The following is a 70,610-nucleotide window of genomic DNA, read 5'->3' on the forward strand; positions in this document are numbered from 1 at the left end:
GGTGTGCCCTGGAAGGGAGTCTTTAGAACCTCGGGGTGGTGCAGGTATAGCCCAGATGGGAAGGGCTGTTCCTCCCGCCCATCTGCTCCCAGACCCCTCCTACCGGGGATGGCACTCTAGCCCCTCCCCCCAGCTCCCAGCACAGATGGCAGGAAGGAAATGCCAAGGCACAGAGGCAGGGAGGGGCCAGCCAGCCCCCGGAGGCTCCAGCCCTTGCCAAGCTTCCCACAGGAGGAGGAAACAAGGCCCCTCCCTTGCCCATGGCACTGCCCCTCCAAGAGCCACAGCCCACTGATGCCCTGGTGCCTTGCATCCTGTTGTCATGGTAACCAGGACTAGCTGACGTGCCGACAGGCAGACCAAGAGCTGCTGCCACATGAATCACTTGAACTTGATGTGACAGACACAGGCGGGCAGCCTGCACAAGGGCGGAGGGAGGTGGTGCCCCCGTGGGCCTGGGGAGCTCAGGCTGAGTCCCTCCAGCCATGACAGGTGTAGGGGCCTCAGAAGCCCACGAAACCCTCGAGGTCCCTACTGAAGGCGAGGCCCCTGGGACCAGCCATGAGCCCTCTCCAAGCCCCCATCCCCTGATGTATAAAATGGGGAGAATGGACTGGGTTGTAAAGATCAAGTAAAATAATCAGCGTGAGCTTTGCTTTGTCAATTCAATCCTGACACAAATGGTGGCTATTTGGGAAAGCGCGAAGGCTCCGTCCTCACACAGACTTGGACTTCGGTCCCCATTCTGCCACTTGCTGGCTCTGTGCCAGTCCCAGCTTTCTGTTCTGCAGAATGGGAGAACACCGCCTCCCTCACTGGATTCAACTTTGCACTTGGTCATTTAATAAAGACTTATCAAAGCCACCTGTGGACCAAGCACGACGGTTAGGTCCTAGGGACATGAGAGGGAACAAGGCAGACACATTTCCCGCCCTCAATGCGCTTACGTTCTAGTGGGAGAGGCAGAGCGGGAACAAGTACACAGGCAAACGAAATGTCCAAGGTTGCCATGGCACCGTGGAGAACACAAATGAGGGACTGGGGTGGAGACGAGCCCGGAGATCATGACCCGACCTGAAGCCGGTTGCTCAACCGAGCTGCAGGTTACGAGCTCTCAGGACAAGCATCCTCAGGCGAGTCTGCAGGACAGGAGGAGGACCACTGGGGCTACAGCAGTGCAAACAGGTGTGTGTGAGCTGGTGTGAGCTTTGGGAAGCCACGGAGCCTTCCAGAAGCCATGCGATTTGATTTCCATGCACATGCTAAGACTGCTTGTGCTGCCGTGTGGAGAACGGCCTTCTGGGGCCGGCTCAGGTGGATGTCAGTCGCAGAGGTCCAGAGCAGAAAGAAGGATGGTGTGAACCCGTGGGTAGCAATGGCAATAGAGAGAAGTGGTCAGATTTGGGGACCCTCGGGGAGATAGAATTGCCGGAACTCTTTCATGATCTAGGTATGGGGGGTGGTTAAGAGCAGGGCAAGAAAGAGGGGTAAGATCCAGGTCTCTAGTCTGAGTAAACAGGCGATTGGTGAGGCCAGTTTCTAAGATCTGGAAAACCGATTCATTTGTGAATCGTCTATGAAGATGAAGCTTCAGTCCCGGGGACAGAAGTTATTTTTCCAGGCCATGCTGCCTCCCCTTCCCCTGTCCCCAGGGGCCTGCCCTAGGCCTTTCTGGAAGAGGTGTTTGGAGAGGGCTGTATGGCAAGAAGCCTAAGTCAGAACTCGGCTTTGTCAGTGACAGAAATGCAACTCCAGTTCCCAAAGGCACAAAGAAGGATTTAGCGGCTTAAAGAATCCGAGGAATTAACCCACAGGAATGGCCTGGAGCTGGGGATCTGCTCTCTGCTTCTGTCCCCCTGCTGGCTCATCCATTCCCACTTTAGACCCGCTTCTTCCCCAAGGCAGGAAACACTGAAGCCTAGGTGACTTAAAAAGAGGAACCCACTCTTATTTTTTCATTCTTTTTTCACTTCAACAGGGCTGGCTTGGCCCCCTTTGGCCTAAAATATGAGGGAACACGATAATGAACTATGCGAAGAGGTAAACGCCTACTCCAAAAGCACATATATCTTTCAAAAATTTACTATTCTAAAAAGTATTCACATACAAAAGCAAGGTAGTTTAAAACAGGGCAAATAAAATACAGAAAATACATAATAGCATCCCTTTTTATATACCATAGCTTCCAAGAAAGACTGATGCTCTTTCACTTCCAGCTGAGAAACCTGGAGAACTTCAACTGGCTAGGCTTGAATCATGTGCCACACTTGGATCCGTAAGCTATTATGGCGGGGAGTGGGGTGCAGGGTGTAAAAACATGGCGTCCGTCGCTATGGGCACAGGAAGTGCCCATAGGGCCTCGCTATGAGGCCAGAAGTGCTGTGACTCCCAAGGGAAGGGAAAGACGCTGCACAGAGAACACTCCCAACATCTCTTCCAGGGTGTGAATGTCAGGTGAATTCCGGACCAGAGAGATGGAAAGGAACAGCAAAGAAAACTTTGCCAAAGTTTGGAAAATTGTGTAGCTGTCATGTGGAGGTCCCCCAGGAGGGACAGCCAGAGAAAAGCCTGTGACCCTAAAAGCCATCTACTGAGAGCAGAGGATAAAAAGCATTGTCCCAAGGACACCTGGGTGGCCCAGTTGGTTAAACCTCCGGCTCTTGGCTTCGGCTCAGGTCATGATCTCACGGTTTCGTGAGTTCAAGCCCCTCGTGGGATTCTCTGTCTCCCTCTCTCTCTCTGCCCCTCCTCCACTCACGCTGTCTCTGTCTTTCTCAAAATAAACTTAAAAACAAAAACCAAAAAACAAAAAAGCATTGTCCCAACGGAGAAAAGTGGAAGGCAGAATCTGTCTGCACGTGAGCAGCCAGAGGAGCAATGTCCATACTTCCAGAGTGGCCAGGTGTGTGGGGAGCTAATGGACACTGTAATATCCTATAATACTGGTGAACATTTGACAAAGACCTTTATATCCCCCAGGGACTAGGGCAGCCAACGAAGGGCCTGCGGTTGGGAGCTGACCTGGCAAACCAGACAGAAGTGGACGGTCAACCGACGTCTCCCGAGCCACTCACAAGCCGTGCGGCCTTCAGTAAGTGACGTTTCACATCTCCAAGCCTCAGTTTGCTCGGATTTAAAATGGCAAGTGTGTAAAATGAAATGATGTAGAGATGAGAGTGCGTCTCTCAGGAGGACCAGTGAAGATTAGATAAGATAAGGCACGTCAAACAGCGGCTGCAGAACCTGGCCCGGGGGACATGCACACTCGACAATGTTAACTACTATCTCCACCACGACTGGAGAGGAGGTGTGGAAGGGGTAGGTCAAGGACTATTCCCTTAACATGAGTCCCAATGAGAGAACAGTCTCAAAGGCAAAAGGCTTTAATTTGTGGTCAATGACTCCACCCTGGGCAATGGTAATAAAAGTTGTACTTTCTGATCGCCCCTACACGCTGGGCATTCTGCTGGGTGCTTGACTTAGCCGTGAGCTCATTTCTGCCCCTGTCCGGCAATGATTTGAGACAATGTATCAGTTAGCTTTTGCTGCGTAACAAAGTAGCCCACACTTGTGGCTTCAAACAACAACCACTTACGGAGCTCATGATTCTAAGGTTGGGAAATGCAGCCAGGCTGTTCTCCTGGCCTTGGCTGGCCTCACTCACGCATCTGCCGCCAGCCCCTGGTCAGTTACATGGCTCCACTTCTGGGAGTTGCCCGGCTGTCATGTGGGTGACAGGAAGAGCCAGAACTTGAACTCAGAGGTCTCCATGCCCTATTGCATTGTGGCATTCAAACTCCATCCTCTCAGGGGAAAGGAGCAGGGCCCTTGTCTGGCACCACCCCAGATGGCCCGATCTAACAGGCCCCGAGCCATGGGGCTCTCTCCCTCCGGCAGGATAGCTGAAGCTTTTTCACACAGCAGTTGGGCAGCAGAGAGCAAGGGAAAGCGGGCAAGGACTCTGGAGGCTTAGGCTCAGACCCGGCCCTGGCACTTTGACGACATTCTGTTGGCCAGAGCGAGTCTCAAGGCCACCCCAGATTTAAAAGGATGCGAGGAGCTGCAAAGTTATGTTGCCATGGGGCAGGCTCCGAGGGGAGTGGAGAGTTGTGGCCACCTTTCCAACCCGCCACGATCGACACTAGAATAACTTCCATTTTGTACATGAGAAAGTGGAGATTCAGAGGGGCAAACACACCGTGTCCAAATTACGCAGCTAGGACGTGGAAGAGCCAGGACTTGAACTCAGAGGTCTCCATGCCCGATTGCATTGTGGCATTCAAACTCCATCCTCTCTGGGGAAAGGAGCAGGGCCCTTGTCTGGCACCACCCCAGATGGCCCGATCTAACAGGCCCCGGAGAGTGTGGCTGTGAGGTGGCAGCAGATAAAAAGTCAAGGCTGAGACGGGTCGGGACCAGGGGATTCAGACGGAGCCTGCGGCCGCGACAAGACTGCCAGCTCTGTGACATGGGTTTCAGCCTGCCTCACGCAGCCACAGAACTCAACTGGACAGACCAGAGCTGACCCTCTTCCAGGCAGAAACCTCGCCTGGGCCTCAGGCTGGCGGGAGCCCATGGTGAGCGCCCGTGGTGAGGAAGCTGCCTCTGATTTCTGCTACTGAGCTCGCAGACTGTGGGTGGTGACAGTGCGGCCAAAAGATCAAAGAGGTGTCACAAGGTGAAAGAAAAAGATGTGTCCTCTCCAAAGCGCTCTGAGATCACCTCGGTGGGTACCGAGGGTGAGCGGAGGGGCGCTGAGGCCGGTGGGGGCGCCCCACCTCCTCACCTCCGCTGTGACCGGCCCCTCCCCCCACAGAGACACCAGAGCCAGGAGCACAGCTGTGCCCAGCCAAGCTGCCGGGTGCCAAGACGGGCCTGGCGGGCTCGCTCTCATCTGTCTCTCTTTAGCAGGAACAAATGGGAACGAGGGAATCAATTAACAAGGCTCCTTAGCCAAATGACTGCTGCTCCCGCCTTCCCCAGCCGGTTAACCCTTTGCTTCCAGGGCTGGAAAGGGCTGCCCTGCTTGCCAACCGAGCTTAGACCCCTGATGCCCCCAGCTGGAGGCCGTGCTCTTGCCCTGTCTGTGCCAAATGCTGGTTGCAGCTGCCAGGCTGAGGAACCAGGGCCAGAAACGCAGGCACCTCTGTTCCACCTCAGCAGAATTTGGGGTCAGTCTCAAAGGATCCTCAGGGGCTCTGGCCCAAGGGGCCCTTTCTTCTCTCTCCAGGGACCTGATGCCCTCTCCTGGGTCAAAAACCCAGGAACAGAAGCCACAGGCCTAACAGTGGCCTTCAGACTGGGACGGTGGGTCACTGCCCAGTCCCATTTGGGGCCCACACTGGGTCTAGACAGGATTCAGCAGGCCACGTTCAGTGAGCCCTGACCACTCTGAATTTCCATGCTAGAAATTCTCTCTGAGGAATTCAGAAAGCAACCGTGGGGGCAAGAGTCCTAGGTCGCAAGGAACCCTGGGTCTGAGTCCCAGCTTCACAGTGGATGGGGGGCCTGATGACATTTTGAATGATTAATTAATAGGCCACTCTCCCACCCACTCTCACCAAATGTCTTGACTTGCCCTCCAAGGGTCTTTCCTCCCAGTTTCGGCAGTTGGGTTTGAGTCTTGAGCCACTATGTGCCACAGATCATGGGCTGCCACTTGGGGCCGCCATACGCAGTGACACAGGGGTCGCCCCTGCACCAGCGCGAGAAACAAAGCTGCGTATTCTCAAAAGGTACTCTTCTAAGTTAAGACCGAAAAAACAGGATGCTGCTTGTGTGGAGAGGGCCACTCCAGCCTCACCCTCTAGACTGGATAAAAGACTTGAAATGCTGGAAAAGGTGGTAAAAGGGACCCCCGAGGGGACAGGTCAGCAGGGGGGACCACCTGCGGAGCCCCACAGAATGAACTCTGCGCCTAGCCAAGGCCTGAGACATATGTCAATTAATACGGCCGTTCGTTCATTTCACAGTTAGACAGTGAAGGCCTTCTGTACGCCAGGCACTGTTTGGGGCACAGTGAAGAGGTGACAGGGCCCGGGCTTGGGCAACGTGAGGGTGGGGACCACTCACTCCGTGATGGCAGTCAGCCACTCACCCACAAACCGTCCAGCAGGAATGAGGCTGCCCGTGCCGAGTCTTGCCTGGGCCATCCGCTCCCGCCTGGCTCCGATCCCCAGGACACTTGTTGTGAACCCCCTGGGCGATGGTGGGTGCTAGACAAGCAGAGGGGTGAAGGAGGGATGGAGGAGAGACTTGGACAAGGTGGAGCCAGCTGGAGAGTGCCCAGGAGGCAGAAGGCAGGCTGAAGGCCCCCAGCTGCCCCATCACAGCAGGTCACAGCCAGACTCCCTCCCTTCCCTCAGGGCTTTTGCACTTTCCCTGCTCTCACTGCAGAAGCAGGTCTGGGCTGCTGAAAACTCCAGAGCCTCAACATTGGCCCCAAGGTCAAAACTCTCAAGCGAGGGCACTGATTGGCCCAGTTTGAATCACCTGTCTATCACCGAACCAATCAACCCCGCACAGGAGGGTGGGATCTCCCATTCCAGAAGCAAGTTTAGTTAGCGTGGGGAGGGGCGGGGGGGACGGTTCCCTGCAGACAAAACCACAGGTGACCACCACACTGACACCCCGGCACCGTGAATCTACCACGAGCCTCGCTCTCTGACCTGTAAAATGGAGCTAGTAAGTGCGCCGACCTCACGGGGCCGTCCTGAGGAATAAAGGACATCAATCAGATGAGGGCTTGGCACACAGCAAGTATTAAAGAAATGTGGGTCAGTTTGACCCGGGACGTCTCTGGCCTCAGTCACCCGCTCTCTAAAATGGGGGATGTTCTGGTTATCTCCCCACCCTGGGTGCCCCAGGTTCCCATGGCCCGGAGCCCCCATGACAGGTGTCAGTGAGCAAGGCCCTCCTCTTAGAAGCTGAGGGCTCCCTTCCATTGCTCGGGACTGGGGGGCTCCTCCGCTCCCCACCCCCTGTGACTGCCCCCCAACTCTCTGAGTCTCTGCCTGGTGTCCCGGGGAAGAGCACAGGCAGGGCTGTCCAGAGCTGGACAACCGGAGTTCAGATCCCAGTTCTGTCTGTCACTTATAGTCAGGATGATCCTGACAAGGCTCCTCAATCCCTCTGTGCCTCGGGTTCCTCCTCTGACAATGGGGTAACAATGGGGCCGATCCCTCATGGGGTCGTTGTGAAGGGGGCCTGAGCGCCTAGCAAATACCAAATAAGTGTTAGCCATTTGCGTTATTATCACTGCTGTCTCCTGTTCCACCCCATTGCGGAAATAGCATGGATGGGTCAGAGTGAGCGGAGCACTGGGGACAGAGCAGTGCACCAGACTGACTGACGCCACCCCTGTCCTCCTCCTCAAGCTCCCTGCCTGGTGGAGGCAGACACATCAACCGGCAGTTTCAGTGCCGTGTGACCGGGGCCATTCTCCAGGGAAGGCCAAGGGCTGGCTGCCGGGGCAGGTGATGACAGTGCAGATGCGGGGAGCGAAGGAGATTCGGGTGGGGGTCCAAGCAGAGGGGCCGACAGAAACTCAACCACGTGGGCAGGAGACCGGGGCTGGCCCTGGTCAGCTCCAGTGGAAGGAACGCATCACAGCATGGACCCTCAGGGGGTCCAGGGTATGGCACCCGTCCTCGGGGCAGGCTGTGGAGCCACGGTACCCACCTCTCGCCAGACTTTGTCTGGGTGTGACTTTGGGTGACTGACAGCCGGTGTGTGCGGCTGTGTGGGGGACGGTGTGTTCATGGGTCTGTTCCCGTGGGGGACGGTGTGTCGGGGTGTGAAGTGGCACGAGTCCACGTGGAAGGAGTGGGCCGCCTGGTGCGCATGCCTGTTTGAGACCATTCGGGGTGTGGCCGCTGTGGGTGAAGTTGTGTGCCTGTGATTGTGTGTCCATGGGTGTCCCTAAGCCCTGCAATTGCGGCTGACTGGCTGCGACCAGGAGAATCTGTCTGGTGTGCATATGTATATACATGTGTGTGCATATTTGGTCTTTGTGTAGGTGTGTGGGTGTAAGTGTGGGTGAGACACACGTGTACTGCTGTCTGTGGAGTCCAGGGCCATGAGAGCCGCTCCCTCTCTTTTCAGACGCTGCTGCAGATCACACACACACACACACACACACACACACGCACACGCACACTTGGGGCTGGGAGGGGTGGCTGCCCGTAGCTGCCACAGCCAGTCAGAACTTGCTAATTTGCATGTTAATGAAGCTTGGGGAGCTCTCCAGCTCTAGACTGACAGGAGCCCCCGGCACACCCCCCCCCCACATCCTCCCCTGACAAGCCTGGGAGGGGGGAAGAGGGGAGGGCTGAGAACCCGCAGAGGGAAGAAGAGGCGGAGGAGGCTCTGGGCTGTGGCTTCCCCCACCACCCCCCCCTCTCTCCCACCCTGTGCGGGCCCCAGGCCCCACCACGTGGCTGCCTGCCCCAGTCCCTGGCACTCTCCCTCCTGGCCTAGCCAAGGGAGCGGGGCTGAAGAAGAGCCCTGGGGTGCAGGCAGAGGATGCTCGGGGTTCCCTAGGAGTCAGGACTAAGCCTCCACCCCTTCCCCCCCAGCTGAGCACCCAACAAGCCACCCACACCCACCTACCTACCCTCGGGAAGACGCCCTGGGATGGGCATCCAAGAATAGGTTCATGCCAACACGGAAGTCCCTCCCTCCTGCCCCCCGCCCCGTGCCAGCTTCCATGGCCAAGGGGGCCACTGTGAGCTCTTCAGCCTGCACCCCAAGTCACAGGGCTCAGCTTGTGTGGGATCAGGGCTCCCACAACGGCCCACAGCCATTGGCCTGGCCCCAGAGAGAGAGGGAGGGACAGGGAGGGGGGACTCTAGAGATAAGATAGGGAGGGAGGCAGGGGTAGAAATGGAGGCTGCCTGGCCCCCAGAGGGCTGTGCTGCCAGGGAGGAATGGGTGGGCAGCTGGTGAGGGAGCGTTAATCAACAGGTCAGTCCCAGACTGGGTGTCTGCCTCATGCTCAGTCCAGTCCCCATTAGTCCACTCTGTCCCCATCTGCATTCTTGTCTGGTCTCTGGACACTTCACCCTTCCCACCCCCCACCCCCACCCTCAGGCCCCATCCCATCCCATCCTCCTCCTTCCTTTCCTAATCAGCCACATCCCACCGGAGGCTGGGCTCTCTGGGGAGCCCTCAGCAGCCTGCTCCTAAAAACACTGTCTGCTTTTGTCTCAGAGGTGTGTCCCCTGCTTTGGCAGAGAGGCAGTCTGGGCCAGGGGTCCTGGCTCCTGCCTCCTCGGTCTGACCCCCACCAGGCATTTCCTTCTCCTTCATCTGCTCTGAGATCGCCTGGCTCACTGCACCCCCACCAGTATCTTCCTGGGCCTGGGTCTCCATCTTCCCCCTCCGTCTTTCCCCAAATGCTCAAATATTCATATTCTCTCCTCTCGCCCCCCCCCCCAACCTTGTCCTGTAGGTCCTTGGGCACTGCCCCTGCCCCTTCCCCCCTGTGGCTAGGCCTGGCCCCCAGATGTGCCCTCACCAGAGCTGGGAGGGCCCCTCAGGCCCTGGGGCTCTGCAGGTGAGAGGGGAGCCAGGCAGTTGCTGGTGTTAATTGCAGGGAGGATGTCTGGCAGAAATAAGGTGGTTTTTCTGCTTCAGTGACGACTGTTACAATCAAATTGTCCACAGACAATTAGCGGAGTGGGAGAAATAAGAATTAGATTTCTAATTATTTCCCCAGTAAAAGCCGCCCTGGCCCCCGTGGATGAGGGGGAAGGGCTTCTCAGTGGAGCCAACAGGCGCTTTCCGGGGTCCAGCTTCCCCGGGCAGGGGACCCCAAGTAGGAGTCCCCAAGGAGGGAAGCAAAGGGCAAAGCCTGTTGAGCCTCGGGCGCCGGCAAGAGCCCGGAATCCGGACGCTCGGGTCCCAGAACTCGCCTTGAAGCTAACTTGCTGTCGCTTCCCATCTCAGAGCCTCAGTTCCCTCACTCCAAAACGAGGGCAAAGTCATCCCAAGGTCATGGCGTCACCGTGAGGAGTGAAGGGGGTGAAGTGGCAGAAGCACACGTCACAGACACCAGCACGGGGTAGGCGTCCTGCTGGCCCAGCCCCAAGCTCGCACACACGTGCAGACAGACACACGGAGCATGTGCAGGAAGCCTCTCCGCGCCCCTCTGCCTCCCTGGATGGCGAGGTCGGCGTCAGTGACTGAGGGAGGGAAGGGGAACTGAACCCAAGCAGAGCGTAACTCTTCACAAAAACGCCTCTCCCCCTGATCTGTGTGGTCTCAGTTTCCACACCTGTCACATGAGGCTAATGATGCTGCCTCCCGCCGAGGGTGGAAGGGAGGAGGGTTCAGGGACACCTACCCAGAGGGTGCGCCTCACGCCTGGCACGCGCCGTGTGCCCAGCAAACACCTAACGTTAATGGTGGGAGTACTATCCAGCGAGTCCAGCCCAGGCCTGCGAGACTGGAGGGAGGGGGGAGGGGGCGTTTCTGGAGGGAACCAGGAGACTGAAGGAAGGATGAGTAAGTACTTTCCAACCCCTGCCAAGCACAGCACTCTGTGCCTTCGTCAGGGGCCCTGGACACCTACAGCAACCAACACAAGAGGACCCACTAAGCTGAAGAGGACAGTCCCGGGCTCGTGTCCGGGCTGTGCCCTTTCTAGACAGTATCCTTCTCCTCCCGGCACCTCAGCTTTCTTTTCTATACGCTGGAAAGAATGGCAGCGGCTCCCCCACAGAGTCGCCCCGAGGTTGGGGACGGTGCTCTGCACCTGGAACGCTGCTGTTAGGGGCAGGAGGGACGGTTGGCGTGATCGCTCGGCCGGGAACACCGGCGCCCCTCTTGTCCTGCACACAGACTCAGGGTCCGCCTCCAGGCCACCCCAGCCCTTCGGATCAGAGGGAAGACCCAGCTGTCCTCCAAGGGCCCGGGGTCTAGCGGGCGGCCAGCACACCTGCACACAGGAGATCCCGTGAAGGTGCCACACATGGTCACACTCTCTCTGTCCCATTTGCACACACACTCACACACACACACACACACACACTTCCTGGGGCAGCCAGAATGTCCCCGAGTGAACTGGGGGGAAGCTCACGGCCACACCCACAGGGCTGTGCTGAGGATGCCAGCTGCAGCCCAGCTGTGGGGTCTGGGTGGAAAAGAGGAGCTGCGTGGAGACTCAGCTGGCAGTCGGGCAGGAGGGGGACTCAGCTGCCTCTGGGGCTCCAGGTCACCTTCCTACCTCTGGGGCCAGCAGGTTGGGCTTGGCAGGGGTGGCAGCCACCTGTCTGGAGGCGACAAGAGCCTCTACCTGTATTGATCTCCCTCCCCCACTGCCCTTCCTTCAGCAACAGTGGACCGGGACCCTGTAAATGGTGCCTCTGCCCACCTCCCCCCACCTCCTGTCCCATCTCTTTCTTCCCCGCACCCCCACCCCACCTCCCTGTCTCTGTCTCTCCGGCCCCCTCTGTCTCTGCCTGGGTCCCACGATCTTTGTCTCCGGTGCTGGGTCCCCGGCCCTGGTGTGGGGCTATGTAAATGTGGTATTTCCCATCTCATCAGCCGGGCTGCCTGCTTGGCTCACATTTAATTTGATCCGTGGCGGCGCCTCTGCGGAGCCACTCATCAAAGCGGGAAGACAATTAGGTGAATGTCAGGGTGGCCTAGGCCCCACAGGGTGAGCAAGACCTGGGGCTGGGGCCACGAGGGGTGAGGGGCAGGGGGCTGGCTGCAACTGTCGCCTCCCTCGGGGCCTGACCATACCACATGTGAGGTCCCACGCCTGTTGGGTGGCCAGAGGCTTGGACCGTCCCTGTGAAGAGGCTACCCTCTGCCCAGGATCGGCAGCTTGGAAGGGGGCACGGCGGGTGCTCCTGCAGCAGAGGAAGGGCTTGGCAGACCCCCACCGCAGGCCACGAAAGCAAAGGCCCTGGCATCCACGTGGCTGCCATCAGGCGGGCTCCTGGGCTGGGCACTAGCTGGTTTGGGAGAGGGTCGGAGCTTCTGGGCTGGCTCGGAGGCCCCCGAGAAGAGTGCACGCTCTTTCCACAGGCCCACGCCCACAGCCCGCTACTGAGGGGCCTCTCCTGAGCCTCAGCTCAGCCTTTCGTCCTCCTCCTCCCTCTGTCTCTCTTCTCTTCTGTATCTTTATTTCTCTGATTACCCTTGTGTGGGTGGGACTCCTACCTGTCTCTGCTATCTCCAGCCCCCTCCCCCTCCTCCCCACCTCTCCCTGTCTTACACCCGCACCCGCACCCCACCCCCACCACATCCTGGGTCTCCCTGGGAGCCTCTAGCCTCAGCTAGATTCCCCATGCCCCTCTCCATGGCTTCCTCACAGCACACCTTCCAGATGAATCCCTATCTCCGAGCCCAGCCCTGGATTCCTCCCTCTGCCCCCTACTCCTCAGGGATTTGCTGCCTCCAACATCTTCCTCCCTACCGGCCCCTTCCCATCAGCTGTCAACGTAGTCAAATCTCTCCCTTCTTAAAACACAATAATAATAATAATAATAATAAAAGATTTTCTTTCCCAGAAATACTCTCCCTTGATAGCTCCACCTTTTCCACCCACAGCTGTTCTCCCCTTACCCTTTAGGGAAGCTTCTGGGAGAGTTGTCTACACTTGCTCCTTGACCCACTCCGATCTGGCTTTCCTACCCATCACACCCTAGAAACAATCCTTGCCAAGGTCACCAGCAACCCATTCGTCGCTAAATCCCCTGGTCATACCTCATCTGGATGCCAGGACAATGTCAGACACACTCACTGCTCCTCTCTTCTTGGCTGTCCCTTGCTCCCATGACCCCCCTGGCTTTGCCCCCATCCCTCTGGCTTGTACCTCCTCAGACTCCTCCTCTGCTCTTGCTTCACACGGCTGCTTTCCAGAGCTCTGTCCGGGATCTCCTTCTCCTTTCATCCTTCACATGACCCCTCTGTGTGCCTACATCTCTGTTCTTCCACTGCAGCCCCGCTCTTTCTCCTGAGCTCGGAACCCAACTGCCCACTGCCTCCTGGCCCCCTCCCGGCATGTTCCATGGCTATCTCAAACCCAGCATGGCCCTAGCCAAGCTTTCCTGCTGACCCCACGTCACACTCCTTCCCTCGGGTTCTCCGATCTGCTGTCCGGCACCTTCACGTCCCGGTTTCCCAAGCCAGAAAACTGGAAGTCAAACCAGTGCGGCTTTCCCCCACCACACCCACGCAGGGGGTGATGACGGACTACAGATTCATCACCTCTTCCTCCAAAATATTTCTCTCTCTAAGGCTTTGAAAGTCCACCCTTACCTTCATCATCCTCCCTAGACAGACCTGCTCAAGCCAGAATGTTTTCATTGTTCCCTGGAGGTATCTTCTGCTATATCCTACCTGCAGGTATATGCTCACTCTGTGCCCACGTGGAATGCCCTCTTTCTCTTCTTTGCCTGTCCAAATCCATCTCGCCCGTCTTCTCCAAAGCCTAGCTCCAGCCCCCTCCAACAACACCTCTCCTCTCTGCCCCAGCTGGCGGGACCTCCTCTTAGGCTAAGCTCCCGGGCTCTCCCTGCCTGGTCCATGCCTGGACACACAGAGTCACCTCCTCCGCAGACACGGACTCCTCTATTTCCCAGGCTCCTGGCTGTAAGTGGGTCACGGCTCCTGGCCAGTGAGCTGGGGACAGAGGTGAAATGGTCACTTCCTGGCCAAAGCGTACAAGAGCTGATGCCTGACCTTCCGGCTGCCGTCGCAACAGAAAGCCTCTTCTGTAATGGCGGGTCCTCAAGGTCAAAGCTGCACGGAAAGCTGAGTCAGCCCACAAGGGACAGCAGCCCTGAGAGACACCAGGACCCGCAGCAGACTTCGCATGAGCAAATGATAAACTTCCGTTGCGTTCACCCGCTGAGATTTAGGGGCTGTCGGTCACCACAGCACAGCCTCTCCCATCCTGCCTATCCAGCCCTCTCTGAGCACTATTTCTCTGTCTCTAGTCTGACAGTAACGATCTGCTCTTCACAGGGTGATTGTGAGGGTTAATTGTTGAGAGGCCCACCCTCAGTTCCTGAGCGCCTACTGCGTGCCGGGCCCACTGTGTGGTGCCTGACTGTGAGATGTCCTGGCTGGGCAGGTGTTATGTAATAAATGGTTCTGTCAATCCCAAATCCATATGTTGATCCCGGTGTGTTGGTGTTTGGAGGTGGGGGGGGGGGCCTTTGGGGGTCTTAGGTTTAGATGAGATCACAAGGATGAAACCCCCATAATGGGATTAGTGTCTTTATCATATGAGGGAGAAACCAGAGGAAACCAGAGTTCTCTCTCTCTCTCTCTCTCTCTCTCTTCTGCCCTGGAAGGAAACAGTGAGAAGGTGGCCATCCACAAGCCAGGAAGGGCTCTCACGAGGAAGCAAATCTGTCAGCACCTTGATCTTAGACTTGCCACCCTTCAGATCTGTGAGCAATGACTGTTAGTTACACCATCTAGTCTATGGTATTTTGTTACAGCAGCCCAAGCAGACTAAGACAGCAGGGCTCCATGTATCAGAGAGAAAAGGAGATAGTTATGCTCAGTTGCTCAGGTTGGGTACTGAACAACCGGGGCACTGACAAAACTTGTAATTGGAAGTCACCCCCCGGAGTTGTGAACCATAGTAACCCTGTCATATTTCCACTCTCAGTTCTGTTTTGAACCCGCTGATAAATATGGAGACTGCTTTTGTTGCCACAAGAAGAAGAATGGGGGTTGTCTAAAAAGGGCACAGGAGAAAGAGGAACAATGGTTATGATATCATAATGTTAGTATTATCATAATAATATCAGGAAACATTCACATCATGCTGCTCTGTTCTAGGTACTGCTCCAAGCACTTCACTTATATTTATTCATTTCTTTTTCACAACAGCCCTATGAGGTAAATATCACCATCCCCACTTTACAGACGAGGAAATTGAGGCAGAGATAAGGTAAGTTACCCAACATCTTGTGGCTTATAAGCAGCAAAGCCAGAATTTGAATCTGAGCAGTCTGGTTTCAGAATGGCTCTAAACCCCACCACCGTATGGGCTCCTGGGGGGAGGGCAGCGGGGGGCCCCCTCCCCAGCCCCACCCCTGGCCTGGATCTGAGCTTCCAGGATCAGGGGGGAGGGCGAAAGCTGAAGAAGCTGGTTTCATGAGAGTGTTTGAGAGGTGACATGCACAAGCACAGCTTGGGGCCCAGATGACAGAGGCACAGAGCTAAGCAGGAACTTGGCCACCTTTACCCTTTACCCTTCTGTCCCGCCCCACCCCTGCCCTGCCACCTTGGCCTTGATGCAGGGCCCAGAACTGCTCTGGCACCCAAAGGGCAGGGGACCTGGAGAACATCCAGAAGCCACCCCTCTGGCCTGGCATTGATACTTCACAATAGGAGGGATGGTGGGGAGGGCTCTCCAGACACGTTCAAGGGTGGCAGGTGTGTGTAAACAGGAGACTGGGCAGAACCAGGATCGAATCATAGGTAGGCTCCTGTAATGAAAGACAGGTTTGTGGCTCCCTGTGAGACCCCCCACCTCTGGAGCCTCCCAGAAACAGTGGAGACTGTGGGGAGGGGTCTGGGGCCCTTGGGTGAGCATGTGGGGACTCAGAGCCTGAATCCCTTGGGCATAACGATAAATGCAAATGTGATCTCACTTGCGCCCGTAGGTTCTTCAGCTCTGTGACACATCATGCCACGGACAGGAACTCGTTTAATTCTTACCTCAACCCACTTTATAGATGAAGAAACCGAGGGTCAGAAGAGCTGATGGCCCGAAATCGTTCAGCCATCGGGTAGCAGAGGACGGTCGACCTCGGGGCTCATGCACTGCCCACAGATCCAGCTGCCCCTAGAAGCGCCAGCCCTCCTGACAGAATCCCCCCCCCCCCCGCCGCCCCATGTCCCCAAGGAGACCTCCTCCTGGGGACCAGGTTATACAGGTCTCGGGCAGCATAGCAGAGGTCTTGTCGACTAGGGTGAGCCTCTGCCTCACCCGCCCACCCGTGTGCTAGGGACAGAAGGGGGACTTTATGTGCAATCTGCCCGACTCTCCAGAAAGCACTTAGGTTTACGATGTGCATGAAATTGATCGCCAGTTGGCACAGCCCCCGCGCACTCAGTGCCAGCCCAGCACTGGCAGGAGGCTGCCCCCCCACCCCCCGCTTTCAAGGAGCGTCAGAGCCGCCTGCCAAGGCCCCTCGTGAGGGTCCTTCTCCACTAGCAAGTACAGGGTGGAGGGGCCGCTCTGCCCGAAGGCCTCTGCACAGCTCCCATATCCCCGCCCCACGATAGTTAAATAGCTCCGCGTTTTATGCCAATCCCAGCCTCTTCGGCTTCCCCTCTAACGAGCTGATGCTTTCAAAGGCCCCACTAATTGGTGTTTGCGCCTCACACACCACGACACTTTGATAGTCACTTAGGACGTGGGTCCATCCATCACCCCCACGGTACGGGAGGTTGCTCACCTCACCGCACCCGAGTGCCCCGGCCTGTGCTTCTGTTCCTGTGTGCACATGCAAGTGCACCTGTGTGCCTCGTTTTCATACGTGGAGGGCATGTGTCTGTACAGGCACACGTGTGTGTGTATAAATGCTCCTTGGAGGACGCTTACTATGCACCCATGTGTTTGTATGTCAGAGCATGTGCGTGGGGTAAATACTCCCAGGTGTGCCCATGGGGTGTGCATGTGTGCCGTGTGTGTGTGCGTACCTTCCTGGGTGGGTGTGTTTGCACGCATATGCAACAGAGCTTGTGTGTGTTTACGCGTTGCTTTCGTGTGCCTTGCGTGTTTGTGTGTGGACGTCTCCTTGCGGGCGGCATGTAGGTGTGGAGTTTTGCAAGTCCTACTAATAAAGTCCATATTTGGATCTGAGTGCACCTGTGAGTGTACGGGTTTGCACGCCGAAGCCCAGGGGAGGGCAGACATGGGTGTTGTGTGCACGCAGGAAGGACGTGGAGATGAGAGGGTCTCTGGCTGGGGTACGCGTGTGCAAGCGGCATGCGTGTACTCGGGCACCTGGGCACGACACGTGGAGGAAAGGGGTAACGCAGTGGTGAAGGGCCCACAGGCTTTGTGTCTGAGGCCTGGCCCTGCCATTTCCAGCTGTGTGACTCTGGGATAACTGCTTAACCTCTCCGACTATCAGTTTTCTCACAAATGGAGATGATAAAAGCGTTCGCCTCATGTTGCGCGGGCCAAACGCTAAATGCACTCAAAGGGCCAGCAGGAACGTGCAAGATGCAGGGGTGTGTGCCCCGTGTGCAGGCGGAGAGGCCCTTCCCAGCCTCCCAATCCTTCCCTGCTCCCCGGGAACACCCGTGGCTCAGACACTCCCCACCCCAACATGGAGCTGACTGTCCAGAAGAGACCCTACGGATACCTGAGGGGAGAGGTGGTCAGGCCCGGGGTCACATAGTAGCAGCGACAACCTCTGAGATCTTTGTCACGTCCTAAGTGAGTTCGCACTTTCATTACCTACCTTTGACAGGTGGGAAAACTGAGGTGGAAAAGCAGACACGCGGGAGGTGGTGGCAGAGTGGAAGCTTGCCGTCGGGGCTGTGGGAAGCCAGGATGCCCCCTCTTATTCCTGAGCGAGAGGGGGCGGCTTCAAGAGGATGGAGTGATGCCACCCTTCATGCACACCGCGCACAAATACACAAGCCTGAGCAAAGGGGGGTGGTCATCCGTCCCCGGGCCTGGGGTGCTTGCCTCAGGAGAGGGTCCCTGATGCGAACTCAAGCTGAGTACGGGGGCAGCTCTTCAGGAGCCGAGCCCCACCCCCTTTGCAAACACAGCCCTGGTCCAACCCTATCATTTACTCTGGAGGCCCAGAGGGAAAGAACTTGCTCAAGGCTACAGGATAGGAAAAAGCTAGAACAGAGGACCCTGGGCCCAGACCACGATTGTCACCCCCTTGCTCTCCTCATTCGCGGCCTGCACCACTCAGTTGGCATTGATCGGGCTGGTGGGCCACGAGTTGGGCAGGGGTCCTCCCTGTGGGCAGGTCATAAGGCCTTCGAACCTATTTGGTTTTTCAGCCTGAAGGGTCCACTGCATCCCCAGGGAGAAGGGACCTGGGCTCTGGCACTGCCCCCGTCTAAGATTGCAAGCAGGGTGTGTTACTTTTTCTTTCTTCATTCAGATTTTGCAGGGTAATTTTTCTGCGTTACATTTTTAATTTAACAAAAAAAAATCAAAACTTTAGAAATCATAACCAGCGGGCATTGCTATCTCACCATTAGCACTGCCAGCCCCCAGAGTCATCACCAGCCCCGGCATCACGGTAGGACTGTGCCGTGCCCCCCCACCCCCCCCCCCCCCCCCCCCCCCCGCCCCCCCCCCCCCCCCGCCCCCCCCCCCCCCCCCCCCCCCCGCCACCAATTCCCACCTCATAAGCTTTGCTGCTCCTGGCCGGCCCTTAAACCCTGATGGGGCCCAGAACCTAGCAGAAAGGCTCTTGCCTCCCCACCACTTACGACCCATTTCTCCTTGCCCCCCACCCTCCACCGTGTTCCTGCCAGGACGGCACGACCTGAAGCCCTCCCCAGGTCTGCATCTCTCCCTGCTTCCTCCGGCCCCTGGCCTAGCCAGTCCTGCAAACCGCCGGCTGGGTTTGGGCCCCGAAGCCCCTCTTCGGGCCCCCTCCTCAGGCCTGGCGCCCCACCCACCCAGCCGGTGGCCTGTCTGCCTTCCTGAGCTCATTAACTGCAGGTCACTGTTCAGCAGGAAAGACGAGGCGTGGGTTCTGCGGGCGTTCATTAGCCGTGAGAGGAACAGTGTGTGTGAAATTAGCAGTCACCTGAGGACCTCGATAATTTCATAATTAGGGAGGCCTAATGGCTCCAGCTCTGGATGCCAAATGACTTAACCCCTTGCCTGCTGGGCGCTTAACCCCCAGCCCAAGGGCTGCTGGGGGTGGGGCGCAGTGGCCCCTCTGCTCCAGTTCCCCTCCCTGTGACCCAGTCATGTTCATTTCTGCCACCCCAGTGCCCAGCCTTGGTGCCGGCACAGTGCGGGTGCGAAAGTAAAGTTGAAAGAATGAATGAATGAATGAGTGAATGAATGACTGAGCGAGTGAGCGAACAAACGAACGAACGGGGACCTGAATGGGGAAAGAGTTTCAGCCCCCGCTGCAGGTGCTCAGGGGAGGAATGACTCTCCGTCTGCATGAGTAGGTGTGTGGCTGTGTGCATGCCTGCGTGTGTGCACGTGCGAGCATGAGGGCGCACACACGTGGATCTGTGATGTCTGCTTCTAAGAACCTTGTGTGAGTGTGCATCCATGCTCACATCTGTGATACTCGTTCTGCTGCCTCCTGTCTGCACAGAGGGCGATCAGTGACAGGACCCCAAGTCCCGCCCTTGAGGCCAGGATCTCCTGGCACTGCCTGAGTAATGGTGGTTCTAGAATTTCTCCAGGGGGCACTTAGGGGCCACAAGGGTGGGGGTAGGGGGGCACAAGGCCCACAGAGCTTGCCAAGAATCTGCATTTGCATAGCAAGGGCACTGCTCTTGAGATTGAACCTTTCTTTGGGAGGCTGGGGCGACTAATGGGGGGGCTAAAGTCATGGCCTTTAGGGGGAGCTGGTTATGACAGCCTCCGCAGACCCTCCCCCTGCCTTTCCCAGCAGGCTCTTCCTCCTCCCGGCCTTGCCCTAGTCCCGAAGAGGTGAAGACTGAGGTGGAGGGTGGGGAGCCCTGGACTCCAGGCTGGCTTCCCCAGTCCGGGACAATTGGTTCTGAGCCTCTAGCCGCCCTGCCTGATTCCCCTAATTGTGGAGTGGGTGAGTGGGGTGACGGGGGGAGAATGAAGAAATGGGAGGAGAGGTGAGGAGAACAATACAGGAATAGGAAGGGAGGTGAGGGAAGCGGGGAGAAAAGGGGAGGAGAAAGGATGGGAAGCCCCAAGAAGGTGAGAGAGAGAGAGGAGAGAGACAGGAGGTGGGGGGTGGAGAGGCAAGGAGGCCGAGAGCATTATCAGCACTTAAAAAGCAGCGGCTCAGTTCTTTGGCACAAATAATGGCTTTTTATGAATAAATCATGTGTCAGACGCCTCCCAGGGAGTGGGCATGGAGGGGGGCGCGTCTGCTGGGCTCCAAGGCTGGCAGAGAAGGGCCAGTTGCAGCCCCCCAGCTGCAGGGGCGTTGTCCCCTTTCTCCTGAGGGGGCCCAGCAGGACAGACGCTGGCTCTGGAATACCACTGGCCTGAGCCTGGCAGAGGCGTCTTTACTCTGAGGTGGTCTCGCTGCTCCCTGCTCATGAGCCTGGCCCCATCCCAGGGTAGGGAGTGTCCCGATGCTTCCCTCCCCAACCCTCCCCCAGCAGAGCAGCCCAGAAGACACTCCTGGCAGACTACCACCTCTCTCTGGTGCACCCAGAGAGAGGTATGTGCCAAGACAGCAGACACACCCAGAGAGGGAAGCATGCAGTGCACAGACTCCATAGCCCCGGGCGCACATGTGGGCACACTGGGAGATGGATACGCTGTAATTCCCAACACACACACACACACACACACACACACACACACACACACAAGCTCACTCGGGCATGCGCACAGACAGGGAGACCCCAACCATCACCCAGCCTGCCCCTCACCCAGCACGCGTGCACACAGGCCCACACAGATGCCTATGGGGCTACATGCACACACACAGACCTGCACACGCATACCAGCAGCCCACCCTCCATCAGCTCGGGGTGGGGGCAGCTCTGTAGCCCATATGGAGCCCAGACCCAGCTGGGCTCTCCTGGAGTCTGCTTGTGGGCTGGGGCTGGGGCATCTGTCCCAAGGGATAGTCCATCAGCCTCTATAGGCTCCCGACCCAGTGAGGACAGCCAGCACACCCCACAGTGAGGTCTTGCCCCCCCACCCCTTAGCCCAGGACCTGTAAAGGTTCTCCTGGCTCCGAGCTCGGTGGGTGCAGTGCCCAGCAGTGGGGGCCACGGGAAAGCCTGGGCGTTGGAGGTACACAGTGTAGGCAAGACCCCTGCTCTGCCCCTTGCCGGAAGTATGACCTCAGAGAATAATTCCAATCTTGTTCACTCCTCAAAATGTGTCTGAGACAGGTGCGTCTGCCCCAACTTCCAGACCAAGAAAGTGAGGCTCCCAAAGGTAAGAGCACTAGGCATTATTTCTAGGGCCACGCCCTCCTCACACTCTAGGAGCTCAGTGTCCTGGGTTTCCTCCTTCTCTCCCTTGGGCTGCTCCTTCTCAGCCAGTCGGTTCCTTCTCCTATGCCAATGTGTTCTTAGGTGTTCCCTGGAGCAGCCCTGGGGCCGCCCTGCTCTTCCCACTCAGCACCATCCCCCAAGCCACTCCTAACACCTCCGTGACAAACCTCTGTGCTCTTGATTCTTCCCTCTCCAGGGTTTCTGACTCCACGATCCAGCTGAACATCCCCAGGCCACCATGTTGCCCAGTGCCAGGGACTGCCATTCACACAGTGGACACAGTGCTGAACAACCCTCCCAAATCCCAAGGCTTCCATAGAATCTAACTCAGATGGAGCCTGTCTGAGGCTGGGCATGCCACCTTCCCCTGGGCTCCTCCTGCCTCGATTCTCAGGGAATGGCCCTGTCTGTCCAGTGCCCAACTAGAAACCAGACAGACACTTCTTCACTCTTCCCTCTCCCTCACCTCCTGTGTCCAATCCCAAACCAGTCCCAATGATTCTCTATCCAAAACTTACGGGAACTCATCCTTTCCCCTTCTCCCCCCACTGCCCTCCCCAATCCCTCCTGGTTTGAGTCACCAACAGCACCGCTGGCCCGGTCACTGATCCTCTCCCTCTTCTGGCCCATCTGCCTCTCCGGCATCAGTAATCTCTCCATCTCGGAGCTTTGGCCACACTAAACTGCTTTTGGTTCTGGAACCCACGTGATCTCGACTCTGGGCCTCTGAACATGCCCTTCCCTCTCTGTCTGAATCCCTTCCCTTCCCAATGCCAACTCACTCTTCAAGGCTCAGCCGAGACAGCACCCCCTCCAGGTACCTCCCGATGCCTCAAGGCCGGGACAGGTGCGGCAGGGTCATTCATTCCCACAGCCCGTCTCCTCCATTCATCACAGCTCTGATCGATAATCTCCTGTTTCCTCACTTGTGTCCCCTTGAGCCTCTAAGTTACTTGAGGGCAGACATTGTGCCTATGATGCTCTCTCTGTCAGTCCCAATGCTCGGTGCAAGACCTTGGCACTTAAAGGCGCTCACTATGGGGAAGTGAGGGAAAAGTAGAAAATAAAGATGCCCACGGAAGCTTCCATGGATGGATGAATGAATGAGTGCAGGGCTGAGCACTTTACATACCTTCCTCATTTCCTCCTCAGCCGAAATCCACCTTCTGGGATGCTACTCCCTGTGGTCTAGACCAGGAAAGTAAGGCTACAGAGGTTGAAAACTTGCTCATGGTCACCGAGCTGGCAAGTGGCAGGGAGCGAATTCAAAGAGAAGTCTGTGTGCCTCCAAAGGCCTCCCTTCCGTTATCCCAACAGGCCTTCCCAAACCATTCTCCCTCTCAGGTCCTCTTCTCTCATCTGTACAATGGGAACAAAAATCATACCTAATGCAGGACCCGACACGAACAGGTTCTCAATGAGTATCTGTGCCTTCTCTCCCAACCTCTCAGGCTTATGTATTCAGGACAGAATTTCCCCAAACCAGAAACTTCCTGCATGCATATGTTCACACAAACAGGTGCAGAGCTCCACACAGGCACATCGCCAGCGTCCAGAACTCAGTAGGCGCTTAACCAATGTGTGTTGAGCAGACAGGCATCAGTGAACGCTGACATATACTGAGACACAAAACCACAATAGGGGCTCAGGCACAGGGACAACCCCCCTCCCGCAACGATTCCTGCCAATTATCCTCCTTTGCCACCACCACCCCTGCTAGCCCAAGGCGCGGGAAATATTTAAAACAATTTTATTCATGAAAATATGCTGTACAATGCACTCTACACGGCCTCGACACGGCACACACGCACACGCACACGCTGACGGCACGGCCACGGTACACTGCCTACGATATGCGCCGGGGACGCCGCGCCCACAGCCCGCCCCGACCGGACACTTATAAATACGGGAGAGGAGGCAGGACTGGAACGGAGAAAGGGGTGTTGGTTTGGGGGGTGGATCCGGAGCTGAGACCTGCTGGAGAGGCTGAGACCAGTACTGGGGGCAGGGGGAAGGGGGGGGGGGTGGTTTGACTCCAACCTGAGAGGAGAGGAGAGGAGAAGTTAGGGCCTGCAGGGATAGGAGGGAGGGGCTGAATCATGGGTATGGGGGCTCTAAGGGTGGCTTAGGGCTAAAGGGAAACAGCTCAGGGTGAACAGCCAATAGGTAGGTGTGGGTGTTTTCGGGAGGGGGTTCCTGGCTTGGGTGGGTGGGGCTAAGACCAGTGGGAAGGTGTGAGTTGGGAATCAGATTGGAGTTCGGGGTGGGCTATCCGTCGCGGCCCTCACAAATGAAACGAAGATTCAGACCGCCTCTGGCCCCGTGCCACATCTCCCGGTTGGCATCGCCGACCAGAGCAGCCCGCCTGGCTGGTCCCCACTCCCACCCAGCCCGAAATTCCGCTCCGCATAGGCTTCCCGGCCCCAGGAGGGAGGTGGAGCGGGTCTCAGGAGTTTGGGCACGAATGGCAGGTGCCCCAGCCCCTCCCTACCACTTCCCTCAGGGGTAAACTTCGGAGGGACTTCTCTAGCAGACCTGGGGCTGCCTCCCGGATCCCCCCACCCCACCTCACCCCGTGAAGCTGGAATGGGGATGGGGCCCAGGGGATCAGGACGGGAAGACAGAAGCCCCTTGGGGGCGGGGCGGGGCGCCCGGGGGCGAGGGAAGGCGGCCCTCAGCCCGGCACCCAGCTCTGGTTGGGGGGCGGGGCCCCGGCCAGGCCAGGCGGCGGCGGAGGCAGGGCCGAGTCGAAGTTGAAGTCCATTTCGTCGCTGTCCATGAAGTCGTTGAGGATGATGGACTCGACGTCGCACTCGAGGCTCCCGCTGAACATGTCGAGGTCCAGGTCGGCCGGGAAGCGGTCGGGCGCGGCCCCCAGCGGCCCGGCGGCAGCGGCCGCGTACGGCCCCGGCAGCGCGTCCAGCAGGAGGCCACCGGGCGGGGCCCCGAAGGCGGCCGCGTGGCTCGGCGGCGCCAGGCCCGCGGCGCCCGCCTCGCCGGGCAGCGTCATAAGGCTGATGGGGTGGGCTAAGGCACTGCGCGAGGGCACCGGCGGCGCGTACGGGGCCGCGCCCTTGCCAGGGTAGGCGGCGGCCGCTCCCGCCAGCGCCAGCTCCCCGGGCGCGCCCAGCACCGGGCCGGGCCTGGGCGCGGGCGGCGGCGGCAGCAGCGCGGGCAGCGCCCCCGGGCGGAAGGGCGCGGCGGCCGGCGCGAAGCTGGCCTGCTTGTTCTCCTGGATGGTCTGCATGGGCAGGCGGCGCAGCGCGCCCAGCGCCGGAGGCCCGAAGCCCCCGCCCCCGCCGTAGGCGCCGCTCTTGCAGCCGCCAAAGTAGGCGGGCGTCCCCGCCCGGGCCCGCGGCCCGTACGCGTCCTGCGCGCCGTCCAGCAGGGCCTCGGGCAGCCCCGCGCCGCCCCCGTGCAGGCCCAGCGGGCCCCCCAGCTCGGCCAGGCGGGGCAGCTCCCCGGGGCAGCGCGCACCTAGCGCGGGCGATAGCGCGCTCGCCGGGCTCGGGTACATGAGCGGGGACGACGGCGCCAGGGCCTCCAGGGCCTCGTCGTCCTCCAATTCGGCCGCTTCCCCGAGCAGGGGTCTCCCGCCGCCGCGGAAGTCGGCCCACGCCTCGTAGTCATCGCTGGCGTGCGAGGCCGGGCTGGTGGCCCACTTGGCAGCGGCAGGCACGGGCCCCGGGGCTGGCGCGCCTGGGGGACTGTCATCGGGGCTTCGCTCAGGTGCCTGCAGCTGCTTCTTCTTGCTCGCCTTGCCCTTAATGCGCAGGAACTTGGCCCCGTTGTCCATGGACACGGCCCTCCGCCGCGGGGTCTTGCCTGTCTTTCCGCCCTCGGGGTTCAGCATCCACCAGGAGCTCTTGCCCGTGCCCTCGTTCTGCACGCGGATGAAACGGGTGTGCAGCGACAGGTTGTGCCGGATGGAGTTCTGTGGCCAGAGACAAGGACATGGGTGGGGGAGTGGGATGCAAGGAGACCATGGGAAAAGAGGAGGAAGTGATGGAAAAGAGGAGGGGGAGAAAATAGAAAAGCGAGAGAGGAAGTAGAAGGGCCAGAACGGGCAGTGGGAGCAAACAGAAATGAAGGGTGGATGGGGTTGGGGGTGGGGGGGGCGGGTGTGTGTGGGAGAACAGGTGTAAGTACCAGGTTGGACAGGAATACCCACCTTTTCTACCCCAGAACCACCCCCCTTCCACTGCCCAGAGGGTGGGGCTGGAGCTTTGGGCCTGGCCTTTTCCCAGGAGGCCTGGCCGAACCCTGAGGGCTACTCTCAAGGAGCTGAAGCAGGGCCCCCTCTCCCCAGCTTAGCCCCGCCCCGCCTGGGGCTAGCCAGGCTGCCAGGGCCCCCCAGCAGATTATGTAAGGGCTCATGCCTCCGCGGCTCATTTGTCTGCCCCCTCCCTCCCCAGCCTGGCATGGCGCCAGGAGCCCGAAAACCCAGGGCTCCAGAAATCAATCTCGCGGTGACTGATTAAGCCCTGTTTAGAACTAATTGCTCTTTCGTGTGTGGGGAGAATAAATTACCTGCTTTAATTTCGTGTCTTTAAAATGCAACTGCAGGTAGAGAAGACTGTTAACCCTTTGCTGGGAGGGCCTGGCCAGGGAAAGCAGAATACGCTGGGGGTCTCTAAGGTGGGTATGGGCCCGAAACTCTTCCAAAATTCCCCCAACTCTTGTGAGCTCCTGTGAACCCTTAGAAGTCTTGGATCCCAGCAAGCTCCTCAGAGCACATCCATCAGCCCTGGGGACCTCAGAGCCCACCTCTACACAGTGCCCACCTTCAGGCCAGCCCAGCTTTCCAGCCCGCCCTCCCTTCCTGACCACCTGACGCACAGTAACTCTGCTCCCAAAAGCCCCTTCCTGGTGGAAGCTTCACAAAGTCCCCACGAATCAAGTGGCATAATCCCCGTTTATAACAAGAAGATCAAGGCTCAGAGAGTTGAACTGGCTTGTCCAAGGCTACACAGCCCTTTTGGGTACCTCCCTGGGCTCTACCTCTGCCACCCTGCACACACTCTCTTCTAAATTTCTGCTGTGCCAGCCTCTAGTGCTCCCTATGTCATGGCCCGCTTTTGCAAAGAAGGTGGGGAGGGGGCCATAGCTCCAATGACCTGGCTCCCCAGAGGCACCTGAAGGAGTAGAACTTATGCTGAGCCTGGAGGCCTACCACCTAGTGGCCTTGACCTCCGGATTCAGGCACTGCTGTGGAAACAGCATGGGCTTGGCTATCAGAAGAGCTGGGCGGGATGCCTAGCTCTTTTCGGCCACCTAGCTACGTGACCATGGAATACTGACTCAATCTCTATGAGCCTCAGGGCCTCAGTGAACTACTCTGGCAAAAATGGGCACCATTCAGTGAAATGAAAGCTCAGAAAGCTGTAAAATCACTACCTGAGGTCATGTGTGTGGGTACCGATCGGTGAATGCACCGGGTGCTCGTAAACATTGGTTAAAGCCCTCACTCTGGCCAGAAGACCACACTGTTAGATCACCCAACAGACCTGCTCTGTCTCTACCTCCCTAATATCGTGTCCTGAGTATAACTGTGGTAGGCACCAACAAGTCTGGGAAGCTGGCATTACCCCATCTCACTGTACCAGGGAACAGAGGCCCAGAGGCATGATGTAATTTTGCCCAGGATCCCACAGGCAGCAATGCCAGGTACTACCCAGATCTAGCCAGTTCATGGACCTAATCGTAATTCATTTTTCTGCCCAGCCCCATAACCACTGACGGGTGAGGGCCCTCCCTCCTGCCTCCTTCCCATCAGTCTCCCTAAGGAGGGAGTATATCACCCAGGATATATTTCCACTCTCACCCCAGTTCTAGGTACTGACCTGACCCCTCAAGCCCTGCCCCCCCCCCCCCCCCCAGCTCTCTATCGCTGGCACTTTCCGGTCGTGGGAGGTGACAACTCCAAGGCCCCTCTCAGCGTTGCCCTGCCTGGCTTCCCCTGGGGCCCTGAGAAGAGGGGAACTAGACCCCCAGGGAATGGTGCTCCCTTAAGTAGATACCCCCTTCCCACTCCTGCCCTTATACCTGGCTCCCTAGCCCCTCCTCCACACCTGTGTTCAGAGGCCTCAGGGGCCTCAGTTCTCCCCACGGGACTGTCTGGCTTACCAGAGGCTCCACCTCCTAGCCTCTCCAGCTGGAGGTTGGTCAGGGAACACAACTCTTTATCAATGATCAATGTCACTATGTGCCGGCCTGGTTCTGAGTGCTGGCAGCAGGAGAGAAGGAAGGACATTGCCAAGTGCTGGCACCTACTCAGTACCTGCTTGTTCAGCCCTAGGTGTTATAAGCACTTTATCTCACGTATTCTATCAAACTCCATCCAAGTCCGGGATTGTGATCCCTATCTCAAGATGGGGAAAGTAAGGCTCAGAGAGGCTAAGTAAGCTGCCAGTCACACAGTTCAAATGGCAGAGCCAGGTGTGGATTTCGGGTTAGTCTCACTTTGAGACTAAAGGCCATCACATTCCACCACGGGAGAGGGAAACAAGTCAGGGAATTTCCAAAGAATCTTAGGAAGCCAGTACTCTAGTGCTTCTCAAACTTTCCATGTAAACTATCCCTAGAAGCTGGCAGCAGGGGAGGACTGGGGGCACATTGCAAGGTCAAAATTTCCTATTAAGCCTTGTGCTTCCATTTCTAGCATTCAGGGGGATTTTGCATTGTACTTCATAATGCATCTAAGTTCCGTGAATATAAAAATAATGTTTTAGATTATCTGTACCAAGAGCATATGCTCTGGGCCTATGAAGCTTTGCACCCTTCCCCACTCTGTTCTGTGCCGGGCCAGGTACCCCTGGGGCCTTGAGCTCCAGTCTGAAACCGTTGCTGGTCCAACCCAGAGAGAAGAAAGGACTTGCCCAAGGTTGCCCAGGACCCGGTCGCAGAACAGGGATTTGAGCACAGGCCTCCTGGCCCCCAGCATGGTGCTCTTTCCACTCCCCCAAGCCTCACCTGGGCAAGCCTGTCCTTCTCTCCGGGCCTGTTCCCCCACCTGGCCACCGATGAGCTGTGCCAACTGTCGACACTGCAAGTGCTTGAAATCATCCAGTCCAGAGGCTTTCAAACTTTTTTTTTCTTTTTTTGTAAGTAGGGGAACTCTGTTGGTATAGGGAATCTAATGCAAAACTGAGTGTTACACACTCAAGCCACCAGGGAGCGGGGATGGGCTGCCCGGAGCTAGGCTGGCTCAGCACCCCTGGCCCTCTCACCGAAAACCAGGCCCCTGTGGAGGGGATTCTGCAGGCCAGATGGGGCAGTTGAGGCCTAGAGGGCTGCCGTACCTCGCTCAAGGTCACCCAGGGAGGTGGCCCAGGGCTGGGCAAGGACTAGCCCTCTGACTGTGGAGGTGGGTACCAGGTGTGCACCAGGGCTGTGGCCCCTGAGGAAGTCCCAGTCCTGAAGCCCCGTCTGGCTCCTCAGGGCCCAGCCACCTGGTACCAGTCAGAGCTCTCAGCCGAGATCCAGTGGCGAGCACAGATCACGACTCATCCACAAGGCCTCCTGGGAGGCCAGAGGCCACAGAGGAGGTGAGGGCGGCAGAGGAGGGAGGCGCCTCTGCCAGGCAGCAGTAACCAGGGCTCCCTCTTGGAGTCACCTAGCAACCCGCCACCACAGCCACAGCCCCGGCATGCCCGGGCTCCCCTGTGCCCAGAGCTGGGCCTGGCTTCTGGGGCCTCACACCTCCCGCACCTCCACGCAGGCCTGGGGCAGGTTAGCAGGAGGGAGGCCATCACGGGGCAGAGGGAAGGGACAGTGGGTTACATCCATGCCCATCCCACTCTCCCTCAGAGCCCGGGCTAGGGCGGCTGGTCCCCTGGGGTTTCACCCACCTGGGAGAGGAGGCTGATGCAGGGTAAAGTCCATGGCCTCTGGTGTTGGGTCTGGATTCCAGTTTGGGCTCCATGGCAGTGCAACTCTGGGGCAAGGTGCTTTGAACCTCTATTTCCTCAAACAGCAACCTGCTTGCACCCTAGCTTCCCTAAAGCCCTCCACCACCCAGCAGTCACAGTGATCCCTTATATAACTTGGATCACGTCCAGTGCTGCCCAGAGCCCTCTGATGCCCGCCCCCCCCCAATCTCAGAGTAAAGAACAAAGGCCTTGCCATAACCCACCTTGACCTTGCCAAGACCTTCCGTGACCCCTCAGACTCCTCCCCTAACACTGTCCCGCTTGATCCCTCCCTCCTGTTCCCTGAACCTGCTAGGCACAATCCCACCCTGGGGCCTCTGTCTCAGGGGAAAACCGTTCACCCAGACCCACATCAATCTCTCCTCTCTTCCGAGTCTGTGTTCAGATACCATCTTTTGCCGTGAGGCTCATCCTGACCACTCTTACCATTTGCTCCTCTTCCCTGCCATTTCTTGGCCCCCTTACCTGCTCTAAATTTTTCTAAAGCAATGGTCACTTTCTAAATTAATAATTTATATATATCTGTACATTAATAAGTTCATATACCAATCATATAAATGTATAATTTAGGGGCACCTGGGTGGCTCAGTCGGTTGAGCGTCCGACTTTGGCTCAGGTCATGACCTCACGGTTCATGGGTTTGAGCCCCATGTCGGGCTCTGTGCTGACAGCTCAGAGCCTGGAGCCTGCTTCGGATTCTGGGTCTCCCTCTCTCTCTCTCTGCTCCTCCCCTGCTTGTGCTCTCTCTCTCCACAATAAATAAATGTTAAAAAAAATTTTTTATTGTATAATTTATACTCTGTATTTACTATTTTTTTAATCTTTTTTACTTATTTTGAGAGAGAGAGAGAGAGAGAGAGATGCAGAGAGAGGGAGAGAAAGAATCCCAAGCAGGCTCTGCACTGTCAGTACACAGCCCGAAGGAGGGCTCGAACTCACAGACTGTGAGATCATGACCCGAGCTAAGATCAAGAGTTGGACGCTTAACCCACTGAGCCACCCAGGCGCCCCTGTACTTACTTATCGTCTGGTTCCCCTCACATTAGAATATAAGTTTCATGAGGGATTTTTGTCCATTTTTTACCATACCCCATGTGTTTGACACATACTAGGCATTTCATAAATGTTCGTTGAACGAATGAGAGAGAGATAGTAAAGGGGGGTTAACACCGTGTTGCAGGCAGAACGAAAGGAAACTGCGCAGAGTAGCTGGCACATGAGAGGGGCTTCCCCAAACTGGGCTGAGAGAAGGGAGCACAGGACGAGAGACAAGCACGGGATGGAACAAGTCGGGAGCAGTACGATCCAGGGGGAACTGCAGAGAAGGATAAGGGCTTCCGAGAGACTTGAAGAAGGCCTTGCAAGGTGAACGTGCGGCTGCCCTCCCCAGCCCCCATCCTGCTCCCTCCTGCTGCCCAGATAGACTGGAGTGATCCAGGGCTTGCTTCGGCCAAGGTTTCTCAGAGCCTGTCCCACCCGGGCCGGAAGACACTCCAGTGGGAAGAGAACAACCTTGTCCTTGCTGACGGTGCCTCCCTCACGGACAGGGTCTGATCCATTTGGTGGTGGCAGCTCATCTATCCAGCGGGACACCCTCATCTGTTCCCAGGACACCCTTCGCCCACGAGCAGTAATGCATTCATCTGACGGCACAACCCCATTTATCCAGCACACCAGTCCCATTTATCCAGCGAGTACAACCTCATTTGCTAACAGCACTCCATTCACCTGACGGGCCCCCTCATTTATCCAGCGGGACACCCTCATTTATCCTCCAAGTCGGAGTCTCTCCTTCTGCCTGTGGTGGGCTGTGTTCTCTGACGGTGCAACCCGACTGGCCCAGCAGGACGTCATCTCTCCTACAAGTACTCTTCATCCCCTGACAGTACAACCTCATTTATCTAATAATGCAGCCTCACCTTGCCTCCAAGTACCACCTCATTCCCTGACAGTACAACCTCGTTTATCTTCCACTACAACCTCATTTCTCCTCCCAGTACAGCTCCATTCTCTGATAGCTCACCCCATCCGTTGTTCCTCCTCCAAGCCAGAGCCTGCCAGAGCCCCAGGACGGTGGCAGGCGGGGGGGGGGGGGGGGGGGGGGGGGCGGGGAGGGAGGGAGAATGTGGCAATGTCCCTGTCCCCTGCCTACAGAGGGCTGCCTGGTGCTATGCCTATGTCCGATCTCCACCGGCCCTACAGGGCCTGCAGACCTTGAGTCCTAGGTTGCTCTGCCCAGCCACTTTCCATTTAGCCCCTCTCGGGCTAAAAAGGGCCCACAGGATTGACTTCCTCCAGCTCTCCAGTAGAGAAAAGATCCCACCCGATTTGATTTGTAGCTTTTGCTGATTTCTGCGGCATGGATACTCCCATCGCAGCCAACTTTAAGCTGCCAGCATGACATCACTGACTATAGAACTGGGAAAAGTGTGCAGGACTGGCTCTTATGAGCCCATGCAAGCCAGCTCTAGCACACCACTGACACGTGCTTCAAATACCAAGGCAGGAGAAGGGCATTACCATTACCTACCACGTGCCAGACCCAGGCTGGCTTCTTTAGATACATTTCTTCTTTCAAGCCTGATAACCACTCTGCCAATAGGTACCGCTATGTTACAAAGCAGGGAAACGGCGCTCAGGAGGGTTAGGGGCTCGATGACTCCTGGGGCCACAAAACTGAGAAGTTATGGAGCCAGGTCCGGGTCTCAGGGCTGTTGGATTCCAAAGCCAGGGCTCTTCCCATGCCCTCCCCCACGTGGCAGGGACACTGTCCTGCTGCCCACCCCAATGGCCATCCCCGCTTTGGTTCTCAAGCCCAAGCTTCCTGGATTTCGTCAGGCAGGAGACCCAAGTCTTGTGTCCCCCACCCACCACGAGTCCCATGCTACCTCCTGGCCTTCCTGACATCTGGGCAATGCCAGGGCCCTCCTGGGTTTAGTCTTAGGTCTCATGTCCATCCGTCCAATCCCAAAGCCAGGTCTGGACATCTCTCCAGGTTTCATCACTGTCCCAGCTTTAGCTCAGCCCTTCCCTCAGGAAGCGGACCTTGCCTACCCAATGGTGATGACCATCCAGCTCCAGCTCCAGCTCCTCCCTTGAGTGCCTCCCCGGGGCCGTGTGAGTTCTCTGGCCCCCTCCATGACTCACATTTGCCCTCCCCCTCCTTCCTGCATGAAGAAAGGTGGGGAGCAGAGTAGGAATCCCAACTTCATTCATGGGACCTTGGGCCTCCCCTATAAAAGAGGGTAACAATTGTGATATTCACAGGGAGGGCTGGGACCTGGATGAGAACCTATCTGTCAAGAATCTCATCCCCTCCCTGACTCAGAGCCCTAGGAGCAGCCCCCGTCCCAACCTTTATCCCACACCCCACTCCGGGGCCCCAGGCTGGCCAGCAACACGCGCCTGTCTTGGAGTCACAGTCTCTCTGAGGGTCACTTGCTCTGCCACCTGGGCTGAAGCTGGGGTGTTCGGCGCGGACAGGCTTCCAGGCTGAACGGGATGACTTGGAGAGGCCTGAGGCCGTGTGCAAATCCTCGGTAGCAGGGTCTGTAGCGGAGGAGGGCAGGTGGCGGGGGCATCAGGGCTACAGGTGTCAACAGGTGCTTGGGCTTGGGGTCAGCGGTGGAACAGCAGTGGGCAGCCAGGGGCCAGGAGGAGCAAAATGTTGAACGCAAGGTATGAGGTCCCAAGACATCCCCCACGCCTACCCCAGAGATAGCGGAGCCCATACGCCAAGCCCGGTACAAGCAAACCAGCAGTAGAAGTCGAGGCCCACCTCTACCCAAAAGCCCATGGCTTCTCATCACTTGTGGGCTTGGGTCCAACTCCAGACTGACATACATGGCCTCTGAGGCTCTCCCGCCTCACCACCCGCATTCCCTTCAGCCCCCCTGGGCCCCAGCCCCCCTGGAGGTCTGACACCGCCATGTCTCTGCACACTCCTGTTCCCTCTGCCCCTCCTTCTGTCTCTGCTGGGCTGGTTCCTGCTGCTCCGCCAAGGCAAGCTCTGTGACATCTTTCCCGTTCCCTCTGCAAGTCCCAAAGGTAGCCGCTCCTACCTCAGCGCCACTGCAGAGAAACAGAACTACCAACCAGAGTGCGAGTGTGTATGAGTTGGCCTCGCTACTTGAACTTTGCGGAGCAACCCTGGCTCATAGTAAGTCAACACACAGGACGGAGCTCTCAGCAGCTGTGAACCGCTCAGACCTGGCAATTCTGTGCTGTTGCTGTTCAGCAAAACCTCAGGCCAGAGCTCCAGGCCTTGCCTCCTCCTCACCCCTGCTTTCCCCACCAGCTCTAGCTGCCTCTGCCCCCTCCCTGCTCTTCCTCAGCGCTTCCAGGACCCTCGGGAGAATTTAGCAAAGTAAGGGAGGAGAGAAACCACCATTTACTGAACATTCATCGTGTGCTACGCGCCATGCTGCCACAACGCTTAAAATCTTACTGTCTTTTTAACAAGCCTCTGTGTTGGTTCAGTGTGCCTATTTCACAGATGAGAAACTGAGGCTTCGAGAGACACCTGGAGCTGCCCAAGGTCACGTGGTATAAGTGGTGCTGCAGGAATTCACACCCAGGGCCCCTGTTCTTCCTCCCACCCTGAGATGCCTCTAAGGAGGCGCCCAGCCCAGGTAGAAGCTCCCAGGTGGGCCTAGGGTAGGAGTGGGAGGGAGGGGGTTGCTGTCCATACTGGCTCATCAACTCCTCCGCAGACTCTTGCCTCCCTCGTCCAAGACTGATGGGGATCCCTAGACGCAAAGCCATTCAGGCCTCTCCCTATCTCTCCTCAATCTGAGCCCTGTCCCCTCTGTAGGCAGCACCTCCCTACAGCCCTGCCCCAGGCCCTGGGAGCAGCTGCAGTGACCTCACCCAGCCCTGCCCTGGGCCCAGCTCTGGGGAGGGCCCAGCAGCTGTGCCCCAGCCCTGTAGGCTGGCTCCTAGGGGGGAAAGAGGAAGAGTGGGCATAGCGCCAAGAGAACCATCTGCTCTCCCAGGGGCACGGCCACCCGCACAGACACTGGCCTCTCCCCCAGGGGCTGCCCTTGGCCCTCTGTCCCCATGCCAAGGGGCTCCAGGAGCCCAAGGCAGCCCACCCAGACCGGGGCACCAGCCCTCATCTGCCATCTGTCTTCTGGATACTGAGAGGTCTTTGCGGGACACGTTGGAGCATGAATGTCCGCTGGAAAATGAACAAGTAAGTGCCCAGGGTAAGCTCTGGGTGTAGAGGCCAGAGGCCAGGGCTGGGTGTGCTGAGGGCTGCATGCCCCAGCCCCAGCCTAGCTGGGCTAAGAGCCTGAGATCCCCTGGGGGGAGGGGGCCTCCATCCCCTCACATCTGCTCTGCTGGCAGGTGCCTCTGGCAGAGGGCAAGCCCCCTTCCCCCACAGCCCCAGCTCAGGTTACAGAGAAAGCAAGGCCAGCAGAGGACAGGGGGAGGGGACAGACAGACGGGGTGGAGGAGGCAACACAGCATCCCAGAGTGTTGGGGGAGGGGAATTCGGATCTCTGGATGGGAGAGAGCCAGAGAGCCAGAGAGGGAAGGGCCATGCCCAAGGTCACACAGCCTCCCCAGTGGGCAAAGAGAAGCCCGTGTCCAGGGGCAGGCAGCCCTGGGTTCAAGGGTGACCTTGAGCAAACCACTGCCTTCATCTGTGAAAATACAGAGCCTAAAACCTGCCTGCTTCCCTCCCAAGCCCTGAGGAAAGCTCTGCAGGCCAGAAAGCAGTGGGTCAAGTGGGGGCAGGATGAAGCTTATCCTGAATAGCCGACACCTCCGGACAGAAAGGGAGGCATCAGAGGAAGGACCACTGGCCCCCAGCACACACATAAGCTCGCACAAGTCAGTGTCTCTCAAGGATCAGGGCCCAGGATCCCCGCCCTACACAGCAGTGGGGAAGGGATTCCTTTCCTTTCTCAGAGCAACGTATAGCAGTAATGACATCTGCTCGGGCATAAGTCCTATCATTATCCCACTTTGTAGAGGAGAAAACTGAGGCTCAGTTGCCCAAGGCCACCCAGGGCCAGGTTCCGCTCCTGCCCACTGCCTCCAAGACTCCTATAAGCACACCACCCTGTCTCACTTCTAAGATCCTTAAGGGACCTCAGGCCTGCTTCTTGGATTCTTTGGGCCTCTACCGTCTCAGGCTCATCTTCTCCCCTGGACCCCAGTACCAGGCCCACACTGGGTGCCCAAGCCAGTCTTTCCCCCTGTCCACACCATCCTCGAATGATCTCTCTGCCTGTATCACTCCCCAGCGTGGAGTGCCAGCTCCCTGGCTTGATATTCAAGACTGCTCTCCTTTAGAGCCCAGCTTGCTTCCCTAGCTTTGAGTCCTGCTGTGCTCTGACCAACAGAACCGGACCCCATGGGGCTCCTAAAGGAGGGTTTGACCTCCTTTGTCTGGTTCCCCAGACAATATCTGTATTCTCCGAATACCCAGGGCTCATTATGTGGCCTTCCCTCATGACCCTGAGCCATCTTTATCCTGAATCAAATTCAGGAGTCCTCATCTTACCTCCCCAGTTTGACCTGTGGGCCACTCAAGGTCAGGGAGCCAGTCTGGTTCCTCTGAGCAGCACTGTCTTGGGTGGCTTACACCTGTAGTTAAGGTGAATGGAGGAAGCTGTCAGCAGCCTTGGGCTTGCAAATGGCATGGGGAGTGGGGAGAAAACACCACATTGGGCTGCTCGGGGCTTGCCCTCAGGGAGCTCTGTCTGAGAAAGGGAGCCAGGTACCCCTGGAGTCATCCCCCAGGGAGGGCGTGATCAGCTTGGACAGGCCTGGCCAGCACTCTGGGCTAGCGAGATGTTAGCCCTGGGGAATTTCATTTCTGTCGCTTACAGCAGGATACAGTGAAAGCCACCTTCTTTCTCTAGACTTAGTTTCCTCCTCTGCAAAACCGGTAGAGTCACAGTACCAGCTTCACAGGGTGCTGTGAGAATTAGACGAAAGCATGTGTAATGGCACATGGCGGTTGAATCCCCGGCTAGAATAGTTCACTGTGGCTAATTCGAGGGTCAGAAGGTGGGAGGTCGGAGTGATGTGGCTGGAGAGACTGACTGGGACCAGGGGGCCAAGGCCTTGAGTGTCATGCTAAGGCCCCTGGACTGGACCCTGTGGGAACAACCCGGCACTGTACACACAGGGAGCTATCAGAGAACAGGGGCTGTGACTTTCAGCTCCTCACTGGTCCAGTTCCAGAGGCTTGCTGAGAATTTACACCAACATGCATCCTCCCCTCCTGTAGCCAAAGGCTCCCAGTGGCACAGGGTGTCAGCCCCGGCTGCTAGTTTCATCCTTTCCAGCTGTGTCTATGCAGTGTGATGCCTAAGCGAGGGGGAAGGTGTTGGGGCTGTGGAGTCAGTCCCTTGGACCTGACTGCATGGCTTTCAGTTCTCTGGAGGAAACAAAAAAGCGAGGCGAGGAGGGGGCTTCACCTGGGCCGCCTGCTTGGAGAAGAAGCTGGTCTACACTGGGAGCAGAAGGGAGGTACAAGCAGGAGCTCGGGACACTACCACCTGAGGCACTGGCTCAGGATCTGGTCCGTCACTAGACAGACCTGTTAGAATCAGAGCCACTGAACTAGGACTAGAAACCTGTATTATTTATTTAAAAACTTCCAGGTGACTCGGATCATCAACCACGTTTGCCAACAATGAAGGATTTAAGGTAGGAATTCTCAGAGAGATGTAGTGGGTTCCAGAATCACCTGAGAGGTGGGCCTGTATTCAATCCACCCAAGCACCCAGCCTAGTTTCTGAAGGGTGTCACAAGGGATCAGTCCATGAGTCAGTAGCTCCCTCGATGAGCATTTGACAATGGCAGCAGGTATGGGGTGTGAAAGTGGCAAATGCAAAGGTGTCCTGAGATTGTAGGCAGCAGGGAAAGCAGGAGGGCGGGCAGGGCCTGGCCAAGGCCAGCTGAGGGCCCAGGGGTCGAAACAGAGCAGTTTGAGCTTGGTTGGCTCGCAGGGGAACTGAGGAGCCCCAGAGGGTTCTGGAGCATGAGTGAGCCTTGGGGCACAGGAGCATTAGGGTGTGTGGGGCTAAGGCTGCACAGCACAAGGGGGAATACAGACAGGTCTGTGTCTAAATCCAGGCTCGGCCTCATCCCAGCTATGCTGCCCTGGCCAAGTGACTTCACCTTTCTTGGCCTCCATTTCCTCAACTGCAAAATGGGGCTATTAACACATATCTGGCAGGATCCAGAGACGATATAAAAAGAGAATGTATGCGAAGTGCCCAACTGCCTAGCACCCAGACGTTAATTCTTGTTCCCCTTCCCACAAGAGGCACCCCTCTTTAGAGACCAGAAAGGTTTCTCTGCAAAGAGGGAGGCCCCAGGGGGAGGGTGTGGGAGGCCCCTCCCCCACACGCCACCTGGCCCCCCTCCCACCTCCACATATGGGTTGGGGGGTGGGGAGAGGCAGCAAACAGCCAAACCCTCCCAAACAGGAGTTGGTTTCCATGGTAACCAGGGTGCCAGGAGGAAGGGGGGCGCTCCAGATCCAGCTGTCCCCCTGAGCACCCTACCCAGGGCCCAGAGCCTTAGCTAATGCCCACCCAGCACCCTGCACCCCCCATCTGCCTGCTCCGGGGGCCCGCTGAGACTGCCATGCGCGCTCCATTCATTGTGTCCAATGTTTGCCACCTGGGTACTGCCAGGGGCAGGGGAGGCATCCCCAAGCAGGAATCCCAAGTTCAAGTCCATCCACACCTGTAATCAATCATATGCTTGCACCCATGAGAAATCCTATCAGTGCTTTGTGCCCTGGGTCCCAACTAACCCCTCATGGCTCCTAGAACCCAACTGTGTCAGTTGCAGCCTGAAAGAACCAGGGATCCAGTTAAGGCCCTTTGGACACGCAAGAGAACACCAAGGACCAGAATGGGGAAGAGCTTTGCTCCAGCTCACACACTGGATCACATTCCCTCCCGGGTGCTCTGTGGATGCTCTGTCCACCCCTCAGCAGTTCCGACTCCACAGCTCCAGCTGACCCCAAGCAGCTGAACTAATATACCAGGACACAAGTGATGCTCCAGGGGGTTGGACCACTGCCAGGGAGAAGGAAGGAAGTGCTAACAACTTTAAGACCTGTCTTGCAATACAATGGGCAGTCCCAGAGGGCAGCCACTCAGTCACCAGGGGTGTGTGAGAAGGGGACGGAGCTGGGGAAGGAGGCTTGGAAAGTAGTGTTGGGTTCCATGACTCCCCACCTTCCCTAGAGACCTGAAGTCTGATTTGGAGGTGGAAGGAGGGGGGGAGGCATGCGTAGCCACCCCCAAGCTGGGAGGCAAGCTCATAGGCTGCAAATAGCGAGGGGCTGCTGGTGAGCCTCCCACAGGTAAGGGAGACAGTGAGGTGAGGAGGGGGCTCCCCTGCTATAGCCAGTACGTCCTATCCCAGAAGCTCATATCCACACCTAGCTCATGACCACCCACCCCCACTCCTCAGAGGACCCAGACAGAGGGGGGTTCCACAACCCCCAGGACCCTGTGCCGTGGCCACTACCAACTGCGGGTCAAAGACATGACTGTGGATTGCCCGGAACGAGCCTGCACCCTTTCAAGATCCAAACACGAGCCCCCTCCTCCAGCCCCAATGGCACAGAAAAGGCTTGAGTTTGGGGGTCAGAAAGGGGTTCAATTCCCAGGCCGGACACTTCCTAGGGACGTGACCCCAGGGCAAGTCACTTCTCCCCCTGGGATACAGGGATGCTAGTGCCTCTGGAAACATGGTGGCCAGAATGTGAACGGATCTGCGCTGGACTAGGGGGCGCCTCTTTCCTGGCCCTCTCAGTCCGCCCCGTCTCTGGCAGAGGCCCCCAACTCCAGTCAGTCCCCAAGCTGGAGTCCTCAGGGTGTGTGCAGAGAGGGGGGCCCCAACCCGCAGAAAGTGGGGGCTGGGGGGGCGCTGAACTTTCGAACCCGCAAACCCCCCGCGCCGTTCATTACCTTAACACGAGTTAAAAATAACCGTCTCATCTCTTTAAATTAGTCTGTCTGCAATTACCGCCTGGCACGGCGCTGCCCGCCATCGTCCCGCTGGAGCGGCGCCAGGTGGCAGGCGGGGCCCTCACCCTGTCTGTCCGTCTGTCTGTCTGTCTGTCTCCGCGTCCCCCCTTCTCCCCGCGGCAACCCAGGGGGCATCCCCGCAACCCAGACTCCAGAGCTCCCCAAGTTGCGCAGGGAGGGGGCCGGGCCAAGGCGCTGGCGGGGAGCGAGGGGGCCGGCGGGGAGCAGAGGACTGGGGTGGGGGCTCGGGAGCCGGGCGGCGGGGGAGGGGCGCCGGGAGGCCCGGGAAGCCGGAAGGGCCCGCAGCGCGCCAGCGCTCGTGGGTGGGTGTGAGCAGGTGGCCGTGGGAGTCTGCCGGGCGTGCCAGCAACTGTGCCAGGAGCGGCTGGCACGGGCTCGTGCCCAGGAGGCGGGCAGCTGCCAGCCCCCAGCTCGTGCAGTGCGGGGGGTGAGGACACCCCCCAACCGGGGCTCACACCGCCTCCTCCCGCACCCCCACCAGCCCTTGGGGCTGGGGATCCCCGGAGGACAAAGAAGGAGGAGGGAGCCCTGCTGGAGCAAGCTGGAAGGAGGCGAGAAGCGGGAGCCCTCTGCACTCACAACTACTGCTCAGCCTGGCTGTAACAGGACCCCTCTCCCAGAGGTCTCTCCATCGGTCCCTCCTTCCACCCCACCTAAGACCTACTGGCCAGCCTCGGCCAGATGGGGGTAGCACCACCCCTCAAGACCCAATCCCCCAACCACAGGGCAGCTCCAGGCCCTGAGGGAAAAGGGAAGTCCCCATCCACTGTGCTCCTCCCCCATCAAGCCTGGGGACTGGAATGGGAGGGACCCAGGCCTGGCCTGGGAGCTCTCAGGGGAGCTGGCAGCCAGGAAACACAAAAGCAGGAAGAACCACTCCAGGGGCCGCTAAATGGAAGGAGCACCAGGACCCACAGCAGCCTGGAAGGCTTCCTGGAGGAGTTGTGCACCAGGGAAGATGGGGCTGGAGCATCCGAGAAGTGGGAGGCTCTACCCGGTTGTCTGACAAACACACTTCTAGGACACTGCAGAGGGAGGAGGACCTCCTGTTCAAGCCCTCACCCAGGGCCTGGAGACCCTCCACCCTGAGGGAAACACTATCAGCCTCTTCGGGGGGGTCTCCAGCACCAAGCCGAGCCTCTCTGCAGGCTTCAGCTTGTTGGGGGTCCTGGCACCTGCTGCTGATCTTGCCTCCTCCTGTTTCTATCCTCAGCACCTTTGACTACCTCCCCACATCAGAGGTGGGACCACAGGGCAAAGGCCAAGCATGTGGGCCCTTCCTGATCTGGCCCGCTCCGCCTTTCCTGTGCCACCTTCCATCCATCCCTAGGAGCTACTGGTTCTGGCCTGGCCCGCCCAATGGTCTAGTACAGTTCTACCTCCTTGCCTTTGCGTATGCAGTCAACATCCCTGGAGAGACTTTCTCCCAAATTCTGCCCCCCAATGAAGACAGCCCGGATCAAGTGCCACCTTCTCTGTGAGGGTTTGCCTGGGCTCCCAGGGGGTCTAACCTGCTCTCCCTGCACCCCTGCCCCCTTCCCCAGCCCTTCCTGCCTGTAAAATACACAGCCTGGGTGTGGAGCCCTGATGCATCCTGAAGGCAGGCCCGACGCCTTCCCCTTTGGTCCCCCATCTTCCATCTAATACAGGGTTTGGTACACCCCAAGGATTCAGGTGCAACACCTATGTGGGGGAGGGGAGGGAGGAAGGAACAATGGGCCCCAGCCCCAGGCCTGGCACCTGAGGTGTACAGAAGCCTTGCTAAGCACAGACTGGCCCCAGGAGCTGGGGATTATCCCTCCACTGGGTTCCTGGAGGGACTGAATGGGAATGGGGTGGGGTGGGGTGGGGAGCAGGAATGAGAGGAGGAAAAGGATGGGGGGTGGGGCAGAATGAGGGCAGCCACTGAGGGAATGAGATGGGAAAGGCCAGAGGCCCCCCTGAACAGCCCTCATCCAGTGCCTGGGTGGTCTCGGCCAGGGCCTGGGTCACAAGCCCAAGCCCCAGGCTCCCTCTCCCATGCCCCAGCTCAGGACCCGCCTGCCAGGGCTCTTTCCTTCCTGAGCCAGGTGCAGGGAGGACCAGTGTGTCCCCAGCACCATGGTGCAGTGGTAACCACTTCCAGTGGGTAGGCAGGAGACCTGGGCCGTCATCCAAGGCCTGCCGCTCACCAGCGACCTAAGGAGTTCCGTCCCCTTCCGGGGCCTCAGTCACACCGCCTGAGAAATGAACTCATGCGACTATGTTATATCTCCAAGCACATTCCCAGTCCCATTCTAGGATTTAGACCTGCCCCTGTTCAAAAGCCATCTGGGTCCCCCTCCCACACCCAGTGCCAGCAGGACACTATTCCAGAGACTCTATGGGGCCTCGGAGGGAGACACACCTGGATTGGAGTCCAGCTTTCCCATCTACCGACTGTGTGACCTTGGGCAGTTCACTCCTCCACTCTGCGCCTCAGCGCCCAGCTCTGTAAATGGTGACAGTAAAACCCACCTCAGGGACTGCTGAGGGCATTAAAGGAGACACCGGACACGATGCCCGGAGGTGCCTGGCACGGGGCTTGACCCCGAGACCCTGCATGAACTGCAGCTCTCCCCCAGCATCCAGCCCCATGTCTCCTCTTGCCAGCGTCCCCCACCAGCCCTCATCCATCAAGCTCAAGCGGAGTTCCACCTCCTACAAGAAGCCCTCCTAGCTTACTCTGGCCCACAGTACCCTCCCCAGCCTCAGTATCTTCTGCACCAGCCACCCATTTCCTCACACTCTCACCAGATAAGCACTGATGGCTCCCCAGTGCCAGGCTCTACGCTGGCTGCTGTGGGCACAGAGATTGCTCCCACACTGCCACTGTCTTCTAAAGGGGGTGTGGGGAAGGGAAATGAAACAAGACACAAAAGACTGAGCCCTGTGACAGGCGGGGAGAGGGCCAGAGAAGAGGGAGTCCTTAGCTAGCTAAAAGGGGTCAGGGAAGGCTTCCTGGAAGAGGCATCCAAACGCTATGCTCTTGAGGACAGGAAATCTACAGGGAGAAGTGAACAGTGGGACAATGCATGGGGACAGGGAGGGAGGTGGGAGCAAAGCTGCAAAACCCAAAAGCAGTGCCCACTTAGGAGGAATAAGTGTTCTGGTGGGGTCTGAGACCAGGGGGACTGGAGAGAGGGTGTGGAGGGAGACTCACGTGAGTGCCTCCAACCTGTGCCTCTACCCCCATAGTGGTCAGAGAGAGACAGAGAAGCAGCCAGCACGAAGCCTGAGAGTCACGCGCCCCCAGGTCAGAGCACTGTGGCCCCTACGAGGCAGCCACTGGGCAACCAGAGCTGTCCACGTCCACAGGCCTCCTCCTCCTCTGGCACACCTCCTTCCCCTGACCCTGTCTGCAGCCACCACTAGGCACAGCTCCCTCCCTCCATCTAGGCAAGCCCCCCTTGCAGAGACCCCTCTCCCACAGGAGGCCTAACAGCTCAGAGGCCTTAGGCACAGCCCCTACAACCTCCTCCTTCTGCAAAGGCACCAACTATCCCCATTCCTGGACAAGACGGCCAGAGGAGGGTCTGGAGGCCACAATCCAGTCAAGCCCTTGTCCTCTCCCAAGATGGCTCCCCCCTTTCCACTGGATGGCAGGAGGCCTTCCTGGGGTGCCCCTGCCCCTCCCCTCCCCTCCCCTCCCAATCCATCTGGGCTGGGAAAGCCAGGAGAGTGGAAGACAGCCTGGGGTGGGCAGGGACAGATCCCCAGTCCTCAATACCCTGCCCTCACACCAGCAGAGGTCATCACCATGCTGACCCAGGCAAGGGGGAAGAAGAGCTGCCCCGTGGAGAGGTCAGATCCCAGCTCACCTGACCAGCTCCCCACCCCAGGCTGGCTGGTGCCCTAGGGTGAACTCCTGACATCACGGGAAGAACTGTGGGCTCAGGGTGGCACTCCTTCCTTACCCTGGAGCCAGCTCCAGGGAGGACAGTGGGAAAGATTTGGGGGGAAAGCAGGGGCTGGCCCCAAATCATTATTCCGGCTCTTTAAGGAGGGTGCCCTGGGTGGAGAGGGTAAAACAAGAGTAACACACAAAGCAAACTCGTGGGGGTGAAGAGGGGGCCCCCTAATACCCGAGGCCTGGAAACGGGTTCCTCTGCTCTGCTGCCAAGGATGGGGTGGGGGTGTCCCTCGGGGGTGCTTCAAAGTAGCAGTCCCTTGTCACCTCACCAGACCTCCCACCCTGCATCGAGAGCACGCACACAGCTGCTCCCAGCACGCCCCCGCCTGTCTGCCGGCCAGCCCCACTCCCCGGGCACACACTCCGTGACCCCAAGGGGTGCCCCGGGGCCTCCCTCCCGACGGCTCACTGGGAATCCGGACGCACCTAGCGGCCCCTGGAATCCCCAGCCGGCGACCCCAGCCCCCCTCCCCAGCCGGACGCTCCCACCTTCCAGCCCGCCGAGCTGTTGCTGTCGCCTTTATCCTTGAAGTAGGGCACGTAACGGACCATCCAGTCGTAGATCTGCGAGAGCGTGAGTCGCTTGTCCGGGGCGCTCTCGATGGCTTTGGTGATGAGGTCGGCGTAGGACAGGTTCCCCCACGCGTTCCGCCGGGAGCTCTTCGCTTTCCGCAGCGGTCCGACCTCCGCGCCCAGCGGCGGCGCTGGGGCCATCGCCGGGGCCGTAGCCCGGCGCTCCGGCCCGCAGTCCTCGGCGCCCTCAGACACCCCTGAACCCAGCGCTCCGTCCTCGTCGCCGGCCAAGTCGGGCTGCGGCAGGGGCCAGGTACACGAGCGCGGCCGGCTCTGCGGCGCGAAGTCCGGGTCCACGTCCACCTGATGCGCTCGCAGCTTAGCAGCCATGGTCCCGCCCGGCTCGGGCGAGGAAGGGAGGGAGACTCCGCGGAGGGTGGGCGGGCGGCTCCGGGATCTGCGCGCCCCGGGGAGGCCCGCGGGAGGGGTCCCTGGCGGCGCCGGCTCAACCGCGGGGCGCCATGGGCCGGGGCGCGGAGACAGGGGGCTGGACACGCTGGGAATCCCGAAGAGAGGGAAAGATGGGGGCAGCGAGGGAGCGGCGGCCCCGGAGCCCAGCGGGCACACACCTCGCCCAGCCCCGCTTCTAGCACCTGCCGCCTGCTTGCGCCTGCAGCCACCACCGCCACCGTCGCTGCCGCCGCTCCCCCGGCGCCAGCCCCGCACGCGGGCCCCGCTCTCCCGGGACGAGGCCGGACTGCACCATGCCGGAGCCCGAGCCCGTGCCGGAGCCCGCGCCGCCGCCGCCGCCGCCCCGTGAATGCCGCCGCCGCCGCCGCCGCCGCTCCGGCTCCAGCGCCAGCTCCCGCGCCTGCCGCGCTCAGCGCCGGCTGCACCTCGGGATGGGCGGGGGACGGGGAGGGGGCGGGCCCGGCGCGGGAGAGGGCGGGGCGTGCCCGCCCGCGGCCACGGAATCCTCGGCCTTCCCGCTTGCCCCGCCCGTGGGCTGGGGGTTGAGGCGCGGGGCTCCCGGCTCAGGGCGACCCCGTCGCAGCCCCCGCACGCAACAGCGCCGCCTACGGAGCAGGGGAGGAGCGGCGGGAGCGACCCCGCCCCCTGCTCAGCGCTGGGGGAGGGGGCGCGGGGGCGGGGCCCGAGCTCTCTCATTGGTCCGCAGCCCAGCTGTCCCGCCCACGGACTCGGCAGGATCCCTCCCAGAAGCGCGTCAGCGGGTTATTGTTACAACCCGGGGTTTCCCGGGGCAACGGGGATGGGGCGGGGCTCAGAACCCTTGGCCCCGCCTTCTACTCCCGAGGGGAATGCCCCGCCCCCTGCTTCCAGACCCCGGGTCTCCTATCTTCGAAACCTGATAGGGCGAATGATCGAGCTCTCCTTTGTACCCTGGACTGGTCTGGGGAAAGGGAAGGGATCAAGAATATCTGAGTTTGGGGCGAAGCTTGGCCACAGTTGTAACTTCATCTGCAAATGGGTTCTTCAGGGGCTCTTAGGGGACCTGTGGACATAGTTTTAGAGCCTTGGTTCTCAAAGTTTAACATGTAACAGAATCAACCTGGAGAGCTTGTTAAAACATTGCAGGCCAGTAAGTTTGGGTTGGAGCTCGAGACTTTGCATTTCTAACAAGTTCCCAGGTGATGCACCCGGGACCACATTTTGCAAACCACTGTTTTGTAGCCTCTGGAGGCGCTTGCAGGGGCTGTTGAGCAAACACTTGCCCCCAAGTTCATCTTGTTTGGGGAGAAGCTTCTCATTTATTTAACTGATATTTATTGAGCACTTTTAATGCACCAGGCGCTGTTCGGGCCACTCCAACAAGAGTGGCAGGTGACAGAGACAGATGAGGTACCTATTGCACAGGCTAGTGGAGGAGTCAGATGTTGATCAGATCATTATGTGGCCTCAGAAAGGAGAGGGAGTCCACGACCTCATCCTTCAGGGTCCTAGGCTAGGTTTCTAGCCACCACTGTACCTGCCAGCCTTTGCTCAGGGTATCCCCTCTGCCAGAACACCTTTCTCCCCCCCAGGAACCTCACTGGAGACTCTCCCATTCTTCAAAGCCCAGCTCAAGTGTCAGCTCATCCTAACACCTTGTCTAACTCTAGCTCCTACCACCGTCTCTGTTGCTTGCCCCCGCCACTTGCTGCTCTGCCAGCAACACCTTATGTTCCTTTAATACAATATTTCTCTTTTGCCAGTCACGATACTGAGGCCTAGAGTGAGGAGGTCACTCGCCCAGATGGAATGGCCAGCACCAGAAGCTCAAGCTCTCCAGCCAGGATGGTTCTGCAGTTGGAGAGGCTGGAGACCACTGCTTACCAAGTTCTCCGGGTAGTGGGGGGGCCGGGCCCAGGCCACGGGAGATAGCTGGCTCTCGAAAATTCCTTCCTTCCAGCTTAGGTCCTGAGAAGTTGGGCCAAGGGTGAGGGTGGGGGTGGGGTGAGGCTGGAGGGGCCCCTCCTCACCACCCCAGGGTAGCAGTAGGCCCAGCTTGCAAATGCCTGACATGGCATCTGCCTGACTCACATCCCCAAGGCAGGGGTGGGCATGGGAACCACTGGCTGCCCCCACTCGGCGTGCATACACACACCCTCCAGGTGGTTCTGTTTAGAGTCACAAGAGGCCTGAAATCATTGCTGGACCCCCTCCCGCACTTCTCATATGCCCTGCCTGCCTGGGGAGCCCATACTGGGGCAGACCCCCAGGTACCCTGGAGGCCACGCAGGCCTCCTGCCAGCCTCCAGCCTCGGCCCAGCCCACTGTGTGAGGGGCCTGCTGGGGGCCATACCAGAGCTGGGAGGATCCCTTAGCTGGGGGCCCTGGCACAGGCTGCCACGGCGGGGCCAGGAAGTCAGATTGGCAGAGATGCCCTGCCGACTGACTCAGGCTCTGCTCGGGCCCCTGCCCCGCCCAGTGTCCACAGCTGCTGCTCCTCTGGGACCCACGTCTGGCACACTCAGCCTCCCACACGTGTGTGTGTGTGTGCGTGCACGCACACATACACACACTCAAACTCACTCCTACCACAGACACACTCATTCTTTACTCACAACTTGGCCCCTGCTCACACTTTCATTATGAGGCAGTCTAACACAGTGATTAAGAGTATGGGCAAATTACTTAACTGCTCAAAGCACTATTTCCTGATCTATAAATGAGTACCATCACAGCACCGACTTCGTAGGATATGTAAAGAATTCAATACCATCATACATGTCAGCCCCAGGCTCAGAGTAAGTGCTCAATAAACGCTAGCTCTTTTTCTTACCACTGCTGTTGTTCCTACATATCTTCCCTTGTCCCAGTTCACACCGTCCCCCCTGCTCTCGCCACGCACACAGTGGCACCCACTGGTGCACACTGGCTCACTCACACCCCCCCCCCGCAAAAGTCCCTTCACTTGTGTCTCCAAACCACACCCTCCTGAGGGTTCCCTTGACCCCAGCTCTCTCGCACTCCCCACCCCTCCCCCACGCTTGCTCTCTCATTCACCCGGCTTACCGCTCCCACATTCATTCGTGGCCTTGTCCACGAACAAGCCCCCGCTTGCTGACCCTCGAATTCCTCCCCCTTCCACACCCAGGCACGTTCGCTTCTGCTCACGCCTTCCCGTGCGCTTGAACGCGCTCACAATCCCACGCACGCACACTCGCTTGCTCCCATGCTTACAGGTGCATGCTTTACCCCGTTCAACTCAACTCGTGCTTGGATCACAAGCTTGTGCCCATACACCCAAGGAGTCCCAGCGCGTGCCTCACCACCTCCATGGTCCATCCCCTCCCGGTGACCGCTACACGGTATACACCTCTCCCTTCTATGAACAGGGACATGGCCATGGGCAGACACCCCCTCTCGGGGCCACAGGGATACTCCCCACGTCCTCACAGGACTGTCTTCTCTTGGGCTGCTTCCCCTCCCCACCCCCCCCTCGTCTCGGCTCCGCAGCCCTTCCCAACTCTCAGAATAGCCCCTGCCACTGCGGCCACCGCCACCTCCCCGCTGCCACTGCTGAGCTGTCAGGGCCCGCCAGAGCCCGCTTCCCCGGCGCTTGGTGCCAGCTGTCCCAGCTCACTCGGGGCAAGTGAGGACAGGAGGACGGGCTTCTCTGAGGTTTGGTGGGTGTAGCTACTCTGCACCCCCAAGAATCCCCTTGCAGAGTTGGCTCTCAGGGGAGTCCACTGCCACTTGCCCAGCATTCTCTTAGCCCCCCGAGGGCGGTGCCCATGTTCCCTGACTCTCCTACCAGCAGGTGAAGGCAGAGAAGCCTGCCTCCCCTTCATGGCTCAGACAGACCAAGGAAGAGGTTTGCTCAGGGCAGCACAGTGTGCTGGGAGCGCAGCCAGACCAGGGCCGGCCGTTCCCTCATGGGGGGCTCACAAGGACCGTCCCCTAAGCCACACGGTTGTCAAGAACCAGCCCCCCCCCCCGCCCCCACCTTCTGGTGCTGAGCACCGCCTGGTTGACATTTGATGCCACAGTTGTCAGGAAAAAAGAATAGCACAGGAGTGATGTCTGGGGACGCCTCTGGAGGGGAGGGGCCGGTGCCCAGACGAGGCCTCCAGGGGTGGAAAAGGGGAGCGTCTGCAGAAGCCAGAGGGGACATCAGGACAGCTGGGAGAGTCTCCAGAGCAGGCTCAGGCCTGGCCCAGGGACAGTGTCAGGGAACGGGTGGGGCTGAGCTGAGGCAGTGTGGCTGAGGGGGACAGTGCAGCAGGGGAGGGCCCTCATGACACGCCTCCTTTAGCTGCCTCCACAGTCCCTGCCTGGGGCAGAGAAAGTTCTGGGGCTTTGGGGAAGCAGCTTAGATCAGTGAGTGCCGGGTGCCCAAGGACCTTGTGTTCTCCTGAGCCGGGGACCGTACCACACCAGCAGGGTAGAGAATTAGTGCTGAAGCGTACTGCCTCTCCGGGCCACGCCCTTCTGCACACCGTCCCATTCAGTCTTCTCTTTTTAGCCCCGGAAGTTTTATGGAGCACTTACTGGCAGCCCCTGCAGAGCACCTGACAGGCGTTATCCAGAAAACTCTGGCCCCTTGAGAGCGAGACCTTTGACCCTCCCTTGTTCACTTGTTCACCTGTCCGGACGCATGTGTGTTCCCTCCACCCTTCTCCACCATGGGCTTGCCCTAACATTCTAAATTTCAACACAAGCACATCTTAGGTCCAAGAGGCCTGTCGGTCACCCCTCTTCCTGCATGACAGGGAGGAGGCGTATTCGTTCGCTGGGGCTGCTGCAACAAAGCAGCAAAGTGGCTGAAAGCAACAGGAATATTGTCTTAACGTTCTGGAGGCTTGTCGACTGAAATCAAGGGGCTCGCAGGGCCGAGCTCTCGGGGAAAACCTTCCTTGCCTCGTGCAGCTTCTGTTCATGGCCAGCAAGCCTGGTGTTCCTTGTCTTGTAGACACATCACTCCAGTCTCTGCCTCCTTCTCCACATGGTGTCCTCCCTTGTCCCTTCTCCACGGCTTCACACGACATTCTTCCCTCTGTGCGTCTCCTCTTCTTATAAATCCAGCCACATTGGATTTAGGGCCCACCCTGCTTCTCTATGACCTAATCTTAATGATCTACATCTGCAAAGCCTTTGTTTCTAAATAAGGTCATATTTTGAGGTTCTAGGAAGAGCATGACTTGGGGGGGGGGGCAGTGGGGGACGCGATTCAACCCAGTACAAGGGGTGTCATGGAAAATGCGTAGGATTTGGAGATAAGCAGCAACCAGGTTTGAGTTCTGCCTCCTTCACTGAGAAGCTGTTTGACTTTGGACTTCTCTGTGTCTTGCTTCTTTCCCTGTAAACTGAGGCCAACAACCCTGACCTCCCAGGGATGTAGAAAGGAAATGACAAAGTGAGGACTTGACAACAGAGCCTGGCAGAGGAATCCCTAGCATTGCATTGTGGCCTCATGCCCTGCCCTGCCTGGCCCTGCCCTGTCCTGCCCTGCCCTGTCCGGCCCATGTGACCTCTCCTCCGGAATGTCCTGACCCTGGCCTGTCATCTCCCTAGATCCAATGATGCTCTCAGAACATTGAGCTGAAAGGTTCTGCTACTGGCCCTGTTCTTGGCTAAGTCGCTCCTCCATTCCTCAGGGGCTCTGTCTTCTGATTAGTCAAATGGATGGGAGGCTTGAAGCAGATGATCTCGAAGGTTCAGTCTGAGGCTGACGTTCACAGAGCCCTGAGACCTCCTTGCAAAATACTAAAGTCGTTTGGAATTCCAGAGCCATGACTGATAGGGGAAGAAGTCGTGGAAAAGGGAGTGAGGTTTCTAGGAGAAGGCTGCCTCTTCCAGCTGCGCTCCCTCTCCCGGTCCCCCCAGCCCCCCAGGCCACAGAGGCAACAGACTTTCCCAAGCCGGTGAGCCTGGGAGGAGCCAAGCTGGGAGGAGCCCCCAGATGCCCACCCACCCATAGCACCCTGGGTTTGCTGCTTCTCCCCTCTGCGGTCATGACCCCAGCGCTGGGTGACATGTAGCTACAGAGGGAGGCAGCAAGTACCAGCCCCATTAAGGACTCACTGTGTGACCCTGCACGGGTCGCTAACCTCAGTTTCCTCATCTGCAAAATGGAGGTCTCAGCAACTACCCCCAGAGCAGGCAGGAGAATAGAAGGAGAGAACATGGGGAGAAGGAGCTGTGCAGCCTCAGAGGAATTTCTCAAGGCGTTCTCTCTCTCCATCCCACAGCTTGGCCTTGCCCTGTGTCTGCTGGGCACATGGCAAACACTGCCACCTCTTCGGCCTGACTCTTGGTCTCAGAACCCCTATAGCATGAGGGCCTCCGGTAGGAGAGGCCTTGGGCTCCTGAGGAATGAGGAAGATCAGAACGACCGACCCTACTGAGAGAGCTGGTGAGCGGGGAGGAGGCTCGCAGTGATGGGGGGCCTCCTGTGCGCTGCTGGCTCTGTGCCACGCCCCTCATTCCATCTGCACAGGCACCCCTGGAGCCTCAGCATGAGTCCCATTTTGCAGATGAGGAAACAGGGCATCTGATGAACCCACCTCACGGGGCCTTTGTAAGAATGATGACAATAACAAACACAATAATAATATTTATCGAGTGCTTACTAAGGACAGCCATGATGCTAATGATTCTGTGGTCCTCCCTTGATCCTTAATTGACCCTGAGAGGCTGGCATTGCTTTAGAGGGGGCATCAGAGACTCAGAGGGGTAAAATGACTACCCCCCCCCCCACGATCTAAGCCAGAGCTTTCTGCCCCCAAAGGTGGTGCCTTTACCGCTGCAATTGCTTTATCACAACTGGCTGCTGCCTGCACGGGTGGGTGAGGTCACATAAGGTGAGGGGCCGGTGGACACAGACCACCCAAGCCAAATGAGACTGACAGGGGAACAGGGATGGGGTATTTCACCTTCTCCCTTCCGTGTGTTGTGAAACCTGTTCAGCCCACGCTCTTAACTTCTACTTTTCAATCCTTGCAGTTAAATAGTTCGGTCAGACTAAGGGAGGACAAGCCAAAAATGCAGTCCACGCAAATGAGGCCATTTCACCCTTCCTAAGCCCTCAGTACCCAGGTGCCAAGCGATGCTGCTTTTTAGGTGCCCTGGTCCTTCCAAGTGCCCTGGGACCTGGGCCCAGCCTTCTTTGCAGCCGCTTCTGTACTGCTCCTCTGCGTGCTGTGCATGGCCCAGGCATGGCCCCGCCACAGTGACAGCAGCTCTGGCTGCCAGGAGAGGCCAGTCATCTGCACCTGAGCTCTCTCCACGGCTGCCATTTGGAGTCCCCCCCCCCCCCCACCCAAGAGGGATCTGACACCGTAAAGCACTCACTGAATTCTGGCCTCCAGCTCTACTTCCTTGTCTTGGGCCTTCATTTTACCTCCTGGGCTCGTCTCTCAGTGTGGACACAGCACAGAAACTGAGCCCAACAGGCTTCCTGCTCCAACTCTGTGACTTTGGGCAGTTCCTCTCCCGGAGCCTCGGTTTCTTAGCCATAAGGCAGCACTGGCAGTCCCTACTTCACAAGCCCATGTTGAGGATGATCATCTCGATAACACAGATAATTATGAGAATACTGGGGTGCCTGGGTGGCTCAGTGAGTTAAGTGTCTGACTCTTGGTTGCCATTCAAGTCGTGATCTCACAGTTTTGTGAGTTTGAGCCCCACATCAGGCTCCGAGTGGAGCCTGCCTGGGATTCTCTGTCTCCCTCTCTTTCTGCCCCTCCCCAACTTGTGCGGTCTCTGTCTCTCAAAATAAACAAATAAACTTTAAAAAATTATGAGAATATTGGGGTACCTGGGTGGCTCAGTCGGTTGAGCGTCCAACTTTGGCTCAAGTCATGATCTCACTGTTTGTGAGTTCGAGCCCCGCGGCGGGCTCTGTGCTGACAGCTCAGAGCCTGCTTCGGATTCTGTGTCTCCGTCTCCCTCTCTCTACTCCTCCCCTGTTCACACTTTGTCTGTCTCCCTCTCTCTCAAAAATAAATAAACATTAAAACATTTTTTTTTTAATTATAAGAATACTTATTAGGGGCTAGCTCTACACTAAGTGATCCCATGGCTCTCACTTGATCCTTCATAAACCCAGGGAGGTTGACGGGATTTTATTATCACACCCGTTTCACAGATGAAGATGCAGTAACAGAAGCCCCCGGCACATCACAGGCGCTTGACAAGGGCTGGTTCTTTCTTTTGGCTTTGGGTTTTTCAGGAGTCTAAATTCATAAATGAAACCAGCTAAGTTCAAGCCAAGCCAAGGGGCCCAGCACTCATTCCCACCCAGACATCTGCAGGTGTCCAGCTTGCCCCGTGACTCCAGCTTGGCAAACTGGACGCCCGGTCTGCTTCCTCGTCCTGAGGTGTCTCATCTTCAGACCCCTCCTGGCTGAGCTTGTGAAGAAGCTGGGTGGGGGCCAGGAGACGGGGGCCCACAGACGGTCCTGTCCACATTTCCCCTAACTCCTCTGAGCCTCGGTTTCTTCTCTGTCGGTGTCTCAGAGTGAAGGGGTTATAAAGGAATGGCACATAGTAGGTGCCCCAGAGCCGTTGTGTCCACAGCCTCTCCATTCAGTTCAGTCGTGTGAACGGGTCAGAATTCACGATCCATTCAAAATACCAGCCCAGTACCCAAGGGAGCCATAAACACAGGGAACAAACCAGGGATCAAGTGCGGAGAGGAGGCGACAGGACTCCACCGGTGGGACTGGATGGGCCTTTCGACCCCGCGGGCTGCAGCCGGTGCAGCCCTTTCTGGCTGCTGTGAGCAGAGAGGCGAGCTTTGTGTTCATTTGTAGTAACTACCCTCAGTTTAGGACGAGGGTCATTCTCTCCCGCCGTTTTATTGCAAAACTCTTACTCCTTTTCCTCACTTCGTGGTCCTGTTGCTATTATCTACGTAATTTTATAAAAATCAGAATCTACCCCAATCCTTGTTTTCAGAAGTAGATGAGGCATGAGTGGCGTTGAGGGCGGGAAGCACAGGTGGAGGGAGGCAGTCCACGGAGGGTATAGACAGAACCGAGGCACGGCCCTGCACACCGGCCACACTCCCTGCGTCCTTCCAAGGCTCAGCTGTCCCCCCTCTGAGAGCTTCCCTGCCCCCACCCCAAACCTGCAGCTACACCAGTCCTTCCTCCTCTCTTCTCGTTCTCCTCACTTGCCTGTAATGACTTGCTTCCACATCTGGTTGCTAGTCTGTGAGGTCCTCTGTCTTGCTCATCTCTCGGGCCCAGCCCAGGACCCGATGGGGGCAGGAGAGGTGGGGGAGGCGGGGGATGAGAAGCTTCCCCAAGGTGAACCGCTGGAGCTAGGTCTTCCAATAATTTCCTGCGCCAGGCGAGGTACCCAAGAATAAGAATGACTAACCATAAAAATGTGTACATAAATGGTCTCCTGCAGTGACAGGCATATGCTGGGCGCTCCAGAAGTGACAGCCATACTTAGAGCAGGAAAACACTGGCGCCACCCGGAGGACATTATGTGAGGGCAAAACCACACAGAGGACAACTATGCAGCTCTTTAAAAATAAATAGACCTCAGGCTCCTGGCTGGCTCAGTTGGAAGAGGAAGAGTGTTCAACTCTTGATCTCGGGGTTGTGGGTTCGAGCCCCATATTGGGTGTAGAGATTAGTTAAAAAAAAAATAAACTTGAGGGCACCTGGGTGGCTCAGTGGGTTAAGCATCTGACTTTGGCTCGGCTCATGATCTCACGGTTTGTGAATTCAGGCCCCACATTGGGCTCTCTGCTGTCAGCGCAGAGCCTGCTTTGGCTCTTCTGTCTCCCTCTCTCTCTACCCCTCCCCCGCTCATGCTCTCTGTCACTCTCTCGTCTCAAAATTAGACACGAATGGGAACTGCGTCCCTTGGATGGCATGAGGTGCCCAGATAGGGGTACAGCTGGCCAGAATTCAGACATCACAGTTCCGAGTGGGAGCTTTTTCTGTGCTCTTTCAAGACCTCCCAGGGGGGAGGGGTGTGGTGAGTAGAAAGGACATGGGTCTTCGAGGCAGACCTGGTTTGGGACCTTGATGCCCACCTTGAGGCACCCTACAGACTCGAATCCTCCAGGAGAGGGAGGCCACACTGCCTACCCTGAGGACATTTGTGAAAATTGGTGACAAAGTACAGAAGTGGCCAAAGACATCCCCAAGCGAGAGTGGGACTTGAGCCATGGAGTTCGTTGGTGAGGTGGTATCTTTACAAAGGGGAGGGAATTACAGATGGGGACAAGGGTAGCTAGAGATTTGGACTCTGGCCTTCAGGGCTCATGGCCTGATACACCTCAGAGAGGGAAATCTATACCCAATCCAGGTAAGAAAAAGTGAGAGAGGGTAGCAGTTAAAAACTCAGGTGTGGAGTCAGTCCCTGATGCAGATTCCAGTTTCCAGCTTCCTCGCCTCTAACTGTGTGACCTCTTTGGGCCTCAGGGTCATCATCATTAAAACAGGGAGGATCGGGGGCGCCTGGGTGGCTCAGTCGGTTAAGCGTCCGACTTCAGCTCAGGTCACGATCTCGCGGTCCGTGAGTTCGAGCCCCGCGTCGGGCTCTGGGCTGATGGCTCAGAGCCTGGAGCCTGCTTCCGATTCTGTGTCTCCCTCTCTCTCTGCCCCTCCCCCATTCATGCTCTGTCTCTGTCTCAAAAATAAATAAACGTTAAAAAAAAAACAAAACAGGGAGGATCGTAGTCCCTACTTCTCAGACTTGTCATGACGATTAAATAAAGAAATGCATGTCAATTGCCCTAGTACAGTGCCTGGCAGAGTTAGGGGTAACAAGGCAGAGGGGCATAAGCCCTTTTTACCTGAGAGAAAAGGATCTAGAGTGCCTAATGGACCTCAGGCTATGGCTAGGAGAAGAGGCCATGGGGAGGAGGAGGTGTGGCTTTGGCAACCCCACTGTGGAGTGGTGCAGAGGGCAAAGTCAGACAGATGGGAGCAGAATGCCAGCATCACGACTTCCTCGTTGTATAACTTGAAACAAATCACTGCCCTTCTCTAGCCTCAGAAAAATGAACTGTTGTGCCTGGTCACCCAAGGCTCTCTCCCTTCACCTGCTTCTTCCCCAGCACCTGTTCCTGGCCATCGTCTCACGGGACAAAGGGGCACAGGCCTTGGAGTCTCAAAGGCTTGCCTTTTGATCCCAGAGCATCACCTGTCACCCGGGTGACTTTGAGGAAATCACTGCTTTGAACAGAATCTTTGCTTCTGTGTCTGGGATCGAGGAGACCCCCCCCCCACCCTTCCTCACAAGGTTGGCAGGACTAACAACCGACACATTATATGTGAACGCGCCTCACCCAGTACTTTGAGTAAATATTCATTGTGACCGAATCTTCAGTCTTTTTCTGGGGGGACGCCTACATCTTACAAGTCACTTTAAGAAGAACTTGATTTGGGACACCTGGATGGCTTAGTCGGTTAAGCGTCCAGCTTCGGCTCAAGTCACGATCTCGCCGTTCGTGAGTTCGAGCCCCACGTCGAACTCAGTGCTGACAGCTCGGAGCCTGGAGCCTGCTTCGGATTCTGTGTCTCCCCCTCTCTCTGCCCCTCCCCCTGCTCATGCTGTCTCTCACTGTCTCTCAAAAATAAATACACGTCAAAAAATGTTTTTAAAAGAAGAACTTGATCTTACTTTCCTTACGCAAATGATCACCTTGAAACTACACATTAGAAGAACATGCACCCTGAGCCCAGCAGACCCAGTCTGGGTCTTGGCTTTAGCTCTGTAGATTCAGGCAAGTGTCCCATCTCCTCGAGCCCCAGCTGTCTTAGCTATAGACGGGCACTGATAATACCTATTTCATGAGCTCTCATGGGACGATAATGCCAATAATAATCATTATTATAGTTATAACAACAACAACACACACGGAGAGGGGCAGTACCTGGCCTCATAACCACCCGTTGCGGTGGGACAGCTCTGGAGAGACAGATACCTAGGCAGTCACTAGAAAGCACCTCGCAGACCACCACCTGAAAGCACCACCATCACCTGTCCTGCAGCTGTTACCCGGGGGGGGAAAGAGGGAACAGCCTCGGGGCCACACACCTGAAATGGGGTTCCTGGGTAACTAACTCTGCACAGCGGCTGCCTCTTGAGGCACGGTCTGGATTTCAGCAGGAGGGAGCCGAGGATGAGATACCTCAGGACAAGGAAGCAGACCAGGCATCCATCCGGCGTGCCAAGCTGGAGTCACAGGGCAACGTGGACCCCTACCTCTGGGTGGGAATGAGTGCTGGGCGCCTCGGCTTGGCTCCGGCTTAGTCAGTTTCATTTATGAATTTCGACTCTTGAAAAACCCGAAGCCAAAAGAGAGAACCAGCCCTTGTCAAGCGCCTGCGATGTGCCGGGGGCTTCTGTTACCGCATCTTCATCCGTGAAATGGGTATGATAATAAAATACTGGCAACCTCCCTGGGTTGATGGAGGATCAAGTGAGAGCCATGGGATCACTTAGCCTGGGTCTGTACTCTAGAAGCCCTTGAGAGACGGTAGCCTGTATTGTCATAAAGCATAGGATAATTGGGAGGAGGTTCCTGAGCTAGAGACCACAAGAGGGGGTGGGGGAGCTTCAGAGAAGGATGATGGACTCAGCTGGGGAAGACATGTACATCCGAATACAGCCTCGGCTCTGGGAAGAGGGCCGCATGGGACATGTGTTTCTGGGAGTCCGTGGCGCAGAGACCCTGGGGGTCTAAGTAGGTATTGTCAGTGCCTCTATATTGCTAGGACGGCTGAGGCTCGGGGAGATGAGGCACTCGCCCGAGTCCACAGAGCTAGAGCCAGGACCCCGAAGTGGGCCTGCCGGGCTCAGTGCACGTGTCCCTTCGATGTGTAGTTTCAAGGTGATCATTTGCTTGAGGAGAGTAAGTTCAAGACTAAGACCCTGGGGGTGATGCGGAGGAAGATGTGGAGAGGGCAGAGAGCCAAAGGGGGTGCTGAAGGACGCCAGCACATTAAGGGGAGCAGAGCAGGGTCAGACTGCAAAGGATTCTGGGAAAAACAGCCAGAGAGCTAAGAAAGGGGACTCATGAAAGCCAGGAGAAGAGAGTGTGAAAGAAGGAGGAACTGGGAACTAGTTCAGGCAGCACACAGCCGGGTCAAGAAAGCAAAGGCTTCAAAGCCTGTGCTGCACTATTCCCTTTCTCAGACCAGCGCAGGCCCCAAAGCAAGGCAATGGCTGTCCCTGGTGTGTGTCCCCAGCCCCCAGCAAGGGCAAGGCCAGCCTCTGAGGCTCACATATGGACTCCTAGTCCATCAGGGGCCCCAGGAGAAGAGCCCAGAGGCCATCGAGGGGTTATGCTGCCGAAACGGGGTGGATCACGTCCCTCTGCAGTGAGACCCGGACAAGTCTCTTCCTCACCCGTGAGAAGAGGATAATAGCCAAACTGTACCTCGGGGTCGTGTAAGAACCGGAGGATGCCATTTGCAGGATACAAGTGCACAGACACACGCAACGGAAGTGAGCGCTCTTACTATTTTAATATAAAAACGTCCAGCTGTGATGATGATCGTGCATTGGGAAAAAGTTAAATTCATGTCAATCATTCTCTTTTGGGGGACACGGGAACGGGTGCAATACAGGTAGAAAGATTCACGACAGAAGTCACATCTGTGTTATTTGCAAAGACAGTCGGTCTTGGTCGTGAGGTGCCCCCCAGGCATGACTGCCAAGACCCCTCCAGCCCCATCGTCCTGTGCTCTCACCAGAGAGAGTGGTCATCTGTGGACGATCACTCCACTCAGAAGACCCTAGGGAGCTAAGAAGGCTCGACTGGCTGGGGAAAGGGGACAAAGCCACGCAGAGCATTGTTGAGTAACCCGGCAAGGTCCAGTTTGGAAGAGTAAAACTCAGTGGTTCTTAAAATGACTTGTAAACATTCGGCCACAGTTAACATTTACAGAAAGTACCCAGCCAGGCGCATTCACATATATCGTCTCTGTTGTTACTCTCATCAACCTTGCGAGGAAGGGGAGGTTCTCCCCCATCCCAAACAGGGAAGTGAAGATTCAAATAAAGTGATTTGCTTGAAGTCACACAGATGTGACAGATGTGTTTTTAAGTGTAAAAACACACAGATGACAGATGACGGCTCTGGAACTGGAAGACAAGTCTGTGGTCAGGAAGGAGAAGTCAGCTGGATTCAAGGATTGGGGGAAGAAGCAGATGGAGGGAGGGAGCCTCGAGTGAGGTGGTGTCGGGGTTTTACTCTGATACGTCCTGGTGGAGCAGAAACAAACACAGGGAGGGGCCGGCACCTGACCTCAAGCCCCCACTGTGTGAGACGGCTATGGAGAGACAGAGTAGATAGCTGAGCAGATGGAGGCATTTTCCTTTAGCAGATCTCCACCTGCATGCACTGTCAACACTTGCATTCGCTGCAAACACCTGCATACGCTGTAAGCACCTGCATATGCTGCCATCACCTGTCCTTAACAATAAGGAAGGGGACAGGATTGAGGGCTGCCTGCCTGAAACTGAGCCCCACTGGTATCCAGGAGCGACCAGCCCGCGAGCTGCGGGAATCCACAAGCCCCGAATGTGAGGAAGAGGTGAGATCTCTCTGAGCCTCCATTTCCCCAACTGGGAAACATCATGGGGCTTTCCTAAGAAATACGTAAGAGAACATAGACAGAACACCCAGAGAATTCCTCATATTTGTCAGATGAGGATTCTGGGGCCTGGAGGAGAGGAGTGACTTATCCACAGTCACGTGTGGAGCGAGCTGGTAATAGAACCCAGACGGGGTCCCGGACCTCCCGACAGCCAGATGCCCTCACTCTCAGAGACCAGTTTATTCTTTACTCCTGAATCAGAGTGATGTGTTAGCCACAATACCCAAGCCAGCTCCGACCACATTAATAGAGCTAGAGTCCAGAAGTGCATCACATATGTCCAACACCATAGCCACAAGTCACATGTGGTTACTGAGTACTTGAAACATGGCTCGTCCCAAATAGGATGTGCTGTAAGGGTAAAAACATATCTGATACAGTATGAAAAGAAAAAAAGTTTGACATTTGTCATTAATGATTTTTATATTGATTATATGTTGAAATGATACTACTTCGGATGTATTAGCTTATATTCAATATGGTTTGAAATTAATGTTGCCGATTTTTTTCTTATTTTTATAAATAAAAGGCTTTTATAAATAAAATAGAAAATTTAAAGATACACACAGGGCTAACTTTACATTGCTATCAGACAGGGCGGGGCTCAAAGGGAAGGGTAGGGCAGGGAGGAGCATATCCAGACAGAACGAGGAAACTGGGAAAGGGAGCCACAAGGAGGTCACAGCATTGCACACCTCCAGGGGCACCGCTGACATCGCGGTCAACTGGGGCTGCATCCCGCGACCCCATGACCCATGTGACGGAAGGGACCCAGGTTCCACCTGGAGAGAGGATGTGGAGAGAGGCGTGGCCGCTGTCTCCAAAGAGCAGAGGACAGTCCTGGGGCCCAGGGAGCAGACGTGTTCTGGGTGGCTCAAAGATGAGAGCAGGGGCCTGAGGGAGAGCTCCAGGGAGGCCGACCCCCACTCAAGGCTGGGCCCGCACTGTGGCTCCCTCTTCCGGGGGCGCAGAGGGTGGACGGAGCCTGGCAGATCTGCCTGAGGAGGGGCAGCATGCGAGGAAGATTACCTGCAGCAAATAGGTCCTCCCACCTGGAGCCTCGCACTTCCTCTGGCCTGGGTGGCTGCCCCAGGGGGTCAGGACTGAGGGGTTCCCTCAGGTTCTGGCCTGATGATAGTAGCACTACAACACCTACTTACTGAGCATCTATTATGCGCCAGGAGACTTTATTGTTACTCTTCCTCCCACCCACTCTGATGAGGTGGCCACTACTTCCTCCACCGGCTGGGTAGGGAAACTGAGGCTCAGAGAGGGGCGGACCAGGCTCCTTGCCCAAGGTTACACAGCCGGGATGAGCTGGGATTTGAACCCAGCCTGGCTGATACCAGTGCCCACCGCGTGGGGTGGCCTCCTCGGGAGCCGGAGGGGCAAGGGCCGGCTGGAGCCCTGGGGACTGGCTTGTTCTTCACGGGAAGCCGGGGCCCCACTGGGCTCTCCAATTAGCGGGAGCAGAGAAATCAGAGGCAGCAACAAGATCTGCTAATGAGCTGCCACATTAAACAATGAGTCACACTTCCATACGGTGCCGCTCCAGCCCTAACCCGGAACAAACAAGCTGTGAGAAACAGTTTACAAAACAGCGAGGTGTGACTGTCTCCCTGCTGCCGCCCGCCGCTGCCACCACCACGGCACTGCAGCCACCAGAGCGCCTGCCGCCCACGGGCAGACACGGGCACAGAGGCCGGCCTGGCGGGGCGCGGAGCCAGCCCGGGCTGCCAGCTCCGGAGAGCCGCCGCCTCTGGGATGACCCCGCGTTGCCGCTTCCACCGCCATTCTAGCCGTCTCTGGGGACGCGGGGGCTCTGGCAGGTGGTCACTCAGTGACCGAGGGCGAGGGACTTACTCTCTCTGAGTCTCAGTTCCCTTGTCTGTATTGCAGGGATAATAATACTACCTAGCTCGTTTTTTGGCTGTGATGACTCACTGTGATGGTCACGTAAAGTGCCTCCCACAGTGCCTGGCACACAGTAGGCATGCAGAAAATCCTGGTCCCTTCTTCCGCTTCTCCCTGTAGAGGATCCAGCTCAGTGCCAGTCTTGTGGGCGGTCCCACTCACGGTGACCGCTTTCCTTTTCCTGTCCCCTATTACACTTACTCGCGCCTCTGGCCTACCCCTCTGTCCGGGGATAGGAACTGTCCTCCTCGTTTCCATACTTCCAGGCCCGGCACAGGGAGGCAGCTCGGTGAAGGGGGGAGAGCAACAGGCTTTGGGGATAGCTCACGCCTCTTGCCATTATTAGCGGTGGGATCCCCGGGCAGTAAGAACCATTTCTTGAACCCAGACGACGTGTCAAGCGCTTCAGGTGCATCATCTCATTTCATTCCATGAGTTACTATCCCATCTCACGGATGAGGAACTCGATTCTCAGCGCAGAGAAGTGGCGTGGTGTGACGGGCTTTGCGATGAGTCATCTCGGCTCAGCTGGACTACATTTCCCAGAATGCTCTTTCCGACATTAGAACCTCCTTAGTGGTTCGGCTTCTCTAACTGAACCTTGACTGATGCACAGGGCGAGGAGTTCACAGGGAGTGAGCGAGTGATGGAGCTGGAATTCAAAATGAGTCTGCTTGTCACTCGGCTCTAGATTTGTCAACTATTCTGCCCGGATAATAATAACGCATACTTACATAGTAGCTATGTGCCAGTTATATATTAACTCATTTAATCCTCATAACAGTCCCATAAGGTAGTTTTTATTATTATCATCCCACTGATACAAGTGAGGAAAATGAAGCACAGAGAGGCTAGACGATTTGTCCAAGGTCTCACAACTAAAGATGGGGAATCTGAGAGCCAAACAACCCATCTTTTTACGTGTTACATTATTCTGCCTCCCAACTCTTCTGTAACGCCTTCCTTAAGCCTCAATTTTCCTCATCTGTAAAATGGGTTAGTCATATCTAATATTTAAGATCACAGTCATAGCTAAATATTAAAATGTAGCTATAGCACTTTTGGAAAGAGCAAGCAACAGGGAGTCAATTTACCCTCTGTTCTGAGCAACTGAAAACCCACAGAAAATATACAAAACAACAGTTTTCAGACATTGAACATCAGGCAGCACAAAATAGCAAGCCCTGAGAGAGGAGAAACTAATGAGGTGAGCCCTACGATTGCCAGCTTCTGCCTGGGGAGAGTTTCCAGGCTGCAGCACAGGGAGCGGGGTCCCAGCTGTCTCTGCATTAAGAAGATAGAGCAAGGAGTCTGGGGAGGCCAAAGCAACTAGAGTTCACCGGGCAGAGAACTGCAGAGAAGAGAGCCTTGCAGAGAGAGAGAGAGCCTCAAAAATCTACAGAGAGTTCCCTTCAAGCCTTCAACTGAATATTGAACAGCACTTGTATGTGAGGAAACTATCAGAATTGGAGGAAAGAACATCCCAAAGGAGCAGAGGAAACAGTTTGCAAAGTACACACAAGACCATTCGGTTTGTATCCCTGCCAATCAGAGTGAAAAACCTAGTAAGTCATGGGGCATCTAATTGATTCCTTAGAAGGCTATTGCTTCAGGAGTGGGAGAAAAGGTAATGGTCCTGCCTAAGGACCTAAATTGAAACGCAAGTCTCAACAGAATCAAACTCTTTTTCAAGTATCAAGTAAGTTGACTGCATCCTAGAACAAAGCTCAAGGATATTTATAGGAACGTTAAAATGGCCAGCACACATGGTAAAATTCACAATGTCTGGAATCCAACCTAAAACTAGCATACGTGAAAAAAAAAAAAAAGGCAGGAAAATGCAATCCTTGATAAGGAGAAGTTTATCAATAGAAACAGACCCCAAAATAACACGGAAGATAGAATTAGCATATAAAGATATTAAAACAATAGAACTATATTCCATATGCTCAGGAAGCTAAAGTAACGACTGATCACGTTATGTGGATACTGGGATGGGTGTGGGGAGGGAGGAAGGCCAAATTTAAGTTCTAGAGATGAAAAATACAGTGTCTGAGATGAAGAATACACTGATAAGGATTAATAACAGATTTGATAGCACAGAAGAAAGGATTAGTACATTTGAAGACATAGCAATAGAAAGATCCCAAATGAAATATATAGAGAATAAAAAATTTTTTTAAACATGAACAGATCATCAATGAGCTGTGGGACAACTCTAAGAGGCCTAGTATATTTGTAACTGGGGTCCCCAAAAGAGGAGGGGAGCAGAAATATTTTGAAGAAATAATAGTCAAAATTTTCAAATTTGATAAAAACTAAACCAGGGGATCAAAAATCTCACAGAACATCAAGTATAGGAAACATGAATAAATCTTCACCAAGGCAAGTTTATTATTATAACTTTGTAATAGTAAAATTGCTTAAAACCAGTGATGAGGAGAAAATCCGAAAATAGCCAGAGAAAAAGAGACAGATTACATACAAAGAAATGAAGATAAGAATGACAGCAGGCTTCTCATCAGAAACAATTCAAGTCAGAAGACAGTGGTAAAACATCTTTAAAGTATGGAATGTAAAAATAAAACAAAAAGCCCCCATCAATCTAGAATTCTGTACCCACTGGAAATGTATTTCAAAACAAAGGTGAAATAAGACTTCTTCCAAGATTAAAAAAAAAAGCTGAAATAATAATTATTATCAAAACTGCATTGTAAGAAATGCTACAGGAAGTCCTTGAGACCAAAGGAAAAATACCAGATAGAAACCTGGATCTACACAAAACAAGGAAGGCCTCCAGAAATGATAACTATGGGGCAATATATCAAATACTTTTTTTCTTATTTAAAAATATATTTAAAAGATAATTTAGGGGCACCTGGGTGGCTCAGTCGGCTGAGCGTCCAACTTCAGCTCAGGTCACGATCTCGCAGTTCGTGGGTTCGAGCCCCGCGTCGGGCTCTGTGCTGACAGCTCAGAGCCTGGAGCCTGTTTCAGATTCTGTGTCTCCCTCTCTCTCTGACCCTCCCCCATTCACGCATTATCTCTCTCTGTCTCAAAAATAAATAAACGTTAAAAAATTTTTTTTAAATAAAAAAAAGATAATTTATTGGTTAAAGCAAAAACACATAACGAGTATTCTCGGTTCATAACACATATAGAAGTAAAATGTGTGACAGCAATAGCATAAAGGCTGGGGGAAATGAAAGCACATACTCTTATAGGATTCTTATTCCATACATGAAGTGGTATAATAGTTTTTGAAGAGAGATTGGGATAAATTAAAGATGTATACTATAGACCCCAAAGTAACCACTAAGAAATATATACATATATAGCCAATTAAAACAATAAAGGACATAAAATGATATTTAAAAAAACACAATCAGAAAAATAGGGGAAAAGGGAATGAGGAACACATGGGACAAAGAGAAAATAAATAGCAAGGTAGATTTAAACCCATTCATATTAATAATCACATTAACTGTGAATGGTCAAAAAACATAATTAGAAGGCCAAGATTGTCAGACTGTTTATCCAAAGCAAGATCTGATTACATGTTGCCTATAAGAAACTTACTTTATTTTATTATTATTTTTATTTTAGAGAGAAAGAGAGTGTGAGTTGGAGAGAGGACAGAGGCAGAGAGAGAAAGGATCTCAAGCAGGCTCCACACTCAGCATGAAGTCCAATGCTAGGCTTAATCCCACAGCCCGAGAATCATGACCTGAGGTAAAATCAAGAGTTGGACACTCAACTGACTGAGCCACCCAGCCACCCCAAGAAACTGCTTTAAGTATAAATTTAAATTCTATCAACAACTGATAGAATTTCAAGGATAAATGAGAAAATCTACAATTATAGATGGGGATACTTGAATATTCCTTTCTCAGTAATCAACAGAATAAACAGGCAGAAAATCAGCAAGAATATAGTAGGCATAAACACTGTCAATCAACTTGGCCTAATTGACGTTTATAAAACACTTCACCCAACAACAGTAGAGTATACTTTATTAAAATGCGCACAAAACATTTACCAAACTAGACCATAAAACAAGTTTTAATAAATTTAGTATTAGACAAAGTATGTTCTCTGCCTTTAATAGAATTAAATTAGAAATCAATAATAAAAAGAGATCTATAAAATCCCCTAAATATGTGGAAACTCATTAACATACTTCTAAATATCCCATGGGCCAAAGAAGAAATCATAAAGAACATTAGAAAGTATTTTGAAGTGGGGTGCCTGGGTGGCTCAGTTGGTTAAGTATCCGACTTCAGCTCCGGTCATGATCTCACAGTTCGTGGGTTTGAGCCCCGCATCGGGCTCTGTGCTGACAGCTCAGAGCCTGGAGCCTGCTTTAGATTCTGTGTCTCCCTCTCTCTCTGCCTATCCCCTGCTCATGCTCTGTCTCTCTCTGTCTCTCAAAAATAAATAAATGTTAAAAAAAAAAGTGTAAGACCTTTCTCTAAAAAAAAAAAAGTATTTTCAACTGCATGAAAATGAAAATACAATATATCAGAATTTGTGAAATGACACTAAGAAACATACTTAGGAAAAAGTTTATAGGACTAAACACCTGAATTAGAAAACAAGAAAGGTCTCAAATCAGTGTCATCAGCTTCTACCTTAAGAACTAGAAAAAGAAGAGTAAATTAAGCCCAAGCCAGCAGAAAAGAAGAAATAACAAACATCAGAGCATAAATCAATGATATAGAAAACAGAAAAATCATAGAGAAAATCAATGCAATCAAAAATTCTTCTTGTTTTTAGAAGATCAAATGACTGTTGGAAAAACACCAAATGGGGGGCACCTGGGTAGCTCAGTCAGCTAAGCACCTGACTTCAGCTCAGGTTCATGAGTTCAAGCCCCACGTTGGGCTCTGTGCTGACAGTTCAGAGCCTGGAGCCTGCTTCAGATTGTGCATCTCCCTCTCTTTCTCTGCACCGCCCCCCCCACTCGTGCTCTGTCTCTGTCGCTCAAAAATAAATAAACGTTAAAAAAATTTTTTTAGAAGAAAAGGAAAAACACCAAATAAGTAAGATGCAACAGAGCACCAACTGATTTATTACATCTTGGATATTATTTATTGCGTGATATTGGATTATCCAGGCCTCAGTTTCTTGTATAAAATAGAGATAATAGTACCCACCTTGCACATTTATATATCACTAGTGAGAATGAAAAATGTAAGAACCTTCTAGCCACATCTGTCAATACTGATCAAATTTTAAATGCATTTACCCTTTTGCCCAGCAGTTGCAGTTCTGGGACTCTATTTATATCAACAGTTCTTTCAAGTTATAATTCTGATACCACACAATTCACCCATTTAACCTGTAAAATATAATGACTTTGGTTTATTCACAGAGTGGTACAACCTATTTTAAAAGATTTCCACCCCCCACCCCCCCGGAAGAAACTCCATACCTATTAGCAATCCCCGTAATTTCCTACCAATTGCCTCAGCCCCAGACAACAACGAATCTAATTTCTCTCTCCACAGATTTGCTTATTCTGGAAATTTCATATAAATGGAATTCATACAAATGTCATCCTTTGTGGCTGGCTTCCTTCACTTAGCATAATGCTTTCAAGTTTCATCTATACTGTAGCATGGATCAGTACTTCATTGTTTTTATTGCTTAATAATATTCCATTATCTGGATATACCACATGTTTACCCATTCACCGGTTGATGAATCCAACATTTGGATTGTTTCTATTTTTGCCTATTATGAATAATGCTGCTATGAACATGCACGTACAAGTTTTTGCGTGGACACATGTTTTCATTTCTCTTGGATATCTACCTAGGAGTAGACTTTCTGAGTCAAAGGATAACTCCATGTTTAACATTTCGAACAACTTCCAAACTGTTTTCCAAAGAGGTTGCACCATTATGCATTCCCACCAACAAGGTATTAGAGTTCCAATTTCTCCACAGTCTCACCAACTATTATGGACGGAATGTTTTCATGCCTCCCAAATTCATATGCGGAAGCCCTAACTCTCAGTGCAGCTATGTTTGGAGATGGGGCCCATGAGGAGGTGAAAGCTTAAATGAAATCCTAATGGTGGAACTCTAATCTGATCGCTGCCCTTAAAAGAAGAGACAGCAGAGCTCTCTCTCCTTTCTCTGAACGTGCACAAAGAGTCCATCGAGCACACAGTGACATGGCAGCCATTTACAACCAGAAAGTGAAGTCTCACAAGAAACCAATTGGCCAACACCTTAATCCTGGACTTCTTGGCCTTTAGAGCTATAAGAAATAAATTTCTGTTGTTTAAACCAACCAGTCTGTGGTATTTTTGTCATAGTAACCTGAGTAGGCTAAGACACCAACACTTGTTATTGTCTGTCTTTTTGATTATTGCCATCCTCGTGGATGTGGTATCTCATTGTGGTTTAGATTTGGGTTTCCCTAATGGCTAACGATGGTGACTATCTCTTCATGCGCTTAGCAGCCATTCGTGTATCTTCTTTAGAGGAATGTATATTCAAATACCTTGCCCAGTTTTTTCAATTGGCTTATCATTTTATTATTAAGCCCACATATATTCTTATACTCATGTAAAACGATACCTATACAGCCAATTGGTTGCAACAGATTGGAAATAACCCTGGTGTTCATCATCAGGAACTGTGTAGTTCATTCCCACGTTGGAATATTATGCAGCTGTAAAAAAGAAAGAGAAGGGTCACGGGGTACTTTATAGAAAGCATACCAGAATATATTGGTAAGGGAAAACAAACAAGGTGTAGAACTATATATAATACTACATAATATAGTATATGTGTGTATAGTATTCTTTCTTTGATGAAAGAGGGAGAAGGGCATCTGGGCGGCTCAGTCAGTTTAGTGTCTGACTCTTGATTTCAGCTCAGGTCATGATCTCATGGTTTGTGGGATCGAGCCCCACATCGGGCTCGTTGCTGACAGTGCAGAGCCTGCTTGAGGTTTTCTCTCTCTTTCTCTCACTCTCTCTCTCTCTGCCCCTCCCCCACCCACTTGTGCTTGCTCTGTCTCTCTCTCTAAAATAAATAAATAAATAAATAAATAAATAAATAAACAAACAAACAAACATCAGGAAAAAATGTGGTGCACCTGAAACCCAGAATTTCAGATCCAAAGGCCACTGCTTTAAAAAAAGAGAGAGACAATAATACACACACACACACACACACACACACACACACACATATATAATTGTCATTTGCTTATATTGCCATAAATAACCATTTGAAGGATCTACAGGAAATAAAGCGATTAGCCATGTGGCCGGAGGTGGGTCAGGAACAGGAATAAAACTGAGCACTCTCATTGTATAGCTTTATATATTATTTTGATTTTTTGAACCATTTAAATGTGTTCCTTATCCCAAACACTAGAAAATGAAACATGAAATGTTTACAGTTCATTCAAGAATCTGGCCCACAGTAGGTGTTTCCTCTGAGGCCCTTCATGGTGGGAGGAGAGTGGGGCACGGCCACACAAAGCTCCAGGCTTAAATCGTTCTGGACCCCAGGGGAAATGGAAGTATCTTCTCACCCAGCATTCACAGACGAAAAGCTCAAGGAAGGAGTCACATGCTCATCCCGGTGGCAAGCAGCAGGAACCATGATTTGGTGCCCCATTTTTTATTCCCACCAACAAGATATGAGAGTCTTAATTCCTCCACATTCTCACCAACTGTTGTGGACTGAATGTTTGTGTCCCCCCTACCCTCATTCATATCTTGAAGCCCTAACCCCCAGGGTGACCGGGGAGATGGGCCCTGTGAGGAGGTGAAAGGTTAAATGAGGCCATGAGGAGGGGAGGTACCAGTGGGAGTGTCATTTCTTCCATGTGAGGAAGGGGCAGAGAATGCTGTACAGATCAAAACAATAGACATCTACCTGAGCAGGGGAGACAGGCAATATGAAAAGACAATTCTTAGAGTGTGGTGCATGCCACGATATGGGTAGGGTGCTGTGGGAGGCCAGAGGAGATAGCAGTCTAGCCAGGAAGCCTTCTTGGTGGTGGTGATGCTCTGTCTGAGTTTTAGACGATAAGTAGGAGGCTGTCTTCGGGGGATGGGAGGAGAGAATGTGGACAGTGTTCCAGGCAGAGAGAAAGGCAACACGAGCAAACACCCGGAAAAGGAACGTCATATTATGAGCTGAACTGTGTCCCCCATAATATTTGTATGTTAGAGAGCTAAACCCCAATACCTCAGAAAGTGGCTGTGTTTGGCCATAGGGTCTTTAAAGAAGTAATTAAGGTTGAATGATGTCATGTGGATGGGCCCTAATCCAATCTGACTGGTTCCCTTATAAGAAGAAGAAATTTGGACACACAAAGAGACAGGAAAAGACACACAGAGGAAAGGCCATGTGTCTGCAAGCCAAGGAGAGAGGCCTCAGAGAAACCAAACCTGCCAACACTTTTTATTGATCTTGGACTTCTAGCCTCCAGAACCGTGAGGAAATAAATTTCCATTGTTTAAGCCCCCAGCCTGTGGGCTTTGTTATGGTAGCCTGAGCCAGACCGTGCAGGTAGCATGATGTATTCTGGAATTTCCGGCCAGTCTGCCTTGTTCGTCTGCAAGGTATGAGGCAGGAGTGACAGGTCCCTGTACAGGACAGTTACAAGCACAGCATGTAGTTTAGTGGAAATAAAAATAGCTCATGTTTCCTGAGTATCTATTATGCTGGACATTGTGCTCCGTTCCTTACAGGCATTCACTGGTTAAAATCTCCCTACAACCCTGGGGTGCCTGGGTGGCTCAGTCGGTTGAGTGTCCGTCCCACTCTTGACTTTGGCTCAAGTCACGATCTCATGGCTCGTGAGTTCAAGCCCACAGCCACGCTCTGCGCTGACAGTGCGGAACCTGCTTGGGATTCTCTCTCTTCTTCCCTCTCTGCCCCTCCCTCACTCTCTCAAAATAAATAAATAAACTTATAAAAAATCCCACCACAATCCTCTAAGTGCCATTCTCCTTCCCTCAGTAAAGAAAACTGAGGCACAGAGAGGTTAAGTGACTTCCCCAGGACCACCCAGCTGACAAGTGATGGAGCTGGGATCGGAATCCACAGCCGTCTGACTGCAACCCTGAGGAGGAAGGATACTCAGGATCTGGCACCTGCTGGAAGTGGTGGTGGAGGGGACGCTGAGGTTTTGAGCCCCAAAGCCTGGCCCGTGCTGGTGCCACAACTTCCGAGACCTAGCAGGAGTGGGCTTAAGGCATGGGCAGCAGTGTGACATGAGTTGGTCAGTACCCGAGGCTTGAAGCCGAGCCCTGGGTTCAGATCCCGGCGCTGGTTCTGTGTGAGGCTTTGGACAAATACCTTTGCCTTTTTGAAACTTGATTTCCTCATGCAGGAGTAATACCGTATTTCTCTCAAAATACTCAACAAATGATATACTAATACTAGTATTTTCCTGAAAACTACCATCTCAGGGAGGGGGTGGGAGGTGACGTGCTCTTTTGGAGGTGCATTTGACCCCCAAACGCACTTGCTGGCCCTTCCTGGAACTCTTCCCCCAATTCCGACCCCTCCCTGTGGCAATCCTGTGTTCCAGGGCCCCCAGCTTCCTCCCGGAAGCCCTCCCCACGGCTGCTGTTCTGGGTCTTCTGATCCTTGTAGAGCATGTCTCTGAATAACTGGCCTGCCCCCACGGGGTGGTTGATGCAGGGGACAGGAGAGACTCCATTTACCTCCATGGTTTTCCTCCCTCCGCCCTCTTCCCTCCCCCTCCTTCCTGTCACTGTTCCTCTAGAAATCCTTGCAGTGTTACCACCGGGGTGACAAGAGACCCCAGTGCTCACTTCCAAGCACCTTCACTTACCTGAGACCCAAATAGGAGTGGGATAAAGCAATGGGCCAAAGAAGGGGCCTCTGAGGCCTCGGGTGAGTCTAATGGCACCTTAGCCGTTTTGGCTCAGCTCAGACAGCTGCAGCCACTCCTTCCTTTGTTTGTGAGGCCTGGCTTCTGACCCATGGGGCTTCTCCTCCCCTTCATGTGACATTTACAGAGTAAGGACCAGGCTGAACCAATGCACAGACGTTTCCAA

The 70,610-nt window shown here is 55.4% G+C and overlaps 1 protein-coding gene across 1 annotated transcript; it reads right to left on the bottom strand.

The window, feature by feature from the left end:
* Nucleotides 1-22,987: 22,987 nt before the first annotated feature.
* Nucleotides 22,988-43,943, bottom strand: FOXO6 (forkhead box O6). The gene is made up of 2 exons (XM_047872217.1): nucleotides 43,530-43,943; nucleotides 22,988-25,078 (listed from the first exon to the last, which is right to left on the bottom strand). The coding sequence occupies exons 1-2, from the start codon at nucleotides 43,941-43,943 to the stop codon at nucleotides 23,819-23,821; spliced, it is 1,674 nt and encodes a 557-aa protein (XP_047728173.1). The 3' UTR covers nucleotides 22,988-23,818.
* Between the last annotated feature and the right edge of the window lie 26,667 nt (nucleotides 43,944-70,610).

Source organism: Prionailurus viverrinus, chromosome C1 (assembly GCF_022837055.1).
Source record: "Prionailurus viverrinus isolate Anna chromosome C1, UM_Priviv_1.0, whole genome shotgun sequence".
NCBI lineage: Eukaryota > Metazoa > Chordata > Mammalia > Carnivora > Felidae > Prionailurus > Prionailurus viverrinus.

Coding starts and splice junctions, on each gene's coding strand:
- FOXO6 (XM_047872217.1), bottom strand. CDS start 43,943: ATGGCTGCTAAGCTGCGAGCGCATCAGGTGGACGTGGACCCGGACTTC. Junction 25,079..43,529: donor ACAGCTCGGCGGGCTGGAAG/GTGGGAGCGTCC, acceptor CTCTGGCCACAG/AACTCCATCCGGCACAACCT.